At 28.0% G+C, this 58,849-nt stretch overlaps 2 protein-coding genes and 1 pseudogene across 2 annotated transcripts; all 3 read left to right on the top strand.

The window, feature by feature from the left end:
* Positions 1-7,706: 7,706 nt before the first annotated feature.
* Positions 7,707-8,916, top strand: LOC150031363 (uncharacterized; annotated as a pseudogene).
* A 24,326-nt stretch (positions 8,917-33,242) lies between these two features.
* Positions 33,243-34,542, top strand: LOC150031362 (agamous-like MADS-box protein AGL82). Its single transcript, XM_090309070.1, has one exon. The coding sequence runs from the start codon at positions 33,249-33,251 to the stop codon at positions 34,425-34,427; it is 1,179 nt and encodes a 392-aa protein (XP_090165196.1). The 5' UTR covers positions 33,243-33,248; the 3' UTR covers positions 34,428-34,542.
* A 9,010-nt stretch (positions 34,543-43,552) lies between these two features.
* LOC150031361 (agamous-like MADS-box protein AGL82) lies at positions 43,553-44,948 on the top strand. Its single transcript, XM_090309069.1, has one exon. The coding sequence runs from the start codon at positions 43,586-43,588 to the stop codon at positions 44,774-44,776; it is 1,191 nt and encodes a 396-aa protein (XP_090165195.1). The 5' UTR covers positions 43,553-43,585; the 3' UTR covers positions 44,777-44,948.
* The last annotated feature ends 13,901 nt before the right edge of the window (positions 44,949-58,849 follow it).

Raw genomic sequence — 58,849 nt, 5'->3', positions numbered from 1 at the left:
TAGAATTCAACTCTTTACCTAAGAAATATGCAAACAATTGTAGAAAAGAAATTACGAAGAATTAGGCTTAATTTTTAAAAATAAAAAATCAAATGGTTACCAAATGAAGTATTAGTCTCTTTTGATTTTAATATATAACAAACACTTATTTTTATATTTTTAATTTTGCAACAATTTAGTCCATATACACTTTCAAATTTTTAACAATTGTACAGGGCAGAGACTACATTATGACAAATGTTAAAATACATATACTAAATTGTTACATAATAAAATTGATGACTAAGACCTCATTTGATAATCATTTAGTTTTTTTTTTAAAAGAAATTAAGCCTATAGTTCTTCCACCTCTAACTTTTTAATTTGTTATCTACTTTTTACTTGTGTTTTCAAAAATCAAGCCGAATTTTGAAAATTAAAATAATAGTTTGAAAAGCTTGTTTTCCTTTTTAGAATTCTGCTAAAAAATCAATTTTTGTACTTGAGAAAGATGCAAATGATTGTAAGAAATTAAGATGAAATATGTTAATTGTCAAAAAACCAAAACCAAAAAACAAAACGATTACGAAATGAGACCTAATTTATTACAAAATAAAAAATAGAGAGAGAGAGATGTTGAGGCTTAGTTTGGAGTTGTAGCTTCTAAAATAATTTCTCGTCATTGTAGTTCTAAAAAACAATTGTAAAATGAAGAAAATTAGTAGTATTTGATAAATTTTAATTTTAAACATGAAAAAGTATGTTACATTTTTTGGATAAATAATAGTAAATTGTCGTGATGGATAATAATGCCTAAATTAAATAGACCTATTTTCAAAATTTATATTTTTTTTATAATTATTTAGGGAGCATTGAGGACAAGGGTTATCATCAAAATATAATAACCACCTCTTACTACAAGAAAATTAAATCAAAACCTCCAATTAACTACAATCAACACTATTTCAAAACCCACATTTGCTACAGTATTTAATATTTACTACAAATTTTACTATTTTACATTCATCATTTTGTTTATCATTTGCTACAGTATTTACTATTTTCTTCTCAAACTAAAATAGTTTACATCTCAGACACATACTTTTATAACCTAAACTAAAATAATCTATATCCAAAGACAAACTATCATAACCCAACTATAACAACCTAGAACTATAATAACTAGTTTATATTCCCAAACGCCTCCTTAGATGTTATATCATATATGTTGAAAACTTAAATTTATATATTCTTTGCTCTAAATTTCTTTAAAGAAAAAATATAAGATTATTTTTTAAATATAGGAGAAATATGTGCTATTATGTAAAGAAAAAAATGATAGCATTGCACTAACCAATTTAAAATTTTAGGATATAGAAATTCACTGCATAAGGAATATACTAAATATACAAAATAAATCTTAATCTATAAATAATAAAATTGAAATTTTGCTTAAAAGTTGGTCAGAAACAAATTTTTAAAACGATGAGAACAAATCAGTCTTTTGAAGAGTGTCCTTGCAAAAACAATCAATTTAGACTCTAACTTAAAACTTCTTTTGAGAGTGTCCATGCATCAAGTATATATCTATTTCTATTAATTCAACATCTTGGATTACCTTTTTCCCGTAAGAATAAAATGCATCGAAAATTTTCAATGTATCGTACTAAGGGTCTAAATAATTGATTCACTTATAATAATTTAGAAGATAAATTTAAAACGGAATTAAATAATTTTTACAATATTTTTCAAACCAAATCTTAAAAAAAATGATTAATCGATAAATTTATGAAAGTTCAAGATTTAAATAGGTATAATTTAAAATGAAAATTTCTCCAAAATAGATTAAAGACAACATGATCTCACATGTTTCATGAACAGCCCTGACACACATATGTATAGATTTAAAAATCTACCACGTGGCCTGTCATGCATGCAATTCCGGAAACTGGTGAGACGTGAAACTGTGAGAGTTGTATTGTAATATTTTGGATTTAATTATTCTTCTTTTGGCTTATTCTTCAAAAGCATTTGAGGAATATTCTTTTTAAATAATATTATGGATAATTTGAAATTATCATATATATAAATATATATATTAAATCTGTAGATTGATGTTGTTTTACTTTATTTGAAAGAGAAAACAATTTAATAATTATTAAGAAAAAATTAATGATTATCTGTATATTATCCTTACTATCTTTATTAATATTGATAAATAGTTGATCATATGTAATACATTCATTGACAATAATGATATGATATTTTAATAATTGACCTTCTAAACAAGTCAAAAATGACGTAAGTTACATATCTAGTGCGTCGGTTTCGAAAGATACAATAAGAACATTGATTTCATGATATTCAGATGTCGCATGCAGAACACGACATCATACTTTAATAGAATATGTTTAATCAGATTTCCAGGAGTGACATCGATAAAAATAGTAACCCTAAAAACTAACAACTCAAAGCATTCACACTCTTAAAAGTTAAAACAAATATTCTTAATCATGAATATTTATGGAAAGTAAAAATTTAGTCTCTTGATCTTTAGTATGTAACAATTTATGATGTGTTTGGGGCGAAGACTATCCTAAGATTATAATAACTACTAAAGTAAATACTATTTTGTATTCCCCAATTAGTTACAGTCAATATTATTTCTAAACCCTCATTTTCTATAGTATTTACTATTTATTATGGCTTTTACTATTTCACATTCATATCTTTTTATTCATTGCTACAATGTTTACTATTTCCTTCACAAATTAAAATAGTTTACACTTCAAACACATACTATTATAACCCAAGCTAATATAATCTATACCCCAAACACAAACTATTATAACTTAACTATAATAACCTAGGACTATAATAATCAACTCTTTGCCCCAAACGCCCCTTAGTCTATACACTTTTAAATACATAACGATTGTTCAAGATACAGATGACATCATTACAAATTTTAAAATACAAGTACTAAATTATTACATTTATAAATTTATCCTATATATGAAAAAAAAAAATGTTATTAGGAGAAACTCTTTACCTATACATATTGCCTTTATATTTTTAGTAAATTTATGTGTTACACTTTACCTATGGGAGTCAACTTTTCACGTGTAGTTGTTCATTTAAAGAATAATGAAGGAGACGTTTCAAATCTTCACAAAACATATTTTTTTTATAAAAAGAATTTAGGTCGAATAAGTACCATTGGTGCAAACTCTCTGAGATGGAATGCCATAATAAAATTTGTTAAATTGTCTAACTTTTAAAAATCAATCATAATTATTAAAACAAACTATATCATATTTATTTATTGCATGCCAAACAAAAACCAATTTTTCTTTTTAAATTAGAAAAGAAAACACTAAATTAAACTCTAAACAAAAATTATATCAATTCAAATCCTAAACTTTCGTAGATATATCAATTTTACACCCTTCATTACGTTCTTTCTAGGTAAATATCGTGTGATACATATAATTTTATCAACTAAACTCCTAAACTTTCATAAACAAATCAATTTAGACTCTCATCTAAAACTTCTTTTGAAAAGTGTCCATACATCAAGTTTAATCATCTATTTTATTAATTCAACATCTCGAAAAGTCTACACACGTATAAGAATGATGCATCGACAATTTTCAAATGTAATCTTAATAAAGAGTTAAATAATTGATTCACTTATAATAATTTAAAAGATAAATTTTTTTAAAAAAAATTATATAATTCTTCCAATATTTTTTAAATCAAATCTAAAAAGAGACGATTAATCGGTAAATTTATAAAATTCAAGATTTAAATAGGTATAATTTAAGGGATGTAAAATGAAAATTTCTCAAAAATGGATTATAGACAACATGATTTCACATTTTTCTTGAATAGCTAGCTTCACGCACATATGTATAGATTTAAAAATCTTCCACGTGGTCTGTCATGCATGCATTTTCGGAAACCGGTGAGACGTGAGACTGTGAGAGTTGTAATATTTTGGATTTAATTATTCTTTTTTTGGCTTATTTTTCAAAGGAATTTGAGGAATATTCTTTTTAAATAATAATATGGATAATTTGAAATTATCATATATATAAATATATATTTATTAAATCTGTGGATGGATGATGTTTTACTTTATTTGAAAGAGAAAATAATGGTATGAAACAAAATTTAATAATTATTAAGAAAAAAAATTAACGATTATCTATGTATTATCCTTACTATGTTTATTAATATTGAAATATATCATAAATATTTGATCATATGTATTACTTCCATCGACAATAATGATATGATATTTTCATAATTGACCTTCTAAACAAGTCAAAAATGACATAAATTACATATCTAGTACGTCAGTTCTGAAAGATACGATAAGAATGTTGATTTCATGATATTCAGATGTCACATGCAGAACACGACATCATACTATAATAGAATATGTTTAATCAGATTTCCAGAAGTGACATCGATAAAAATAGAAACCTTAAAATCTAACAACTCAAAGCATTCACACTCTTAAAAGTTAAAATAAATATTCTTAATCGTGAATATTTATGAAAAGTAACAATTTTGTCTCTTGATCTTTAGTATGTAACAATCAGGATGTGTTTGGAGGGAAGATTATCCTAAATTATGAAAGGCCTAAACTAATACAATCATTAACTTATGGTTTTGAGTCTTTTGACTAATATAACTACAAATTTTAGGAGTATATTGACTAACACATAAAAAGTTTAGGGATATATGTTATTTTTCTTTAGTACATCAAAAACTATATCAAGTGATGGATGGTAAAGAAAAGGAATTCAAATTTGGGTCAACAAAAGAAATAGTAAATTTTGAAGATTCATTTTGAAAAATAGCAAAAAAAAAAAAAATCAAAATCAAAATTAGAAAATCGTAAAATTATTTTTTAAATTATTATTCGAGAATTTTGAAATGACCAAAATACCAATCATTAAATGGTACAAAACCTTTTGAAAAGTAACTCTGCAAAAAAGTTTAAAATTATAAAAATAAACAATCATTAAATTGAGAAATATTATATTATCCTTAAATACTACTCCATATTTGTAGAAATCAGGAGAAAATATCGTATATTTAAACAAATGAAAAATTAAGGCTACTTTATTTTTATTTTTAAAAATTAAGCTTATAAACACTACTTACATCTCCCAGTTTCATACATTGTGATCTAAATTTTGAAAACTATAAAGAGTAGTTCCAAAAAAATTGATTTTGTTTTTGAAATTCAACTAAAAATTCAACAGTATTTAAAAAAAAGAAAGATGCAAATCATTATAAAAAATGTAGAGGAAATAAACTATGATAGTGTGGAAACATAATAAATAATAAAAAGGATAAGTGAATCTAGGCCATCAGTGAAGAATTGAAGCTCCAGGACGACTTACGAAGCGTTTTGAGCTAAAAATTTGAGATAATATTAACTCAATTATAAACAACTTTGTAGAATGAAACTTTTTAAGATGAGGCCTGGAAATCGAGTTATATAATTTTGAATGTTGAACTGGAAATTGTTGAACAAGCAGGCAGCTGCTTGAATTGGGGCCAATGATGAAGTTTTGAATCTCCAGATTAAACGACGAGGAATTTTGAGCTGAAGTTTTAAGGTAATGTTGCTAACTCAATTCTAAACATTTTTGTAGAAGGAAGTTTCTTCAGAAGAGGGCTGGATTTTGAGTTATGAATTTTTGAAGTTGTCACAGAGGATCTGGGCATAAGCAGACCGCTGCTTAGGAAGATGCTTAGGCAGCTCAAGAGCGAGAGCGAGGGAGAGCGAGAGGGAGCGAGAGGAAGCGAGAGGGAGCGAGAGCGCGAGCGAGCGAGAGCGAGAGGTGGATCTCGCTAGGGACGGGAATCTCGCTGGTTTGCACTGGATCTCGCTGGTTTTGCATTAAAACTCGCTGGAAAGTGCCAAATCTCGCTGGGAAGGGTAAATCTCGCTCATAGGGATGATCTCGCTCATGATGATTTTCTCGCTAGTCATGCTGATTTTGTTGATAAAAGTTCCATTAGTAAATGAACTATTTGAGGTATTTTGATAAGAGGCGTATAACCCGTTAAGAGGCCAACGAGCTGTGATGACTATGTGATGACTTACTGTTTTAATGATTTAGAAACTGTGATTTCTTGAAGATATTTCTTAAAGAAAAAGCAACAGTTCATCTCAAATATCAATTCTAACGGTTACATGTAATTCCCATTTCACACCTAATATAATATATAAATATATATTTTTGGAATAATAAAGTTTTTTCTTTTTAGTCAAAATGACAACTAAGATGATAAAGTAGTATTTAATTTTAGGTTAATTGCTATATAACTACCCCCACTATTCCAGATTTTCCTTTTGACAACTCATCTTCATTCACCAATCACAATTCGAATGTTGACTCACAAAAATATGAATTTTTATTTCGAAAATAAATTGTTTAAAGTTCTTTTTTTTTTTTAAAAAAAACTTTGTATGGTTTGAATATTTATAGCTTTTGTGATATATTCTATTTCTTTTTTTTTTTTTTTTTTTTTCTAGTAAGGTTTGGTAGATTTAATGATTTCTCTAAAGGAGTTTAATTATATAGGCTACACAAATTTTGCTTATAATTAAACATCAAATTTAGGTTTTGGTTAATAATTAGTTTGTTTTGGATTTTGGGCTTTGAAAATTGTGTTTGTTTTCTCCTAATCTTTTTACAGTACTTTTCATCCATCATTAAGAAAAATTTGCATCCATAGCCAACTTTGTGTAGCTCACTTTATCGTCTGACTATAATTTGCCTAAATGAACATAGCTTCAACTGGCATAGTGTTTGTATTATTATCCTCAAAGTGAGAGATTCGACTCCCCTACCCCACATATTGTCAAAAAAAAAAAAAATCATAGTTTGTCACAAGATCAACTCTTCTCATATACACATATATACAAACTTGGGTGCATCCCGTGATGTACTCATTTTTGTAAAACTCACTCGAGTATCAACGTGTGCATGGAGATGAGTATAGTCTTGTGGCTGCACTCAAATATTACTCATATATCTATATTGAATTATTTATTTTCTATGGTGAAGTAAGACTAATAAAAAGGATGTGGTTTAGGATGTATACATTTTTGTATAGTTCATCGGTTTGTGATGTGACAAACTTTATTTCCCAAAATATATTTTTGACTTTTTTTGTTATGTGATTTTGAAATGTTGAAATAGGATAAATGCAATCCATTTAACCTAAATATGACTTTCCATGAAATAAAACATAATGAGCAATACTTGGTGATTAATATTTGGATGTATCCTATTTCTATGCATCTCACTTTCATCGCACACAATAAGAATTAAAATATTTAAATAAATATATAAAAAGAATTTATCACGTACAAATTATGATAAGACAATTGGGTGGATGCACAAAGATAGATATCAGACCCAGATAATATCTGAGTATTTTCATACTGATACATACTTTTCTAATCATATGTAAAATGTGATTGGACATTTGGGACAGAAAGATAGGTGGAATGCAGGATGCAGTGGGGTATTTTTCATCTTTAATTAACACTAGTTACTAAAGGACAAAAATGCCCCTAGTAATTCATTTACCAAGAGAACAAAAAAACTTAGAAAAATAAAAAGTTTAACCCCAAGGCTTATAAATAAACTCCATTGTTGCACCTCAAAATCAGAGTCCAGAAAGAACAAGAAGAACAAGAAAGACAGAAAGAGCCTCGATGACGAGGAAGAAAGTGAAGTTGGTTTGGATTGCAAGCGATAATGCAAGAAAAGCCAGTTTCAAGAAACGAAGGCTCGGATTGTTAAAGAAAGTAAGTGAACTCACCACTCTCTGCGGCGTTTTCGCCTTTGCCGTCGTCAATGGCCCCGACGAGGACCATCCCGTCATCTGGCCATCTCTCTCCGTCGCTCAACACCTCTACCGTCGCTTTCTCAGCCTTCCGGAAGTCGAACGCCAGAAGAAAATGACGAATCAAGAGACATATCTCAAGGAATGCACCACTAAAGCTCAAGATATGCTAAAGAAACTCATCAAGAAGAATCAAGAACTCGAACTCGATCTTCTGATGCATCAATTGCATCAAGGTCATCATATTTCCCAACTCACCAATGGGGAATTACTCGCATTGTTCTGGATGGTCGGAGAGAGAATAAGAGACTGCCAAAAACGAATCGAGTATCATCAACAGGTTCATCGTCTTCCTCCTCCTCCTACTGAATTTGTTCCTTCTAACTCTCATCTGCTTGAAATATGGAGCAATGAGATGGATCTGGTTGATAATGGAAGGAATTTTATGGATCAATGGTTTATTGATATGGTGATGAATTCGAATGACAAAATTGGGGGAAGTAGTAGCAATATGGCAGGGGAGTTAGGGTTTGTTCAATCGGAAGTGAATATGGGCGATTTGATGAGTGGAGGAAATTCAATGGTGGGAATCGGCGATTTGTTCTGGATGGTCGGAGAGCGGAACGAAAACGATTATTGTTGAAGGAGATGGAGATGAGAACATTTTGTTAACGGAGTGGAATTTTGGGGTAAATGACAATTCTGGAATGAGTGAGATTGAGAAGTTTGTGAACAATATTAATGGCGTTGGTGTTGAGGCTATTGTTAGTCATATGGATTTCACTCACCAAGTGGTTTTTAGAATCGGTGGTGACCGATGGGGACCCTATGGGGAGTCTGTTTTTCGATGGCTGCTACTACGACGACGGTGGTGGTGTAGAGATTGATGTAAATGATGATGCAGAGATGTTGCTTCAAGGATTGTTTGAAATTGGAATAAGCTGCAACAATGGAAATAGAAATGGAAATGGAAATGAGAATCAAAATAATGAAGGTGAAGACGTTGAAGATGATCTTCTAAGTAAGGAATTTCAAAACAACTTTACTCCATGATTGCTTCTTCTTAATTAAGCTCTAAATAATGGAGGAATTTGGGGTTTACTCCAATTTTCTCTCTCTCTCTATATATATATAAAAATATTATGATGGTATGAATTATGATCTAGTGTCTAAAGAAAATAGAATAATGTGTTAGTTTCTTATGAGTAGTTAAAATCTAGTTCTCTTTTTTAATGGTGGATTAATTGAAATATTTGAGTAGTCTACTTAAGCATTTTTTAGAGATTAAAAAAAATATATATGATCATCATGGCTAATGATCACTATTTTAGTATTTGTCCAGATAATTCTGTATCAAGTTTGTCTAAGTTAATTGAGTGAAGTTTAAATTGTCTCTTTTTATAAGAATTTAAATATCTGATTTTTCATATATTATTGATATATACTTATTTAGTGAATTCGATTTTCGATCTCTCGCAATTTTTTTATAATATTTGGAATGGAAGAATAGAACGGCTTCGAATGCATGAACTAGGTTTATTTTAATAAAATTATAAATGTTTTTATTATTATTATTATTATTATTATTATTATTATTATTATTGTTGTTGTTGTTGTTGTTGTTGTAACTCCCACAATGGTCTCGCATGCATGCAATTATAGAAGATGGTGAAACGTGAGTACATGAGGGTGGCAATATTTTGGATAATTATTCTCTTTTGGCTTATTCTTGGAATTTAAGGAATATTCTTTTTAAATAATAATGGGTATATTTTTTTTAGGAATAATAATGGGTATTTGAACCATAGAACATATTTGAAATCTTATAAACATATTATTAAAAAAATGAGAATGACTTATATTTTAAATTAATCTCATTTTGAGGTATATCTCGTCTTGTTTTGGGAGTAAAGAGAGACAATAATGATACAAAACAAAATTTAGTAATTATTTGAGAATATTTGTTGGTTAGCCATGTGTTACTTTTACTATGTCTATTGATATTAAAATATATTATTAATAATTACAATTATGTATTACGTTTGATTGATAACGAACGATATGGTATTTCAATAATTGAAAATCTAAACAAGTCAAAAATGACGTAACTTACGTATCTAGTACGTTGGTTTTGAATGACATGATAAGATCATTGATTTTTGTGGTATTCAAATGACGCGTGCACAACGAGACATCATATTATTATAGAATATGTCAGGTTAGAGTCTTCACATGCGACATCAATAAAAATAGTAACCCTAAAAAGCAACGACTTAAACCATCTAAACTTAAAAACATAAAGGTTGAAAAAACATTTTTAGTCATTAACTTCTAACGATTTAGGTCCCGTTTAGTAACTATTTGATTTTCTAAAATTAAGCCTATATTTTGTTTTTGCCTTTGTTTTTTACTTTTTACTAATATTTTTAAAAATCAAGCCAAGTTTTGAAAACTAAAAAAAAAAATCATTTTTAATTTATTTTTTAAATTGACTAAGAATTCAACTCTTTACCTAAGAAATATGCAAACAATTGTAGAAAAGAGATTACGAAGACTTAGGCTTAATTTTTAAAAATAAAAAATCAAATGGTTACCAAATGAAGTATTAGTCTCTTTTGATTTTAATATATAACAAACACTTATTTTTATATTTTTAATTTTGCAACAATTTAGTCCATATACACTTTCAAATTTTTAACAATTGTACAGGGCAGAGACTACATTATGACAAATGTTAAAATACATATACTAAATTGTTACATAATAAAATTGATGACTAACCTCATTTGATAATCATTTAGTTTTTTTTTTAAAAGAAATTAAGCCTATAGTTCTTCCACCTCTAACTTTTTAATTTGTTATCTACTTTTTACTTGTGTTTTCAAAAATCAAGCCGAATTTTGAAAATTAAAATAATAGTTTGAAAAGCTTGTTTTCCTTTTTAGAATTCTGCTAAAAAATCAATTTTTGTACTTGAGAAAGATGCAAATGATTGTAAGAAATTAAGATGAAATATGTTAATTGTCAAAAAACCAAAACCAAAAAACAAAACGATTACCAAATGAGACCTAATTTATTAAAAATAAAAAATATAGAGAGAGAGATATTGAGGCTTAGTTTGGAGTTGTAGCTTCTAAAATAATTTCTCGTGATTGTAGTTCTAAAAAACAATTGTAAAATGAAGAAAATTAGTAGTATTTGTTCAATTTTAATTTTGAACATGAAAAAGTATGTTAAATTTTTTGGATAAATAATAGTAAATTGTCGTGATGGATAATAATGCCTAAATTAAATAGACCTATTTTCAAAATTTATATTTTTTTATAATTATTTAGGAAGCATTTAGGACAAGGGTTATCATCAAAATATAATAACCACCTCTTGCTACAAGAAAACTAATTCAAAACCTCCAATTAACTACAATCAACACTATTTCAAAACCCGCATTTGCTACAGTATTTACTATTTACTACAACTTTTACTATTTTACATTCATCATTTTTTTTTATCATTTGCTACAGTATTTACTATTTCCTTCTCAAACTAAAATAGTTTACATCTCAGACACATACTATTATAACATAAACTAAAATAATCTATACCCAAAGACAAACTATCATAATCCAACTATAACAATCTATAACTATAATAACTAGTTTATTGTCCCAAACGCCTCTTAGATGTTATATCATATATGTTGAAAACTTAAATTTATATATTCTTTGCTCTAAATTTCTTCAAAGAAAAAATATAAGATTATTTTTTAAATATAGGAGAAATATGTGCTATTATGTAAAGAAAAAAATGATAGCATTGCACTAACCAATTTAAAATTTGAGGATATAGATATTCACTGCATAAGGAATATACTAAATATACAAAATAAATCTTAATCTATAAATAATAAAATTGAAATTTTGCTTAAAAGTTGGTCTGAAACAAATTTTTAAAACGATGAGAACAAATCAGTCTTTTGAAGAGTGTCCATGCATAAACAAATCAATTTAGACTCTCAACTAAAACTTCTTTTGAAGAGTGTCCATGCATCAAGTTTAATCATCTATTTTATTAATTCAACATCTCGAAAAGCCTATACACGTATAAGAATAAAATGCATCGACAATTTTCAAATGTAATCTTAATAAAGGGTCTAAATAATTGATTCACTTATAATAATTTAGAAGATAAATTAAAACGGAATTATATAATTTTTACAATATTTTTCAAACCAAATCTTAAAAAAAATGATTAATCGATAAATTTATGAAAGTTCAAGATTTAAATAGGTACAATTTAAAATGAAAATTTCTCCAAAATAGATTAAAGACAACATGATCTCACATGTTTCATGAATAGCCCTGACACACATATGTATAGATTTAAAAATCTTCCACGTGGCCTGTCATGCATGCAATTCCGGAAACTGGTGAAAGGTGAAACTGTGAGAGTTGTATTGTAATATTTTGGATTTAATTATTCTTCTTTTGGCTTATTCTTCAAAAGTATTTGAGGAATATTCTTTTTAAATAATATTATGGATAATTTGAAATTATCATATATATAAATATATATATTAAATCTGTAGATTGATGTTGTTTTACTTTATTTGAAAGAGAAAACAATTTAATAATTATTAGAAAATATTAAGGATTATCCTGTATATTTTCCTTACTAATCTTTATTTATATTGATAAATAAGTTGATAACTATGTACTACATTAATGGACAATAATGAGTGATATTTTAATAATTGACCTTCTAAACAAGTAAAAAATGACGTATGTTACATATCTAGTACGTCAGTTTTGAAAGACACGATGAGAACATCGATTTCATGATATTCAGATGTTACATGCAGAACACGACATCATACTACAATAGAATATGTTTAATCAGATTTTCAGGAGTGACATCGATAAAAATAGTAACCTTAAAAACTAACAAGTCAAAGCATTCACACTCTTAAAAGTTAAAACAAATATTCTTAATCATGAATATTTATGGAAAGTAACAATTTAGTCTCTTGATCTTTAGTATGTAACAATTTAGGATGTGTTTGGAGCGAAGACTATCCTAAGATTATAATAACGACCTTTTGCTACAGTAAATACTATTTTGTATTCCCAATTAGTTGCAGTCAACATTATTTCAAAACCCTCATTTACTATAGTATTTATTATTTATTACGGCTTTTACTATTTCACATTCATCATCTTTTTATTCTGTGATTCGGGGTTACCATTGAGTGACAAATTCATAATTGCTTTTCACTTCAAACACATTATTATTATAAACCCATGTAAGTATATTACGTTCCCCTTTCACAATATACGAGTATAAAGTATATATATTTTCTCTAGGACGGTAATGTATTATACGCTAGACCCAATCGACCCTTTGGAGTGTCTCTTTGTTTTGTCTGTTAGTTTGTGATTGTGTCTTGCGGTCAGATGGTCTTTTGGGTTTTTCTCTTAGGTCGTTATTAGTGATATTCTGATATTATAGTGTGAGTCATTATGCTTGAGGTGCGTGTCAATTATAAGGGAAATGGTAACCACTGAGTTAGTTTATATAATACAAAACGTTATGTCAATAAGAACCAATGATAGACTGCGAGATTGATGTCCATCGTGATCTGTCATCCATTGATATATGTCTATCGCGATCTATCACTGATAGACAGTAATATTTTGTTATACTAAAAATATTTTCAAGAGTTTTACCATTTAAAACAATTACCGTTAAGTTCATTACCCACTTAAATTTAGCAATTAAATTATTACTTTCATAAAATTCACTATCGTTTAATTGAGATAAAACCCTGCCTCCAAATTCACGAAAGGAAAGAAATCATATTACAAATCTCGATACATTTCATCACTAAAGAAGAGAAGATATTTTTAACCTTTGGTACTCATAGCCTTAAAATTATAAAAGATTAATGGCAATAAGAACAAAAGAAAAAGAGAAAAAGAAAAAAAGATTTTAAAATAGTGATAATTTTTTCACATAAAAACAAAGAAAAGAAAAAAGCAACAGTTCAACCAATTGTCTCAAATATCATTGCAAAAACTAATAAAGATTAAGACAAACTAATTTAAAGCAGTGAAACAAACTATGGTTTAACTTTAATAGGTTCAGATATGATTCTAACACCAAACATTTAATAGCAATAAATGTCTTTTCTAAACCAGCCACAACTCTAAATTCTCCTCCATTTTCCACCCTTAGTTTTTGTTTCTTTTTTTTTTTTTTTTTTTATCCTTTTTACTTGTTTACTTTGTATAAATCTACACCCACCAAAAAAAAAATCAATTTATATTTTCTTTTTTAAAATTAATTTTATTTAATATATGATTTGAGTTTAGTAGTATTTTGGTCCATAAGTTTTCCAACTTGACATTTTAACCTTTATTTTAATTTTTTTATATATTTTTTTGGCCTCATTTGTCTTTATTTGTTCAAGTACACACACATACATACATACATACACACACACATATACACACACACCTATACATACATACATACATATACACACATACACAAACATACATATATATATACACATACATATATTAACTTCTCCTTTCCATTTTCAGATGGAAAGTGAACAAAATGCTATATAAACTAAAATAGCTCGAAAAATCAAAAGTATAATTTATCTTTTTTTTTTTTTTTTTTTATAAATAACTGTATTTGATATTGTTGAATGATATTCACTCAACACCATGTAGAGGTGAAAAGATTCAAAACTTTGGCTTCTTGACCAATAGTAGGTGTCCTAACTAGGTGAGCTATTCACATGTTTAACAGATGTTCATGGGATAGAGATGGAGGCAAGGATAAGCTTTTCTAGTTTTGTCTCCATTCTCTAATTTATTCTTCATTCCACGAAAGTTTTCGTTTACTTCAATAGATTTCTTGTGAAAAATTTATGGAAATTGTGTTCTCCGCAAAGAATTGTTGGTCATTCAGTTTTGTTAATAAAAAAATTCAATGAAAATGTTTTGGATTTTTTTTTTCCATGAAAACTCTCTATTTAAATGCTTAATTTCCAATTAAAAAAAATCATGAACATTGTAAAAGAAACCAAATAACACTTCATAAACATATCAAATTAGTTGGTCTCATAACATTTCTTTTTTTTTTTTTTTCTATTTATGTATTATAAAATGGTGAAAACATTATTGTCAATAGAAAGTTATCAAATATATTGTAAATAAATCAATATATGGCGAAACTAGCTATAGAATACAATACTATAGGATTAGGAATTTCTACAAATTAATTGGCTAGGGTTAAATAGATTTATTTTATCAAATAATATATAATTAAAAAAATAATGTATTTGTAGGTTTAGCATATAATTAAGCATATGTTCTTTTTATTATTATTATTATTATTATTAAGCATATGAATATCATATTTGAACATGACAAAGTTTTTGTGGCTTCTCATGATTGATTATTTTGTATTTTTATAAATTTTAGTTGATATAAATATAAAAAAAAAATTCTTTGGTTTTTTTTTTTTAATATTCAACATCTGAAAGGTGAGATTTTGACATTTTGGTTGAAATTATATATATATATATATATATAAATTAAATTATAGCAAAATAAATTAAATTATGTCAATTTTGTTGAGTTAGAAACTTTATCTTTTATTTATGTTATAACAAATGGGTTTCAAAATTTATTATACCTAGATTATATACCGATTCATTAGTGTCATTGTTAATATCCATTCATATATTATATTTATAAATCTATCATATATATGAAAAAAATGTTATTAGGAGAAACTCTTTACCATACATTTTGCCTTTATATTTTTAGTAAATTTATGAAAATACAAGATTTAAATAGGTATAATTTAAGGGATGTAAAATGAAAATTTCAGAAAAATGGATTAAAGACAACAAGATCTCACATGTTTCTTGAATAGCTAGCCTCACACACATATGTAAAGATTTAAAAATCTTCCACGTGGTCTGTCATGCATGTAATTCCGGAAACCGGTGAGATTGTGAGAGTTGTATTGTAACATTTTGGATTTAATTATTCTTCTTTTGGCTTATTCTCCAAAAGAATTTGAGGAATATTCTTTTTAAATAATAATATGGGTAATTTGAAATTATCACATTATATATATATATATATATATAAGAGAGAAAAACAAAATGTAATAATAGATTATAAAAAAATTTAAAAATAATAATAATTTTTTCACATAAAAACAAAGGAAAGAAAAAGGCAACAATTCATCGACCAATTGTCTCAAATTAAAATGCAAACTGTTTATGTAACCGTAATTCCCATTTTACACCTAATATAGTATATATATATATATTTTTGGAATAATAAATAATAATAAAGTTTTTTTTTTTAGTCAAAATGATAACTAAGAATGATAAAGTAATATTTAATTTTGGGTTAATTGCTATATAACTACCCCTACTATTCTAGATTTTCCTTTTGACAACTCTTTTTAAAATTCACCAATCATAATTTCAATGTTGACTGACAAAAATATGAATTTTTATTACGATAATAAATTGTTTAAAGTTTATTTTTTTCATAACTTTGTAGGGTATGAATTTTATATAGCTTTTGGGATATATTCTATTTCTTTCTTCTTTTTTTTTTTCAAGTAAGGTTGGGTATATTTAGTAATTTCTCTAAAGGTGTTTAATTATATAGGCTACACAACTTTTGCTTATAATTAAACATCAAATTTAGGTTTTGGTTAATAATTTCTTTGTTTTGGATTTTGGATTTTGGGCTTTGAAAATTGAATTTTTTTTCTCCAAATCTTTTTACAGTAATTGGGCCTAAAGACTAGGCTTAAGTTCTATTAATTAGGCCCAAAGGCCAGACTCAAGTCCAATTAAATTAGGCCAAAGGTTAGGCCCATGACCAATGAAGGTCAGGCCCAACCCCATGAAGTCCATCAGGGAGCTCTATAAATAGAGAAGCTCCCTCATTTGCAAAGGTCAACATTTCTACATTCCGAGAGCTAGAGATAATTCATCAACACTCAATAAAGACCCACAGCTACATTCCAGCAAGCGGCATGTTTGTAACTCCAACTGGGTCAAATTACTATTTTACCCTTGGGTTACCTCTGACTCCTTAAGTACTAGTGCTCCTCTAATGAATAACATGTTTATGATCTAACCAATAAATAGAAATCCTTTTTGAGTCATGAGAGGGTAGGACCTTTTGTTCAAGTCCTGGAGACACCACTTGAGGGAACACTCATCCACTCGGTCTTATCCCAAAATTGTAGGCATATTGGGTAAAGGAATTAGCCACCCTCACCCATGCAAATCAAAATGGTAGGCATATTGGGTCAAGGAATTATTAAGCATATGAATATCATATTTGAACATGACAAAGTTTTTGTGGCTTCTCATAATTTATTATTTTGTATTTTTATAGATTTTAGTTGATATAAATATAAAAAAAATTCTTTGGTTTTTTTTTTAATATTCAACATCTGAAAGGTGAGATTTTGACATTTTGGTTGTGTGTATATATTATATATATTAATTAAATTATAGCAAAATAAATTAAATTATGTCAATTTTAATGAGTTAGAAACTTTATATTTTATTTTATGTTATAACGCATGGGTCGCAAAGATTAATATGCCAAGATTATATTATCCGATTCATTCGTGTATTGTTAATATCATTCATATTTATATTTATAAATCTATCCTATATCTGAAAAAAATGTTATTACGAGAAACTCTTACTTTTACACATTTTGCCCTTTCTATTTTTAGTAATTTATGAACATTTCAGATTTAAATAAGTATTAATTTAAGAGCTGTAACTGAAAATTTTGGAAAAAAATGGATTAAAGACAACATGATCTCACATGTTTCTTGAATAGCTAGCCTCACGCACATATGTATAGATTTAAAAATCTTCCACGTGGTCTGTCGTGCATGCAATTCCGAAAACCGGTGAGATTGTGAGAGTTGTATTGTAACATTTTGGATTTAATTATTCTTCTTTTGGCTTATTTTTCAAAAGAATTTGAGGAATATTCTTTTTAAATAATAATATGGGTAATTTGAAATTATCATATATATAAATATATACTTATTAAATCTGTGGCCTGATGTTGTTTTACTTTATTTGAAAGATAAAATGTCTCAAATTACGAGGACCATCCCGTCATCAGGCCATCTCTCTCCGCCGCTCAACACCTCTACCGTCGCTTTCTCAGCCTTCTGGAACTCGACGGCCAGAAGAAAATGACGAATCAAGAGACATATCTCAAGGAACAAGCCACCAAAGCTCAAGATATGCTAAAGAAACTCGTCAAGAAGAATCAAGAACTCGAACTCGATCTTCTGATGCATCAATTGCATCAAGGTCGTCATATTTCCCAACTCACCAACGGGGAACTGTTTGCATTGTTCTGGATGGTCAGAGAGAGCTTAAGAGACTGCCGAAAATGAATCGAGTATCATCAACAGGTTCATCGTCTTCCTTCTCCTCCTACTGAATTTGTTCCTTCTAACTCTCCTTTGCTTTAAATATGGAGCAATGAGATGGATCTGGTTGATAATGGAAGAAATTTGATGGATCAATGGTTTATTGATATGGTGATGAATTCGAATGATAAAATTGGGGGAAGTAGTAGCAATATGGCAGGTAGAGTTTGTTCAATCGGAAGTGAATATAGGCGATTTGATGAATGAAGGAAATTCGATGGTGGGAATCGACGAATTAGGCGGAACGGAAACGATTATTGTTGAAGGAGATGGAGATGAGAACATTTTATTATCGAAGTGGAATTTAGGGGTAAATGAAAATTCTGGAATGAGTGAGATTGAGAAGTTTGTGAAAGACATTAATTGCGTTGGTGTTGAGGCTATTGTTAGTCATATGGATTTCACTAACCAAGTGGGTTTTGGAATCGGTGGTGACCGGTGGGGACCCTATGGGGAGTCTGTATTCTGATGGCTGGTATTACGGCGACGGTGGTGGTGTAAGGATTGATGTAAATGATGGTGCAGAAATGTTACTTCAAGGATTGTTTGAAAGTGGAATAAGCTGCAGTAATGGAAATGAAAATGGAAATGAAATTCAAAATGGAAATGGAAATGAGAATCAGAATAATGAAGGTGAAGACGTTGAAGATGATCTTCTAAGTAAGGAATTTCAAAACAACTTTACTCCATGATTGCTTCTTCTTAATTAAGCTCTAAATAATGGAGGAATTTGGGGGTTACTCCAATTTTCTCTCTCTATATATATATAAAAATATTATGATGGTATGAATTATGATCTAGTGTCTAAAGAAAATAGAATAATGTGTTAGTTTCTTATGAGTAGTTAAAATCTAGTTCTCTTTTTTAATTTTAGAGTTGAAGATTAGAGTCCTCCACTCCACATATTATAATTATTTAAATGATTTTATAAAATTTTTTTTTGTGATGAGTCATTTTAATGTTTTCATCTTAAAAAGTAATCAAATGTGATTTTGAATTATTGGCATTTAGTTTTAAAATTGGTTTTATAATCTTCACATCACTCCAAAAAAAATCTAAGAAATTAGTATTTTTTTCACGTTCTTCTTGGTCAATCACTTGACCGAAAAATCAATCTTCATTGACTAGAAATTATTAAGGCAAATGATAACTATTTACATTTTATGTTAAATTTTGATTTTTAAGAATTAAACTTACAGAACTACTTTTATTCATTGATTTCTTTGTTTGCTTTATTTACTTTTTAGTATTGTTTTAAGAAATCAAGTCAAATTTTAAAAATTAAAACAGAAATATATATTTTTTAAAATAATTTTGTTAACAATTCAAATATTTTGTTGTTGTTGGAAAAAACTAAAACTATGATAGAGAAATTGGAAGAAAACGAGTCTAACTTTTAAAAAATTAAATAGTTATCGAACGAGGTCTAAATAACTGTGGGCTTTACCTATATACACCATTACCAAACAATCACTATTTTAAAAACCTACGTAAATTACGAACATTCTAAACTTTTTTCCAAATGAATTCATTAGCAAATATTCCTAATTTATCACAAATATAAACTTGCCGATAGTTGGGAGCAAGTGAATCTATTGAAAATAGCTTTTAAACAATGAGTCTATTATTTTAATCTAATTATGTAAATAACACATCACTTACCCATTATAGTTTGATCCTCGAACGATAATCCTCGACCCTACCACTCGGTTACCTTAAGGGTAACAATAACAACTAAAAAGCCAAAGAAAGAGAAGATACGGATGTGTTGGAAGTTGAAACAATGGAAGATAAGATTAGAGAGCATAAAATTCACAAAAGAGAAGAAGTATTTGAACAAAGCTATATTGTTTTTTCTATTTTAGTTACAAATGATGGGCCCCACTATGGTAAAAACAAATTAATTTGTCCCCTTTCATTGGGTCTGTTCGTTTGTTACAACGCTAGGGTCGTGCTTGATTAAACCATGGGGATATAAATGTTACGAGTTTTACTTTATGAATTCTTTATTTTAATGTTTAAACACACACACACACCTATATATATATTGGTCTAAGTTATTTTCTTAATCTTTGGATTTTTGAACTCTACGATTTTAAGGTCCAATGGATGGATGACCTAAAATTGAAGTGAAAATATGATTGTATGTCTTATTTTTCAAAATTAGGGGTTTTTGACATTTTGCTTACATCATATTCGTGTGAAATTATTAAAATGGAATCTTGCGCACGTGGATTGGTCTTTTGATCTCCTTCTTTGCTTTCCTTTTGTTGGAGGAGAAATTTCAGATCAACCACGGACCGCCACGTCATTTTTTTAATTTTATAAATAAGTGTATTTGATATTGTTGAATGATATTCACTCAACATCATCTGGAGGTGAAAAGATTCAAAACTTTGGCTTCTTGACCAATAGTAGGTGTCCTAACTAGGTGAGCTATTCACATGTTTAACAGATGTTCGTGGGATAGAGGTGGAGGCAAGGATAAGCTTCTCTAGTTTTGTCTCCATTCTCTAATTTATTCTTCATTCCACGAAAGTTTTCGTTTACTTCAATAGATTTCTTGTGAAAAATTTATGGAAATCGTGTTCTCTGCAAAGAATTGTTGGCCATTCAGTTTTGTTAATAAAAAAATTCAATGAAAATGTTTTGGATTTTTTTTCCATGAAAACTCTTTATTTAAATGCTTAATTTCCGATAAAAAAAATCATGAACATTGTAAAAGAAACCAAATAACACTTCATAAGCATATCAAATTAGTTGGTCTCATAACATTTTTTTTTTCTTTTTATGTATTATAAAATGGTGAAAACATTATTGTCAATAGAAAGTTATCAAATATATTGTAAATAAATCAATATATGGCGAAACTAGCTATAGAATACAATACTATTGGATTAGGAATTTCTACAAATTAATTGGCTAGGGTTAAAATAGATTTATTTTATCAAATAATATATAATTAAAAAAATAATGTATTTGTAGTTTTAGCATATAATTAAGCATATGTTCTTTTTATTATTAATATTATTATTATTAAGCATATGAATATCATATTTGAACATGACAAAGTTTTTGTAACTTCTCATGATTGATTATATTGTATTTTTATAAATTTTAGTTGATATAAATATAAAAAAAAATTCTTTGGTTTTTTTTTTTTTTTTGTTAATATTCAAAAAATATTCCACATGAAAAAAATGTTTGGCTCTGAAATTTATATAAACTTAATATATAAATTATTATATAGATATATCATTTAATTATAGCAAAAGAATTTAAAATTTATGTCAATTTTATTGAGTTAGAAACTTTATGGGTCTAAAGTTTATTATGTGAGATTTCATATACCGATTCATTTAGTGTCATTGTTAATAACCATTCATATAAATTTATTTATACAATCTATTTTGCTACATATGAAAAAAGTTCTTTTAAGCGAAAATCTTTATCTGATACATTTTGCCTTTTATTTTTAGTAAATTTATGAAAATTAAAGATTTAAATAGGTATAATTTAAAGGATGTTAAATGAAAATTTCAGAAAAATGGATTAAAGACAACATGATCTCACATGTTTCTTGAATAGCTTGCCTCACACACATATGTATAGATTTAAAAATCTTCCACGTGGTCTGTCGTGCATGCAATTCCGAAAACCGGTGAGATTGTGAGAGTTGTATTGTAACATTTTGGATTTAATTGTTCTTCTTTTGGCTTATTCTTCAAAAGAATTTGAGGAATATTCTTTTTAGATACTAATATGGGTAATTTGAAATTATCATATATATATATATATATATAAGAGAAAAAGAAAATGTAATAATAGATTATAAAAAAATTTTAAAAAAATAATAATTGTTTCACATAAAAACAAAGGAAAGAAAATACGCAACGTTCATCAACCAATTGATGCTCAAATACCAATACAAAACTATCTCCTATCTTAATTGCAAACTAGTTATGTAACGTAATTTCATTTCACACCTGAATATAGTATATAAATATATATTTTTTGAATAATAAATAATAATAAATTTTTTTAGTCAAAATGACAACTAAGAATGATAAAGTAATATTTAATTTTGGGTTAATTGCTATATAACTACCCCTACTATTCTAGGATTTCCTTTTGACAACTCATTTTAACATCCACTAATCAAAATTCGAATGTTGACCGACAAAAATATAAATTTTTATTACGAAAATAAATTGTTTAAAGTTCATTTTTTTTCATAACTTTGTAGGGTATGAATTTTATATAGCTTTTGGGATATATTCTATTTCTTTCTTCTTTTTTTTTTTTCAAGTAAGGTTTGGTAGATTTAGTGATTTCTCTTAAAGGTGTTTAATTATATAGGCTACACAACTTTTGCTTATAACTAAACATCAAATTTAGGTTTTGGTTAATAATTTGTTTGTTTTGGATTTTGGGCTTTGAAAATTGCATTTGTTTTCTCCAAATCTTTTTACAGTAATTGGGCCTAAAGATCACGCTTAAGTCCAATTAATTAAGCCCAAAGGCCAGATTCAAGTCCAATTAAATTAGGCCCAAAGGTTAGGCCCAAACCCATGAAGCCCATTATGGAGCTCTATAAATTGAGAAGCTCGCTCATTTGCAAAGGTCAGCATTTCTACATTTCGAGAGCCAGAGATAATTCATCAACACTCAATAAAGACCTACAGCTACACTCCTGCAAGCAGCATGTTCGTAACTCCAACTGGGTCAAATTACTATTTTACCCTTGGGTTACCTCTGACTCCTTAAGTACCAGTGCTCCTCTAATGAACAACATGTTTATGATCCAACCAATAAATAGAAATCCTTTTCGAGTCAATGAGAGGGTATGGCCCTTTGTTCAAGTCCTGGAGACACCACTTGAGAGAACACTCATCTACATAATCTCAAAGAGGGAATAAGTGAATTACATCTTGTATTATTATGTTCCCAACTCCCCACTCGATCTCATCCCAAAATGATAGGCATATTGGGTCAGCGAACTGGCCACCCTCACCCATGTAAATCAAATGACAATCCCTCACAAAAAGGAGTTCATAATATACTCGGGATTAAGACTAAGTCGCCTAGGTCAAATTAAAATTGAGGACAAATTTTGTGTTTTCGTCACAGACGTTGATTGAGTAAAATTAATTTCGACCAATTTGACGTTATAATTTGGACGTTGGGCACCCAAATATGGGCTTAAGATGGGCCTAAAATGTAAAAATAGGCCTAAGCCCAGTTAATTGGGCCTAAAGACCAGGCTTAAGTCCAATTAAATTACTTCCAAAAGTCAGACCCATGGCCAATCAAGGCCAGGCCCAAGCCCATGAAGCCCATCAAGGAGCTCTATTAGAAGATCCCCTCATTTGCAAAGGTCAGCATTTATAGCACAGAGAGAATTCATCAACACTTCACTATAGACCCACAGCTGCAGTCTTCCCATTATAGATATATTTCTATGTCAATGGATATAGACTAATACTAGCAAGATATATTTCTGTGTCCATGAATATAGTACCAATTCTAACAATTAGTCCTTTACGTGTGTTTGTAACTCCAACTAGGTCAAATTACCGTTTTAACCTTCGGTGTGTCAATGAGAGGGTAGAGTCCTTTGTTCAAGTTCTAGAGACACCACTTGAGGGAACACTCATCTACTTACCCTCAAAGAGGGAAGGAGTGAATTCTATCTTGTACTATTATGTTCCCAACTCCCCACTCTGTTTTATTATCCCCAAAATAGTAGGCATATTGGGTCAGCGAATTGGCCACCTTCACCCACGCAAATCAGAGGAAAATTCCTCGTGAACAAGAGTTCATAATATACTCAGGATTAAGACTAAGTCGCCTAAGTCAACTTTCTCTAATTTCTTTACGATGATTTTCATCTATCTTATAAAATATACGGATTCATAGTCAACTTTCTAAAACAATTTTTTTAAAAAGAAATAAACTTTTATTTTTTTGATTTTAAAGTAGATAACAAAAATAAAGAAAGAAATAAGTGGAAGTAGCATTTCATTTGATTTTCAAAATCTAAGAATTCAATAAATAAATAAATAAAACCTTTTTTTTATACCAATTTGATTTTGGATATTTCATTTTTTACAGTTAAGCTTAGTAAACATTCTTCTACATATTATTTAACTTCAAAAAGAAAAAAAACTAAGCCAATTTTAAAAAAAGAAATAAATGAAAGTAGTATTCTTAAGATTTGATTTTCAAAATCTAAAAATTAAAAAAAAAAAAAAGAAAACAAATAAGATTAAGACCTACCAATTTAATTTATAATTTTCGATTTTTAAAATTAAATTTAATAAACACTTTTCTAACCATTGATTTCTTTTTTATTTAAATTTAAAAAATGGTTACAAAATATAGCAAATTTTAGATCTATCAATGATAGACGCTGATATATTTCTATCAGTGTCTATCAGCGTCTACCATTGATAGTTCTAAAATATTGTTACATTTTGTAAATATTTTCAACAATTTTACTATTTTCAATAATTTTCTTTTACAAATATTAAGCCAAATTTTGAAAAATAATAAATGGTTTTTAAAAATTTGTTATGGTTGAAAAGGGTAAAGGGTATTGAGAATGAGAGGAAATACATGCATGTAAGAAACAACTAAATTAGAGGAAATAAATAAATAATAAAAAGTAGAGCAAAGTCAATAGATTATGAAAATACATATGAATGAATATGATCAGTTTGTTAAGACCCATAATCAAATCAAGGAGTTAAAGAATTAGAATGATTTGAATTATTTTTTTTAAAGTGTTTATTATTTAAGAAAAAAATAATTTTCATTAGGTGTTAAAGCATGTTTTAAGACTTTTTTTCCTCACTTACTTGGTTTTATGATGAAGTTTGAGAAAGCTAAAATAATGTTTGAGATAAATTTTTGTTGAGTTAGAAACTTTATATTTAATGAATGGGTCTCAAAGTTGTTATGCCTAGACGATATATTGATTCATTAGTGTCGTTGTTAATATCCATTCATATATTATATTTATAAATCTATCTTATATATGAAAAAAATGTTATTAGGAGAAACTCTTTACCTATACATTTTGCCTTTATATTTTTAGTAAATTTATGTGTTACACTTTACCTATGGGATTCAACTTTTCACATGTAGTTGTTCATTTAAAGAATAATGAAGGAGATGTTTCAAATCTTCAAAAACATATTTTTATAAAAACAAAAATTTAGGTCGAATAAGTACCATTGGTGCAAACTCTCTGAGATGGAATGCCATAATATAAAAATATTATAATAAAATTTGTTAAATTATCTAACTTTTGAAAATCAAAGATAATTATTAAAACAAACTATATCATATTTATTTATTGCATGCCAAACAAAAACCAATTTTTCTTTTTAAATTAGAAAAAAAAACACTAAGTTAAACTCTAAACAAAAATTATATCAATTTAAATCCTAAACTTTTATAGATATATCAATTTTACACCCTTCATTACGTTCTTTCTAGCCAAATATAGTGTGAGACATATAATTTTATCAACTAAACTCCTAAACTTTCATAAACAAATCAATTTATACTCTCATCTAAAACTTCTTTTGAAAAGTGTCCATGCATCAAGTTTAATCATCTATTTTATTAATTCAACATCTCAAAAAGTCTACACACGTATAAGAATGAAATGCATCGACAATTTTCAAATGTAATCTTAATAAAGAGTTAAATAATTGATTCACTTATAATAATTTAAAAGATAAATTTTAAAAAAAATTATATAATTCTTACAATATTTTTGAAATCAAATCTAAAAAAAACGATTAATCGATAAATTTATGAAAATTCAAGATTTAAATAGGTATAATTTAAGGGATGTAAAATGAAAATTTCTCAAAAATGGATTATAGACAACATGATTTCACATGTTTCTTGAATAGCTAGCCTCACGCACATATGTATAGATTTAAAAATCTTCCACGTGGCCTGTCATGCATGCATTTCCAGAAACCGGCGAGACGTGAGACTGTGAGAGTTGTAATATTTTGGATTTAATTATTCTTCTTTTGGCTTATTCTTCAAAAGAATTTGAGGAATATTCTTTTTAAATAATAATATGGGTAATTTGAAATTATCATATATATACATATATATTATTAAATCTGTGGATTGATGTTGTTTTACTTTATTTGAAAGAGAAAATAATGGTATGAAACAAAATTTAATAATTATTAAGAAAAAAATTAACGATTATCTGTGTATTATCCTTACTATGTTTATTAATATTGAAATATATCATAAATAGTTGATCATATGTATTACTTCCATCGACAATAATGATATGATATTTTCATAATTGACCTTCTAAACAAGTCAAAAATGACATAAATTACATATCTAGTACGTCAGTTCTGAAAGATACGATAAGAATGTTGATTTCATGATATTCAGATGTCACATGCAGAACACGACATCATACTATAATAGAATATGTTTAATCAGATTTCCAGAAGTGACATCGATAAAAACAGAAACCTTAAAATCTAACAACTCAAAGCATTCACACTCTTAAAAGTTAAAATAAATATTCTTAATCGTGAATATTTATGAAAAGTAACAATTTTATAAATGTTTGAATATTTATGAAAAGTAACATCGATAAACTTTAGTTTGTTTTCTCCTAATATTTTTACTGTAATTTTCATCTATCCTAAAGAAAAATTTACATTCATAGCCAACTTTGTGTAGCTCACTCTATCATCCAACTATAGTTTGCCAAAATGAACATAGCTTCAACTGGCATAGTGTTTGTATTATTATCCTCAAAGTGAGAGATTCAACTCCCCTACCCCACATATTGTCAAAAAAAAAAAAATCATAGTTTGTCACACGATCAACTCTTCTCATATATACATATATACAAACTTGGATGCATCCCGTGTTGTACTCATTTTTGCAAAACTCACTCGAGTATCAACGTGTGCATGGAGATAAGTATAGTGTTGTGGCTACACTCAAATATTACTCATATAATTGAATTATTTATTTTCTATGGTGAAGTAAGAATAATAAAAAGGATGTGGTTTAGAATGTATACATTTTTGTTTAGTTCATCGGTTTGTGATGTGACAAACTTTTTTTCCAAATATATATTTTTGATTTTTTTTTTTTGTTATGTGATTTTGGAATGATGAAATAGGATAAATGCAATCCATTGAACCTAAATATGACTTTCCATGAAATAAAACATAATGAGCAATACTTGGTGATTAATATTTGGATGTATCCTATTTCTATGCATTTCACTTTCATCACACACAATAAGAATTAAAATATTTAAATAAAGATATAAAAAGAATTTAGCACATAACAAATTATGATAAGATAATTTGGTGGATGCACAAAGATAGATATAGACCCAGATATATCTGAGTAATTTTCATACTGATACAACTTTTCTAATCATATGGTAAACTGTGATTGGACTATTGGGTCAGAAAGATAGGTGGAATGCAGGATGCAGTGGGGTATTTTTCATCTTTAATTACCACTAGTTACTAAAGGACAAAAATGCCCCTAGTAATTCGTTTACCAAGAGAATAAAAAAACTTAGAAAAATAAAAATAAAAATAAAAAGTTTAACCCCAAGGCTTATAAATAAACTCCATTGTTGAACCTTAAAATCAGAGTCCAGAAAGAACAAGAAGAACAAGAAAGACAGAGAGAGTCTCGATGACGAGGAAGAAAGTGAAGTTGGTTTGGATTGCAAGCGATAATGCAAGAAAAGCCAGTTTCAAGAAACGAAGGATCGGATTGTTAAAGAAAGTAAGTGAACTCACCACTCTCTGCAGCGTTTTCGCCTTTGCCGTCGTCAATGGCCCCGACGAGGACCATCCCGTCATGTTGTTTTACTTTATTTGAAAGAGATAACAATTTAATAATTATTAAGAGAAAATTAATGATTATCTGTATATTATCTTTCTATGTTTATTAATATTGATAAATAGTTGATCATATGTAATACTTTCATTGACAATAATGATATGATATTTTAATAATTGACCTTCTAAACAAGTCAAAAATGACGTAAGTTACATATCTAGTGCATCGGTTTCAAAAGATACGATAAGAACATTGATTTCATGATATTCAGATGTCACATGCAGAACACGACATCATAGAATATGTTTAATTAGATCACCAGGAGTGACATCGATAAAAATAGTAACCCGAAAAGCTAACAACTCAAAGCATTCACACTCTTAAAAGTTAAAACAAATATTCTTAATCATGAATATTTATGGAAATTAAAAATTTAGTCTCTTGATCTTTAGTATGTAACAATTTATGGTGGGTTTGGGGCGAAGACTATCCTAAGATTATAATAACTACTAAAGTAAATATTATTTTGTATTCCCCAATTAATTACAGTCAACATTATTTCTAAACCCTCATTTGCTATAGTATTTACTATTTGTTATGGCTTTTACTATTTAACATTTATATCTTTTTATTCATTGCTATAGTGTTTACTATTTCCTTCTCAAATTAAAATAGTTTACACTTCAAACACATAATATTATAACCCAAACTAATATAATCTATACCCCAAACACAAACTATTATAACTTAACTATAATAACCTAGAACTATAATAATCAACTCTTTGCCCCAAACGCCCCTTAGTCTATGCACTTTTAAATACATAACGATTGTTCAAGATACAGATGACATCATTACAAATTTCAAAAAACAAGTACCAAATTATTATAAAACTAAAAATATAGAGACAAAATCATGAGGTGTTTTCAAATAAAGGAAAATGAACCAACTTATTTATAAATATAACAAAACGTTACTATCTATCAATGATAGACTGCGAGATTGATGTCCATCGTGATCTGTCGTCCATTGATATATGTCTATCGCGATCTATCACTGATAGACAGTAATATTTTGTTATACTAAAAATATTTTCAAGAGTTTTACCATTTAAAACAATTACCCTTAAGTTCATTACCCACTAATATTTAGCAATTAAATTATTACTTTCATAAAATTCACTATCGTTTAATTGAGATAAAACCCTGCCTCCAAACTCACGAAAGGAAAGAAATCATATTACAAATCTCGATACATTTCATCACTAAAGAAGAGAAGATATTTTTAACCTTTGGTACTCATAGCCTTAAAATTATAAAAGATTAATGGCAATAAGAACAAAAGAAAAAGAGAAAAAGAAAAAAAGATTTTAAAATAATGATAATTTTTTCACATAAAAACAAAGAAAAGAAAAAAACAACAGTTCAACCAATTGTCTCAAATATCAATGCAAAAACTAATAAAGATTAAGACATACTAATTTAAAGCAGTGAAACAAACTATGGTTTTACTTTAATAGGTTCAGATATGATTCTAACACCAAACATTTAATAGCAATAAATGTCTTTTCTAAACCAGTCACAACTCTAAATTCTCCTCCATTTTCCACCCTTAGTTTTTGTTTCTTCTTCTTTCTTTTTTTTTTCTTTTTTTTATTTTTTTTATCTTGTTTACTTGTTTACTTTGTATAAATCTACACCCACAAAAAAAAAATCAATTTATATTTTATTTTTTAAAATTAATAATTTGAGTTTAATAGTATTTTGGTCCAGAAGTTTTCCAACTTGACATTTTAACCTTTATTTTAATTTTTTTATATATTTTTTTTGCCTCATTTGTCTTTATTTGTTCAAGTACACACACATACATACATCCATACACACACACACACACATATACACACACACCTATACAGACATACATCCTCTACCACATACCATACAAACCATATATCTTACACATACATATATATAACTTCTCCTTTCCATTTTCAGATGGAAAGTGAACAAAATGCTATATAAACTAAAATAGCTCAAAAAATAAAAAGTATAATTTATCTTTTTTTTTTTTTTTAATAAATAAGTGTATTTGATATTGTTGAATGATATTCACTCAACACCATGTAGAGGTGAAAATCAAAATTAGAAAATCGTAAAATGATTTTTTAAATTATTATTCGAGAATTTTGAAATGACCAAAATACCAATCATTAAATGGTACAAAACCTTTTGAAAAGTAACTCTGCAAAAAAGTTTAAAATTATAAAAATAAACAATCATTAAATTGAGAAATATTATATTATCCTTAAATACTACTCCATATTTGTAGAAATCAGGAGAAAATATCGTATATTTAAACAAATGAAAAATTAAGGCTACTTTATTTTTATTTTTAAAAATTAAGCTTATAAACACTACTTACATCTCCCAGTTTCATACATTGTGATCTAAATTTTGAAAACTATAAAGAGTAGTTCCTAAAAAATTGATTTTGTTTTTGAAATTCAACTAAAAATTCAACAGTATTTAAAAAAAGAAAGATGCAAATCATTATAAAAAATGTAGAGGAAATAAACTATGGTAGTGTGGAAACATAATAAATAATAAAAAGGATAAGTGAATCTAGGCCATCAGTGAAGAATTGAAGCTCCAGGGCGACTTACGAAGCGTTTTGAGCTAAAAATTTGAGATAATATTGTTAACTCAATTATAAACAACTTTGTAGAATGAAACTTTTTAAGATGAGGCCTGGAAATCGAGTTATATAATTTTGAATGTTGAACTGGAAATTGTTGAACAAGCAGGCAGCTGCTTGAATTGGGGCCAATGATGAAGTTTTGAATCTCCAGATTAAACGACGAGGAATTTTGAGCTGAAGTTTTAAGGTAATGTTGCTAACTCAATTCTAAACATTTTTGTAGAAGGAAGTTTCTTCAGAAGAGGGCTGGATTTTGAGTTATGAATTTTTGAAGTTGTCACAGAGGATCTGGGCATAAGCAGACCGCTGCTTAGGAAGATGCTTAGGCAGCTCAAGAGCGAGAGCGAGGGAGAGCGAGGGAGAGCGAGAGGGAGCGAGAGGGAGCGACAGGAAGCGAGAGCGCGAGCGAGCGAGAGCGAGAGGTGGATCTCGCTAGGGACGGGAATCTCGCTGGTTTGCACTGGATCTCGCTGGTTTTGCATTAAAACTCGCTGGAAAGTGCCAAATCTCGCTGGGAAGGGTAAATCTCGCTCATAGGGATGATCTCGCTCATGATGATTTTCTCGCTAGTCATGCTGATTTTGTTGATAAAAGTTCCATTAGTAAATGAACTATTTGAGGTATTTTGATAAGAGACGTATAACCCGTTAAGAGGCCAACGAGCTGTGATGACTTACTGTTTTAATGATTTTGAAACTACGATTTTTTGAAGATATTTATTAAAGAAAAAGCAACAGTTCATCTCAAATATCAATTCAAACGGTTACATGTAATTCCCATTTCACACCTAATATAATATATAAATATATATTTTTGGAATAATAAAGTCTTTTCTTTCTAGTCAAAATGACAACTAAGATGATAAAGTAGTATTTAATTTTGGGTTAATTGCTATATAACTACCCCCACTATTCCAGATTTTCCTTTTGACAACTCATCTTCATTCACCAATCACAATTCCAATGTTGACTCACAAAAATATGAATTTTTATTTCGAAAATAAATTGTTTAAAGTTCTTTTTTTTTTTTTTTTTAAACTTTGTATGGTTTGAATATTTATAGCTTTTGTGATATATTCTATTTCTTTTTCTTTTTTTTTTTCAAGTAAGGTTTGGTAGATTTAATGATTTCTCTAAAGGAGTTTAATTATATAGGCTACACAAATTTTGCTTATAATTAAACATCAAATTTAGGTTTTGGTTATTAATTAGTTTGTTTTGGATTTTGGGCTTTGAAAATTGTGTTTGTTTTCTCCTAATAATTTTACTGTAATTTTCATCTATCCTAAAGAAAAATTTACATTCATAGCCAACTTTGTGTAGCTCGCTCTATCATCCAACTATAGTTTGCCAAAATGAACATAGCTTCAACTGGCATAGTGTTTGTATTACTATCCTCAAAGTGAGAGATTCGACTCCCCTACCCCACATATTGTCAAAAAAAAAAAAAAATCATAGTTTGTCACACGATCAACTCTTCTCATATATACATATATACAAACTTGGATGCATCCCGTGTTGTACTCATTTTTGTAAAACTCACTCGAGTATCAACGTGTGCATGGAGATAAGTATAGTGTTGTGGCTGCACTCAAATATTACTCATATATCTATATTGAATTATTTATTTTCTATGGTGAAGTAAGACTAATAAAAAGGATGTGGTTTAGGATGTATACATTTTTGTATAGTTCATCGGTTTGTGATGTGACAAACTTTTTTTCCCAAAATATATTTTTGATTTTTTTTGTTATGTGATTTTGGAATGATGAAATAGGATAAATGCAATCCATTGAACCTAAATATGACTTTCCATGAAATAAAACATAATGAGCAATACTTGGTGATTAATATTTGGATGTATCCTATTTCTATGCATCTCACTTTCATCACACACAATAAGAATTAAAATATTTAAATAAAGATATAAAAAGAATTTATCACGTAACAAATTATGATAAGATAATTTGGTGGATGCACAAAGATAGATATAGACCCAGATATATCTGAGTAATTTTCATACTGATACAACTTTTCTAATCATATGGTAAACTGTGATTGGACTATTGGGACAGAAAGATAGGTGGAATGCAGGATGCAGTGGGGTATTTTTCATCTTTAATTACCACTAGTTACTAAAGGACAAAAATGCCCCTAGTAATTCATTTACCAAGAGAATAAAAAAACTTAGAAAAAGAAAAATAAAAAGTTTAACCCCAAGGCTTATAAATAAACTCCATTGTTGCACCTTAAAATCAGAGTCCAGAAAGAACAAGAAGAACAAGAAAGACAGAGAGAGCCTCGATGACGAGGAAGAAAGTGAAGTTGGTTTGGATTGCAAGCGATAATGCAAGAAAAGCCAGTTTCAAGAAACGAAGGCTCGGATTGTTAAAGAAAGTAAGTGAACTCACCACTCTCTGCGGCGTTTTCGCCTTTGCCGTCGTCAATGGCCCCGACGAGGACCATCCCGTCATCTGGCCATCTCTCTCCGTCGCTCAACACCTCTACCATCGCTTTCTCAGCCTTCCGGAAGTCGAACGCCAGAAGAAAATGACGAATCAAGAGACATATCTCAAGGAATGCACCACTAAAGCTCAAGATATGCTAAAGAAACTCATCAAGAAGAATCAAGAACTCGAACTCGATCTTCTGATGCATCAATTGCATCAAGGTCATCATATTTCCCAACTCACCAATGGGGAATTGCTCGCATTGTTCTGGATGGTCGGAGAGAGAATAAGAGACTGCCAAAAACGAATCGAGTATCATCAACAGGTTCATCGTCTTCCTCCTCCTCCTACTGAATTTGTTCCTTCTAACTCTTCTCTGCTTGAAATAGGGAGCAATGAGATGGATCTTGTTGATAATGGAAGGAATTTGATGGATCAATGGTTTATTGATATGGTGATGAATTCGAATGATAAAATTGGGGGAAATAGTAGCAATATGGCAGGGGAGTTAGGGTTTGTTCAATCGGAAGTGAATATGGGCGATTTGATGAATGGAGAAAATTTGATGGTGGGAATCAGCGAATTAGGCGGAACGGAAACGATTATTGTTGAAGGAGATGGCGATGAGAACATTTTGTTATCGGAGTGGAATTTTGGGGTAAATGACAATTCTGGAATGTGTGAGATTGAGAAGCTTGTGAACGACATTAATGGCGTTGGTGTTGAGGCTACTGTTAGTCATATGGATTTCACTCACCAAGCGGGTTTTGGAATCGGTGGTGACGTCAATGGTGGAGACCCTATGGGGAGTCTGTACTCCGATGCCTGCTACTACGGCGACAGTGGTGGTGTAAGGATTGATGTGAATGATGATGTAGAGATGTTGCTTCAAGGATTGTTTGAAAGTGAAATAAGCTGCAGCAATGGAAATGAAATTCAACATGGAAATGGAAATGAGAATCAGAATAATGAAGGTGGAGACGTTGAAGATGATCTTCTAAGTAAGGAATGGCAAAACAACTTTACTCCATGATTGCTTCTTCTTAATTAAGTTCTAAATAATGGAGGAATTTGAGGGTTACTCCAATTTTCTCTCTCTCTATATATAAAAATATTATGATGGTATGAATTATGATCTAGTGTCTAAAGAAAATAGAATAATGTGTTAGTTTCTTATGAGTAGTTAAAATCTAGTTCTCTTTTTTAAGTGTGGATTAATTGAAATATTTGGAGTAGTCTACTTAAGCATTTTCTAGAGATTAAAAAAAAATATATGATCATCATGGCTAATGATCACTATTTTAGTATTTGTCCAGATAATTCTGTATCAAGTTTGTCTAAGTTAATTGAGTGAAGTTTAAATTGTCTCTTTTTATAAGAATTTAAATATCTGATTTTTCATATATTATTGATATATACTTATTTAGTGAATTCGAATTCGATTTTCGATCTCTCGCAATTTTTTTATAATATTTGGAATGGAAGAATAGAACGGCTTCGAATGCATGAACTAGGTTTATTTTAATAAAATTATAAATGTTTTTATTATTATTATTATTATTATTATTATTATTGTTGTTGTTGTTGTTGTTGTAACTCCCACAATGGTCTCGCATGCATGCAATTATAGAAGATGGTGAAACGTGAGTACATGAGGGTGGCAATATTTTGGATAATTATTCTCTTTTGGCTTATTCTTGGAATTTAAGGAATATTCTTTTTAAATAATAATGGGTATATTTTTTTTAGGAATAATAATGGGTATTTGAACCATAGAACATATTTGAAATCTTATAAACATATTATTAAAAAATGAGAATGACTGATATTTTAAATTAATCTCATTTTGAGGTATATCTCGTCTTGTTTTGGGAGTAAAGAGAGACAATAATGATACAAAACAAAATTTAGTAATTATTTGAGAATATTTGTTGGTTAGCCATGTGTTACTTTTACTATGTCTATTGATATTAAAATATATTATTAATAATTACAATTATGTATTACGTTTGATTGATAACGAACGATATGGTATTTCAATAATTGAAAATCTAAACAAGTCAAAAATGACGTAACTTACGTATCTAGTACGTTGGTTTTGAATGACATGATAAGATCATTGATTTTTGTGGTATTCAAATGACGCGTGCACAACGAGACATCATATTATTATAGAATATGTCAGGTTAGAGTCTTCACATGCGACATCAATAAAAATAGTAACCCTAAAAAGCAACGACTTAAACCATCTAAACTTAAAAACATAAAGGTTGAAAAAACATTTTTAGTCATTAACTTCTAACGATTTAGGTCCCGTTTAGTAACTATTTGATTTTCTAAAATTAAGCCTATATTTTGTTTTTGCCTTTGTTTTTTACTTTTTACATATATTTTTAAAAATCAAGCCAAGTTTTGAAAACTAAAAAAAAAAATCATTTTTAATTTATTTTTTAAATTGACTAAGAATTCAACTCTTTACCTAAGAAATATGCAAACAATTGTAGAAAAGAGATTACGAAGAATTAGGCTTAATTTTTAAAAATAAAAAATCAAATGGTTACCAAATGAAGTATTAGTCTCTTTTGATTTTAATATATAACAAACACTTATTTTTATATTTTTAATTTTGCAACAATTTAGTCCATATACACTTTCAAATTTTTAACAATTGTACAGGGCAGAGACTACATTATGACAAATGTTAAAATACATATACTAAATTGTTACATAATAAAATTGATGACTAAGACCTCATTTGATAATCATTTAGTTTTTTTTTTAAAAAAATTAAGCCTATAGTTCTTCCACCTCTAACTTTTTAATTTGTTATCTACTTTTTACTTGTGTTTTCAAAAATCAAGCCGAATTTTGAAAATTAAAATAATAGTTTGAAAAGCTTGTTTTCCTTTTTAGAATTCTGCTAAAAAATCAATTTTTGTACTTGAGAAAGATGCAAATGATTGTAAGAAATTAAGATGAAATATGTTAATTGTCAAAAAACCAAAACCAAAAAACAAAACAATTACCAAATGAGACCTAATTTATTAAAAATAAAAAATATAGAGAGAGAGATGTTGAGGCTTAGTTTGGAGTTGTAGCTTCTAAAATAATTTCTCGTGATTGTAGTTCTAAAAAACAATTGTAAAATGAAGAAAATTAGTAGTATTTGTTCAATTTTAATTTTGAACATGAAAAAGTATGTTAAATTTTTTGGATAAATAATAGTAAATTGTCGTGATGGATAATAATGCCTAAATTAAATAGACCTATTTTCAAAATTTATATTTTTTATAATTATTTAGGAAGCATTTAGGACAAGGGTTATCATCAAAATATAATAACCACCTCTTGCTACAAGAAAACTAATTCAAAACCTCCAATTAACTACAATCAACACTATTTCAAAACCCGCATTTGCTACAGTATTTACTATTTACTACAACTTTTACTATTTTACATTCATCATTTTTTTTATCATTTGCTACAGTATTTACTATTTCCTTCTCAAACTAAAATAGTTTACATCTCAGACACATACTATTATAACCTAAACTAAAATAATCTATACCCAAAGACAAACTATCATAATCCAACTATAACAATCTATAACTATAATAACTAGTTTATTGTCCCAAACGCCTCTTAGATGTTATATCATATATGTTGAAAACTTAAATTTATATATTCTTTGCTCTAAATTTATTCAAAGAAAAAATATAAGATTATTTTTTAAATATAGGAGAAATATGTGCTATTATGTAAAGAAAAAAATGATAGCATTGCACTAACCAATTTAAAATTTTAGGATATAGATATTCACTGCATAAGGAATATACTAAATATACAAAATAAATCTTAATCTATAAATAATAAAATTGAAATTTTGCTTAAAAGTTGGTCAGAAACAAATTTTTAAAACGATGAGAACAAATCAGTCTTTTGAAGAGTGTCCATGCATAAACAAATCAATTTAGACTCTCAACTAAAACTTCTTTTGAAGAGTGTCCATGCATCAAGTTTAATCATCTATTTTATTAATTCAACATCTCGAAAAGCCTATACACGTATAAGAATAAAATGCATCGACAATTTTCAAATGTAATCTTAATAAAGGGTCTAAATAATTGATTCACTTATAATAATTTAGAAGATAAATTTAAAACGGAATTATATAATTTTTACAATATTTTTCAAACCAAATCTTAAAAAAAATGATTAATCGATAAATTTATGAAAGTTCAAGATTTAAATAGGTATAATTTAAAATGAAAATTTCTCCAAAATAGATTAAAGACAACATGATCTCACATGTTTCATGAACAGCCCTGACACACATATGTATAGATTTAAAAATCTACCACGTGGCCTGTCATGCATGCAATTCCGGAAACTGGTGAGACGTGAAACTGTGAGAGTTGTATTGTAATATTTTGGATTTAATTATTCTTCTTTTGGCTTATTCTTCAAAAGCATTTGAGGAATATTCTTTTTAAATAATATTATGGATAATTTGAAATTATCATATATATAAATATATATATTAAATCTGTAGATTGATGTTGTTTTACTTTATTTGAAAGAGAAAACAATTTAATAATTATTAAGAAAAAATTAATGATTATCTGTATATTATCCTTACTATCTTTATTAATATTGATAAATAGTTGATCATATGTAATACATTCATTGACAATAATGATATGATATTTTAATAATTGACCTTCTAAACAAGTCAAAAATGACGTAAGTAACATATCTAGTGCGTCGGTTTCGAAAGATACAATAAGAACATTGATTTCATGATATTCAGATGTCGCATGCAGAACACGACATCATACTTTAATAGAATATGTTTAATCAGATTTCCAGGAGTGACATCGATAAAAATAGTAACCCTAAAAACTAACAACTCAAAGCATTCACACTCTTAAAAGTTAAAACAAATATTCTTAATCATGAATATTTATGGAAAGTAAAAATTTAGTCTCTTGATCTTTAGTATGTAACAATTTATGATGTGTTTGGGGCGAAGACTATCCTAAGATTATAATAACTACTAAAGTAAATACTATTTTGTATTCCCCAATTAGTTACAGTCAATATTATTTCTAAACCCTCATTTTCTATAGTATTTACTATTTATTATGGCTTTTACTATTTCACATTCATATCTTTTTATTCATTGCTACAATGTTTACTATTTCCTTCACAAATTAAAATAGTTTACACTTCAAACACATACTATTATAACCCAAGCTAATATAATCTATACCCCAAACACAAACTATTATAACTTAACTATAATAACCTAGGACTATAATAATCAACTCTTTGCCCCAAACGCCCCTTAGTCTATACACTTTTAAATACATAACGATTGTTCAAGATACAGATGACATCATTACAAATTTTAAAATACAAGTACTAAATTATTACATTTATAAAGTTATCCTATATATGAAAAAAAAAATGTTATTAGGAGAAACTCTTTACCTATACATATTGCCTTTATATTTTTAGTAAATTTATGTGTTACACTTTACCTATGGGAGTCAACTTTTCACGTGTAGTTGTTCATTTAAAGAATAATGAAGGAGACGTTTCAAATCTTCACAAAACATATTTTTTTATAAAAAGAATTTAGGTCGAATAAGTACCATTGGTGCAAACTCTCTGAGATGGAATGCCATAATAAAATTTGTTAAATTGTCTAACTTTTAAAAATCAATCATAATTATTAAAACAAACTATATCATATTTATTTATTGCATGCCAAACAAAAACCAATTTTTCTTTTTAAATTAGAAAAGAAAACACTAAATTAAACTCTAAACAAAAATTATATCAATTCAAATCCTAAACTTTCGTAGATATATCAATTTTACACCCTTCATTACGTTCTTTCTAGGTAAATATCGTGTGATACATATAATTTTATCAACTAAACTCCTAAACTTTCATAAACAAATCAATTTAGACTCTCATCTAAAACTTCTTTTGAAAAGTGTCCATACATCAAGTTTAATCATCTATTTTATTAATTCAACATCTCGAAAAGTCTACACACGTATAAGAATGATGCATCGACAATTTTCAAATGTAATCTTAATAAAGAGTTAAATAATTGATTCACTTATAATAATTTAAAAGATAAATTTTTTTAAAAAAATTATATAATTCTTCCAATATTTTTTAAATCAAATCTAAAAAGAGACGATTAATCGGTAAATTTATAAAATTCAAGATTTAAATAGGTATAATTTAAGGGATGTAAAATGAAAATTTCTCAAAAATGGATTATAGACAACATGATTTCACATTTTTCTTGAATAGCTAGCTTCACGCACATATGTATAGATTTAAAAATCTTCCACGTGGTCTGTCATGCATGCATTTTCGGAAACCGGTGAGACGTGAGACTGTGAGAGTTGTAATATTTTGGATTTAATTATTCTTTTTTTGGCTTATTTTTCAAAGGAATTTGAGGAATATTCTTTTTAAATAATAATATGGATAATTTGAAATTATCATATATATAAATATATATTTATTAAATCTGTGGATGGATGATGTTTTACTTTATTTGAAAGAGAAAATAATGGTATGAAACAAAATTTAATAATTATTAAGAAAAAAAATTAACGATTATCTATGTATTATCCTTACTATGTTTATTAATATTGAAATATATCATAAATAGTTGATCATATGTATTACTTCCATCGACAATAATGATATGATATTTTCATAATTGACCTTCTAAACAAGTCAAAAATGACATAAATTACATATCTAGTACGTCAGTTCTGAAAGATACGATAAGAATGTTGATTTCATGATATTCAGATGTCACATGCAGAACACGACATCATACTATAATAGAATATGTTTAATCAGATTTCCAGAAGTGACATCGATAAAAATAGAAACCTTAAAATCTAACAACTCAAAGCATTCACACTCTTAAAAGTTAAAATAAATATTCTTAATCGTGAATATTTATGAAAAGTAACAATTTTGTCTCTTGATCTTTAGTATGTAACAATCAGGATGTGTTTGGAGGGAAGATTATCCTAAATTATGAAAGGTCTAAACTAATACAATCATTAACTTATGGTTTTGAGTCTTTTGACTAATATAACTACAAATTTTAGGAGTATATTGACTAACACATAAAAAGTTTAGGGATATATGTTATTTTTCTTTAGTACATCAAAAACTATATCAAGTGATGGATGGTAAAGAAAAGGAATTCAAATTTGGGTCAACAAAAGAAATAGTAAATTTTGAAGATTCATTTTGAAAAATAGCAAAAAAAAAAAAAATCAAAATCAAAATTAGAAAATCGTAAAATTATTTTTTAAATTATTATTCGAGAATTTTGAAATGACCAAAATACCAATCATTAAATGGTACAAAACCTTTTGAAAAGTAACTCTGCAAAAAAGTTTAAAATTATAAAAATAAACAATCATTAAATTGAGAAATATTATATTATCCTTAAATACTACTCCATATTTGTAGAAATCAGGAGAAAATATCGTATATTTAAACAAATGAAAAATTAAGGCTACTTTATTTTTATTTTTAAAAATTAAGCTTATAAACACTACTTACATCTCCCAGTTTCATACATTGTGATCTAAATTTTGAAAACTATAAAGAGTAGTTCCTAAAAAATTGATTTTGTTTTTGAAATTCAACTAAAAATTCAACAGTATTTAAAAAAAGAAAGATGCAAATCATTATAAAAAATGTAGAGGAAATAAACTATGATAGTGTGGAAACATAATAAATAATAAAAAGGATAAGTGAATCTAGGCCATCAGTGAAGAATTGAAGCTCCAGGGCGACTTACGAAGCGTTTTGAGCTAAAAATTTGAGATAATATTGTTAACTCAATTATAAACAACTTTGTAGAATGAAACTTTTTAAGATGAGGCCTGGAAATCGAGTTATATAATTTTGAATGTTGAACTGGAAATTGTTGAACAAGCAGGCAGCTGCTTGAATTGGGGCCAATGATGAAGTTTTGAATCTCCAGATTAAACGACGAGGAATTTTGAGCTGAAGTTTTAAGGTAATGTTGCTAACTCAATTCTAAACATTTTTGTAGAAGGAAGTTTCTTCAGAAGAGGGCTGGATTTTGAGTTATGAATTTTTGAAGTTGTCACAGAGGATCTGGGCATAAGCAGACCGCTGCTTAGGAAGATGCTTAGGCAGCTCAAGAGCGAGAGCGAGGGAGAGCGAGAGGGAGCGAGAGGAAGCGAGAGGGAGCGAGAGCGCGAGCGAGCGAGAGCGAGAGGTGGATCTCGCTAGGGACGGGAATCTCGCTGGTTTGCACTGGATCTCGCTGGTTTTGCATTAAAACTCGCTGGAAAGTGCCAAATCTCGCTGGGAAGGGTAAATCTCGCTCATAGGGATGATCTCGCTCATGATGATTTTCTCGCTAGTCATGCTGATTTTGTTGATAAAAGTTCCATTAGTAAATGAACTATTTGAGGTATTTTGATAAGAGGCGTATAACCCGTTAAGAGGCCAACGAGCTGTGATGACTATGTGATGACTTACTGTTTTAATGATTTAGAAACTGTGATTTCTTGAAGATATTTCTTAAAGAAAAAGCAACAGTTCATCTCAAATATCAATTCTAACGGTTACATGTAATTCCCATTTCACACCTAATATAATATATAAATATATATTTTTGGAATAATAAAGTTTTTTCTTTTTAGTCAAAATGACAACTAAGATGATAAAGTAGTATTTAATTTTAGGTTAATTGCTATATAACTACCCCCACTATTCCAGATTTTCCTTTTGACAACTCATCTTCATTCACCAATCACAATTCGAATGTTGACTCACAAAAATATGAATTTTTATTTCGAAAATAAATTGTTTAAAGTTCTTTTTTTTTTTTAAAAAAAACTTTGTATGGTTTGAATATTTATAGCTTTTGTGATATATTCTATTTCTTTTTTTTTTTTTTTTTTTTTCTAGTAAGGTTTGGTAGATTTAATGATTTCTCTAAAGGAGTTTAATTATATAGGCTACACAAATTTTGCTTATAATTAAACATCAAATTTAGGTTTTGGTTATTAATTAGTTTGTTTTGGATTTTGGGCTTTGAAAATTGTGTTTGTTTTCTCCTAATAATTTTACTGTAATTTTCATCTATCCTAAAGAAAAATTTACATTCATAGCCAACTTTGTGTAGCTCGCTCTATCATCCAACTATAGTTTGCCAAAATGAACATAGCTTCAACTGGCATAGTGTTTGTATTATTATCCTCAAAGTGAGAGATTCGACTCCCCTACCCCACATATTGTCAAAAAAAAAAAAAAAATCATAGTTTGTCACACGATCAACTCTTCTCATATATACATATATACAAACTTGGATGCATCCCGTGTTGTACTCATTTTTGTAAAACTCACTCGAGTATCAACGTGTGCATGGAGATAAGTATAGTGTTGTGGCTGCACTCAAATATTACTCATATAATTGAATTATTGATTTTCTATGGTGAAGTAAGACTAATAAAAAGGATGTGGTTTAGGATGTATACATTTTTGTATAGTTCATCGGTTTGTGATGTGACAAACTTTTTTTCCCAAAATATATTTTTGATTTTTTTTGTTATGTGATTTTGGAATGATGAAATAGGATAAATGCAATCCATTGAACCTAAATATGACTTTCCATGAAATAAAACATAATGAGCAATACTTGGTGATTAATATTTGGATGTATCCTATTTCTATGCATCTCACTTTCATCACACACAATAAGAATTAAAATATTTAAATGAAGATATAAAAAGAATTTATCACGTAACAAATTATGATAAGATAATTTGGTGGATGCACAAAGATAGATATATACCCAGATATATCTGAGTAATTTTCATACTGATACAACTTTTCTAATCATATGGTAAACTGTGATTGGACAATTGGGACAGAAAGATAGGTGGAATGCAGGATGCAGTGGGGTATTTTTCTTCTTTAATTACCACTAGTTACTAAAGGACAAAAATGCCCCTAGTAATTCATTTACCAAGAGAACAAAAAAACTTAGAAAAATAAAAAGTTTAACCCCAAGGCTTATAAATAAACTCCATTGTTGCACCTCAAAATCAGAGTCCAGAAAGAACAAGAAGAACAAGAAAGACAGAGAGAGCCTCGATGACGAGGAAGAAAGTGAAGTTGGTTTGGATTGCAAGCGATAATGCAAGAAAAGCCAGTTTCAAGAAACGAAGGCTCGGATTGTTAAAGAAAGTAAGTGAACTCACCACTCTCTGCGGCGTTTTCGCCTTTGCCGTCGTCAATGGCCCCGACGAGGACCATCCCGTCATCTGGCCATCTCTCTCCGTCGCTCAACACCTCTACCGTCGCTTTCTCAGCCTTCCGGAAGTCGAACGCCAGAAGAAAATGACGAATCAAGAGACATATCTCAAGGAATGCACCACTAAAGCTCAAGATATGCTAAAGAAACTCATCAAGAAGAATCAAGAACTCGAACTCGATCTTCTGATGCATCAATTGCATCAAGGTCATCATATTTCCCAACTCACCAATGGGGAATTGCTCGCATTGTTCTGGATGGTCGGAGAGAGAATAAGAGACTGCCAAAAACGAATCGAGTATCATCAACAGGTTCATCGTCTTCCTCCTCCTCCTACTGAATTTGTTCCTTCTAACTCTCCTCTGCTTGAAATAGGGAGCAATGAGATGGATCTTGTTGATAATGGAAGGAATTTGATGGATCAATGGTTTATTGATATGGTGATGAATTCGAATGATAAAATTGGGGGAAATAGTAGCAATATGGCAGGGGAGTTGGGGTTTGTTCAATCGGAAGTGAATATGGGCGATTTGATGAATGGAGAAAATTTGATGGTGGGAATCAGCGAATTAGGCGGAACGGAAACGATTATTGTTGAAGGAGATGGCGATGAGAACATTTTGTTATCGGAGTGGAATTTTGGGGTAAATGACAATTCTGGAATGTGTGAGATTGAGAAGCTTGTGAACGACATTAATGGCGTTGGTGTTGAGGCTACTGTTAGTCATATGGATTTCACTCACCAAGCGGGTTTTGGAATCGGTGGTGACGTCAATGGTGGAGACCCTATGGGGAGTCTGTACTCCGATGCCTGCTACTACGGCGACAGTGGTGGTGTAAGGATTGATGTGAATGATGATGTAGAGATGTTGCTTCAAGGATTGTTTGAAAGTGAAATAAGCTGCAGCAATGGAAATGGAAATGGAAATGAAATTCAACATGGAAATGGAAATGAGAATCAGAATAATGAAGGTGGAGACGTTGAAGATGATCTTCTAAGTAAGGAATGGCAAAACAACTTTACTCCATGATTGCTTCTTCTTAATTAAGTTCTAAATAATGGAGGAATTTGAGGGTTACTCCAATTTTCTCTCTCTCTATATATAAAAATATTATGATGGTATGAATTATGATCTAGTGTCTAAAGAAAATAGAATAATGTGTTAGTTTCTTATGAGTAGTTAAAATCTAGTTCTCTTTTTTAAGGGTGGATTAATTGAAATATTTGAGTAGTCTACTTAAGCATTTTTTAGAGATTAAAAAAAAATATATGATCATCATGGCTAATGATCACTATTTTAGTATTTGTCCAGATAATTCTGTATCAAGTTTGTCTAAGTTAATTGAGTGAAGTTTAAATTGTCTCTTTTTATAAGAATTTAAATATCTGATTTTTCATATATTATTGATATATACTTATTTAGTGAATTCGATTTTCGATCTCTCGCAATTTTTTTATAATATTTGGAATGGAAGAATAGAACGGCTTCGAATGCATGAACTAGGTTTATTTTAATAAAATTATAAATGTTTTTATTATTATTATTATTATTATTATTATTATTATTATTATTGTTGTTGTTGTTGTTGTTGTTGTAACTCCCACAATGGTCTCGCATGCATGCAATTATAGAAGATGGTGAAACGTGAGTACATGAGGGTGGCAATATTTTGGATAATTATTCTCTTTTGGCTTATTCTTGGAATTTAAGGAATATTCTTTTTAAATAATAATGGGTATATTTTTTTTAGGAATAATAATGGGTATTTGAACCATAGAACATATTTGAAATCTTATAAACATATTATTAAAAAAATGAGAATGACTTATATTTTAAATTAATCTCATTTTGAGGTATATCTCGTCTTGTTTTGGGAGTAAAGAGAGACAATAATGATACAAAACAAAATTTAGTAATTATTTGAGAATATTTGTTGGTTAGCCATGTGTTATTTTTACTATGTCTATTAATATTAAAATATATTATTAATAATTACAATTATGTATTACGTTTGATTGATAACGAACGATATGGTATTTCAATAATTGAAAATCTAAACAAGTCAAAAATGACGTAACTTACGTATCTAGTACGTTGGTTTTGAATGACATGATAAGATCATTGATTTTGTGGTATTCAAATGACGCGTGCACAACGAGACATCATATTATTATAGAATATGTCAGGTTAGAGTCTTCACATGCGACATCAATAAAAATAGTAACCCTAAAAAGCAACGACTTAAACCATCTAAACTTAAAAACATAAAGGTTGAAAAAACATTTTTAGTCATTAACTTTTAACGATTTAGGTCCCGTTTAGTAACTATTTGATTTTCTAAAATTAAGCCTATAATTTTTTTTTGCCTTTGTTTTTTACTTTTTACTAATATTTTTAAAAATCAAGCCAAGTTTTGAAAACTAAAAAAAATCATTTTTAATTTATTTTTTAATTTGACTAAGAATTCAACTCTTTACCTAAGAAATATGCAAACAATTGTAGAAAAGAAATTACGAAGAATTAGGCTTAATTTTTAAAAATAAAAAATCAAATGGTTACCAAATGAAGTATTAGTCTCTTTTGATTTTAATATATAACAAACACTTATTTTTATATTTTTAATTTTGCAACAATTTAGTCCATATACACTTTCAAATTTTTAACAATTGTACAGGGCAGAGACTACATTATGACAAATGTTAAAATACATATACTAAATTGTTACATAATAAAATTGATGACTAAGACCTCATTTGATAATCATTTAGTTTTTTTTTTAAAAAAATTAAGCCTATAGTTCTTCCACCTCTAACTTTTTAATTTGTTATCTACTTTTTACTTGTGTTTTCAAAAATCAAGCCGAATTTTGAAAATTAAAATAATAGTTTGAAAAGCTTGTTTTCCTTTTTAGAATTCTGCTAAAAAATCAATTTTTGTACTTGAGAAAGATGCAAATGATTGTAAGAAATTAAGATGAAATATGTTAATTGTCAAAAAACCAAAACCAAAAAACAAAACGATTACCAAATGAGACCTAATTTATTAAAAATAAAAAATATAGAGAGAGAGATATTGAGGCTTAGTTTGGAGTTGTAGCTTCTAAAATAATTTCTCGTGATTGTAGTTCTAAAAAACAATTGTAAAATGAAGAAAATTAGTAGTATTTGTTCAATTTTAATTTTGAACATGAAAAAGTATGTTAAATTTTTTGGATAAATAATAGTAAATTGTCGTGATGGATAATAATGCCTAAATTAAATAGACCTATTTTCAAAATTTATATTTTTTTATAATTATTTAGGAAGCATTTAGGACAAGGGTTATCATCAAAATATAATAACCACCTCTTGCTACAAGAAAACTAATTCAAAACCTCCAATTAACTACAATCAACACTATTTCAAAACCCGCATTTGCTACAGTATTTACTATTTACTACAACTTTTACTATTTTACATTCATCATTTTTTTTTATCATTTGCTACAGTATTTACTATTTCCTTCTCAAACTAAAATAGTTTACATCTCAGACACATACTATTATAACCTAAACTAAAATAATCTATACCCAAAGACAAACTATCATAATCCAACTATAACAATCTATAACTATAATAACTAGTTTATTGTCCCAAACGCCTCTTAGATGTTATATCATATATGTTGAAAACTTAAATTTATATATTCTTTGCTCTAAATTTCTTCAAAGAAAAAATATAAGATTATTTTTTAAATATAGGAGAAATATGTGCTATTATGTAAAGAAAAAAATGATAGCATTGCACTAACCAATTTAAAATTTTAGGATATAGATATTCACTGCATAAGGAATATACTAAATATACAAAATAAATCTTAATCTATAAATAATAAAATTGAAATTTTGCTTAAAAGTTGGTCAGAAACAAATTTTTAAAACGATGAGAACAAATCAGTCTTTTGAAGAGTGTCCATGCATAAACAAATCAATTTAGACTCTCAACTAAAACTTCTTTTGAAGAGTGTCCATGCATCAAGTTTAATCATCTATTTTATTAATTCAACATCTCGAAAAGCCTATACACCTATAAGAATAAAATGCATCGACAATTTTCAAATGTAATCTTAATAAAGGGTCTAAATAATTGATTCACTTATAATAATTTAGAAGATAAATTTAAAACGGAATTATATAATTTTTACAATATTTTTCAAACCAAATCTTAAAAAAAATGATTAATCGATAAATTTATGAAAGTTCAAGATTTAAATAGGTATAATTTAAAATGAAAATTTCTCCAAAATAGATTAAAGACAACATGATCTCACATGTTTCATGAACAGCCCTGACACACATATGTATAGATTTAAAAATCTACCACGTGGCCTGTCATGCATGCAATTCCGGAAACTGGTGAGACGTGAAACTGTGAGAGTTGTATTGTAATATTTTGGATTTAATTATTCTTCTTTTGGCTTATTCTTCAAAAGCATTTGAGGAATATTCTTTTTAAATAATATTATGGATAATTTGAAATTATCATATATATAAATATATATATTAAATCTGTAGATTGATGTTGTTTTACTTTATTTGAAAGAGAAAACAATTTAATAATTATTAAGAAAAAATTAATGATTATCTGTATATTATCCTTACTATCTTTATTAATATTGATAAATAGTTGATCATATGTAATACATTCATTGACAATAATGATATGATATTTTAATAATTGACCTTCTAAACAAGTCAAAAATGACGTAAGTTACATATCTAGTGTGTCGGTTTCGAAAGATACAATAAGAACACTGATTTCATGATATTCAGATGTCGCATGCAGAACACGACATCATACTTTAATAGAATATGTTTAATCAGATTTCCAGGAGTGACATCGATAAAAATAGTAACCCTAAAAACTAACAACTCAAAGCATTCACACTCTTAAAAGTTAAAACAAATATTCTTAATCATGAATATTTATGGAAAGTAAAAATTTAGTCTCTTGATCTTTAGTATGTAACAATTTATGATGTGTTTGAGGCGAAGACTATCCTAAGATTATAATAACTACTAAAGTAAATACTATTTTGTATTCCCCAATTAGTTACAGTCAATATTATTTCTAAACCCTCATTTTCTATAGTATTTACTATTTATTATGGCTTTTACTATTTCACATTCATATCTTTTTATTCATTGCTACAGTGTTTACTATTTCGTTCACAAATTAAAATAGTTTACACTTTAAACACATAATATTATAACCCAAGCTAATATAATCTATACCCCAAACACAAACTATTATAACTTAACTATAATAACCTAGGACTATAATAATCAACTCTTTGCCCCAAACGCCCCTTAGTCTATACACTTTTAAATACATAACGATTGTTCAAGATACAGATGACATCATTACAAATTTTAAAACACAAGTACTAAATTATTATAAAACTAAAAATATAGAGACAAAATCATGAGGTGTTTTCAAATAAAGGAAAATGAACCAACTTATTTATAAATATAACAAAACGTTACTATCTATCAATGATAGACTGCGAGATTGATGTCCATCGTGATCTGTCGTCCATTGATATATGTCTATCGCGATCTATCACTGATAGACAGTAATATTTTGTTATACTAAAAATATTTTCAAGAGTTTTACCATTTAAAACAATTACCCTTAAGTTCATTACCCACTAAAATTTAGCAATTAAATTATTACTTTCATAAAATTCACTATCGTTTAATTTAGATAAAATCCTGCCTCGAAATTCACGAAAGGAAAGAAATCATATTACAAATCTCGATACATTTCATCACTAAAGAAGAGAAGATATTTTTAACCTTTGGTACTCATAGCCTTAAAATTATAAAAGATTAATGGCAATAAGAACAAAAGAAAAAGAGAAAAAGAAAAAAAGATTTTAAAATAATGATAATTTTTTCACATAAAAACAAAGAAAAGAAAAAAGCAACAGTTCAACCAATTGTCTCAAATATCATTGCAAAAACTAATAAAGATTAAGACAAACTAATTTAAAGCAGTGAAACAAACTATGGTTTAACTTTAATAGGTTCAGATATGATTCTAACACCAAACATTTAATAGCAATAAATGTCTTTTCTAAACCAGCCACAACTCTAAATTCTCCTCCATTTTCCACCCTTAGTTTTTGTTTCTTTTTTTTTTTTTTTTTTTATCCTTTTTACTTGTTTACTTTGTATAAATCTACACCCACCAAAAAAAAAATCAATTTATATTTTCTTTTTTAAAATTAATTTTATTTAATATATGATTTGAGTTTAGTAGTATTTTGGTCCATAAGTTTTCCAACTTGACATTTTAACCTTTATTTTAATTTTTTTATATATTTTTTTGGCCTCATTTGTCTTTATTTGTTCAAGTACACACACATACATACATACATACACACACACACATATACACACACCTATACATACATACATACATATACACACATACACAAACATACATATATATATACACATACATATATTAACTTCTCCTTTCCATTTTCAGATGGAAAGTGAACAAAATGCTATATAAACTAAAATAGCTCGAAAAATCAAAAGTATAATTTATCTTTTTTTTATTTATTTTTTATTTTATAAATAACTGTATTTGATATTGTTGAATGATATTCACTCAACACCATGTAGAGGTGAAAAGATTCAAAACTTTGGCTTCTTGACCAATAGTAGGTGTCCTAACTAGGTGATCTATTCACATGTTTAACAGATGTTCATGGGATAGAGATGGAGGCAAGGATAAGCTTCTCTAGTTTTGTCTCCATTCTCTAATTTATTCTTCATTCCACGAAAGTTTTCGTTTACTTCAATAGATTTCTTGTGAAAAATTTATGGAAATTGTGTTCTCCGCAAAGAATTGTTGGTCATTCAGTTTTGTTAATAAAAAAATTCAATGAAAATGTTTTGGATTTTTTTTTTCCATGAAAACTCTCTATTTAAATGCTTAATTTCCAATTAAAAAAAATCATGAACATTGTAAAAGAAACCAAATAACACTTCATAAACATATCAAATTAGTTGGTCTCATAACATTTCTTTTTTTTTTTTTTTCTATTTATGTATTATAAAATGGTGAAAACATTATTGTCAATAGAAAGTTATCAAATATATTGTAAATAAATCAATATATGGCGAAACTAGCTATAGAATACAATACTATAGGATTAGGAATTTCTACAAATTAATTGGCTAGGGTTAAATAGATTTATTTTATCAAATAATATATAATTAAAAAAATAATGTATTTGTAGGTTTAGCATATAATTAAGCATATGTTCTTTTTATTATTATTATTATTATTATTAAGCATATGAATATCATATTTGAACATGACAAAGTTTTTGTGGCTTCTCATGATTGATTATTTTGTATTTTTATAAATTTTAGTTGATATAAATATAAAAAAAAAATTCTTTGGTTTTTTTTTTTTAATATTCAACATCTGAAAGGTGAGATTTTGACATTTTGGTTGAAATTATATATATATATATATATATAAATTAAATTATAGCAAAATAAATTAAATTATGTCAATTTTGTTGAGTTAGAAACTTTATCTTTTATTTATGTTATAACAAATGGGTTTCAAAATTTATTATACCTAGATTATATACCGATTCATTAGTGTCATTGTTAATATCCATTCATATATTATATTTATAAATCTATCATATATATGAAAAAAATGTTATTAGGAGAAACTCTTTACCATACATTTTGCCTTTATATTTTTAGTAAATTTATGAAAATACAAGATTTAAATAGGTATAATTTAAGGGATGTAAAATGAAAATTTCAGAAAAATGGATTAAAGACAACAAGATCTCACATGTTTCTTGAATAGCTAGCCTCACACACATATGTAAAGATTTAAAAATCTTCCACGTGGTCTGTCATGCATGTAATTCCGGAAACCGGTGAGATTGTGAGAGTTGTATTGTAACATTTTGGATTTAATTATTCTTCTTTTGGCTTATTCTCCAAAAGAATTTGAGGAATATTCTTTTTAAATAATAATATGGGTAATTTGAAATTATCACATTATATATATATATATATATAAGAGAGAAAAACAAAATGTAATAATAGATTATAAAAAAATTTAAAAATAATAATAATTTTTTCACATAAAAACAAAGGAAAGAAAAAGGCAACAATTCATCGACCAATTGTCTCAAATTAAAATGCAAACTGTTTATGTAACCGTAATTCCCATTTTACACCTAATATAGTATATATATATATATTTTTGGAATAATAAATAATAATAAAGTTTTTTTTTTTAGTCAAAATGATAACTAAGAATGATAAAGTAATATTTAATTTTGGGTTAATTGCTATATAACTACCCCTACTATTCTAGATTTTCCTTTTGACAACTCTTTTTAAAATTCACCAATCATAATTTCAATGTTGACCGACAAAAATATGAATTTTTATTACGATAATAAATTGTTTAAAGTTTATTTTTTTCATAACTTTGTAGGGTATGAATTTTATATAGCTTTTGGGATATATTCTATTTCTTTCTTCTTTTTTTTTTTTCAAGTAAGGTTGGGTAGATTTAGTAATTTCTCTAAAGGTGTTTAATTATATAGGCTACACAACTTTTGCTTATAATTAAACATCAAATTTAGGTTTTGGTTAATAATTTCTTTGTTTTGGATTTTGGATTTTGGGCTTTGAAAATTGAATTTTTTTTCTCCAAATCTTTTTACAGTAATTGGGCCTAAAGACTAGGCTTAAGTTCTATTAATTAGGCCCAAAGGCCAGACTCAAGTCCAATTAAATTAGGCCAAAGGTTAGGCCCATGACCAATGAAGGTCAGGCCCAAACCCATGAAGTCCATCAGGGAGCTCTATAAATAGAGAAGCTCCCTCATTTGCAAAGGTCAACATTTCTACATTCCGAGAGCTAGAGATAATTCATCAACACTCAATAAAGACCCACAGCTACATTCCAGCAAGCGGCATGTTTGTAACTCCAACTGGGTCAAATTACTATTTTACCCTTGGGTTACCTCTGACTCCTTAAGTACTAGTGCTCCTCTAATGAATAACATGTTTATGATCTAACCAATAAATAGAAATCCTTTTTGAGTCATGAGAGGGTAGGACCTTTTGTTCAAGTCCTGGAGACACCACTTGAGGGAACACTCATCCACTCGGTCTTATCCCAAAATTGTAGGCATATTGGGTAAAGGAATTAGCCACCCTCACCCATGCAAATCAAAATGGTAGGCATATTGGGTCAAGGAATTATTAAGCATATGAATATCATATTTGAACATGACAAAGTTTTTGTGGCTTCTCATAATTTATTATTTTGTATTTTTATAGATTTTAGTTGATATAAATATAAAAAAAATTCTTTGGTTTTTTTTTTAATATTCAACATCTGAAAGGTGAGATTTTGACATTTTGGTTGTGTGTATATATATATATATATAATTAAATTATAGCAAAATAAATTAAATTATGTCAGTTTTAATGAGTTAGAAACTTTATATTTTATTTTATGTTATAACGAATGGGTCTCAAAGTTTAATATGCCAAGATTATATACCGATTCATTAGTGTCATTGTTAATATCCATTCATATATTATATTTATAAATCTATCCTATATATGAAAAAAAATGTTATTAGGAGAAACTCTTTACCTATACATTTTGCCTTTATATTTTTAGTAAATTTATGAAAATTCAAGATTTAAATAAGTATAATTTAAGAGATGTAAAATGAAAATTTCTGAAAAATGGATTAAAGACAACATGATCTCACATGTTTCTTGAATAGCTAGCCTCACGCACATATGTATAGATTTAAAAACCTTCCACTTGGTCTGTCGTGCATGCAATTCCGAAAACCGGTGAGATTGTGAGAGTTGTATTGTAACATTTTGGATTTAATTATTCTTCTTTTGGCTTATTCTTCAAAAGAATTTGAGGAATATTCTTTTTAAATAATAATATGGGTAATTTGAAATTAGCATATATAAATATATATTTATTAAATCTGTGGCCTGATGTTGTTTTACTTTATTTGAAAGAGAAAATGTCTCAAATTACAAGGACCATCCCGTCATCAGGCCATCTCTCTCCACCGCTCAACACCTCTACCGTCGCTTTCTCAGCCTTCTGGAACTCGAAGGCCAGAAGAAAATGACGAATCAAGAGACATATCTCAAGGAACGAGCCACCAAAGCTCAAGATATGCTAAAGAAACTCGTCAAGAAGAATCAAGAACTCGAACTCGATCTTCTGATGCATAAATTGCATCAAGGTCGTTATATTTCCCAACTCACCAACGGGGAACTGCTTGTATTTTTCTGGATGGTCAGAGAGAGCTTAAGAGACTGCCGAAAACGAATCGAGTATCATCAACAAGTTCATTGTCTTCCTCCTCCTCCTACGGAATTTGTTCCTTCTAACTCTCCTTTGCTTGAAATATGGAGCAATGAGATGGATCTGGTTGATAATGGAAGAAATTTGATGGATCAATGGTTTATTGATATGGTGATGAATTCGAATGATAAAATTGGGGGAAGTAGTAGCAATATGGCAGGGGAGTTAGAGTTTGTTCAATCGGAAGTGAATATAGGCGATTTGATGAATGGAGGAAATTCGATGGTGGGAATCGACGAATTAGGCGGAACGGAAACGATTATTGTTGGTGGAGATGGAGATGAGAACATTTTATTATCGGAGTGGAATTTAGAGGTAAATGAAAATTCTGGAATGAGTGAGATTGAGAAGTTTGTGAAAGACATTAATGGCGTTGGTGTTGAGGCTATTGTTAGTCATATGGATTTCACTAACCAAGTGGGTTTTGGAATCGGTGGTGACCGGTGGGGACCCTATGGGGAGTCTTTATTCCGATGGTTGCTACTACGGTGACGATGGTGGTGTAGAGATTGATGTAAATGATGATGCAGAGATGTTGCTTCAAGGATTGTTTGAAAGTGGAATAAGTTGCAGCAATGAAAATGGAAATGGAAATGAAATTCAAAATAGAAATGGAAATGAGAATCAAAATAATGAAGGTGAAGACGTTGAAGATGATCTTCTAAGTAAGGAATGGCAAAACAAATTTACTCCATGATTGCTTCTTCTTAATTAAGCTCTAAATAATGGAGGAATTTGGGAGTAACTCCAATTTTTTCTCTCTCTCTCTCTCTATATATATAAAAATATTATGATGGTATGAATTATGATCTAGTGTCTAAAGAAAATAGAATAATGTGTTAGTTTCTTATGAGTAGTTAAAATCTAATTCTCTTTTTTAATTTTAGACTTGAAGATTAGAATCCTCCACTCCACATTTTATAATTATTTAAATGATTTTATAAAATTATTTTTTGTGATAAGTCATTTTAATATTTTCATCTTAAAAAGTAATCAAATGTGATTTTGAATTATTGACATTTAGTTTTAAAATTGGTTTTATAATCTTCACATCACTCCCAAAAAAATCGAAGAAATTAGTATTTTTTTCACGTTCTTCTTGGTCAATCACTTGACCGAAAAATCAATCTTCATTGACTAGAAATTATTAAGGCAAATGATAACCATTTACATTTTATGTTAAATTTTGATTTTTAAGAATTAAACTTACAGAACTACTTTTATTCATTAATTTCTTTTTTTGGTTTATTTACGTTTTAGTATTGTTTTAAGAAATCAAGTCAAATTTTAAAAATTAAAAAGGAAATATAATTTTTTTAAAATAATTTTGTTGTTGTTGGAAAAAACTAAAACTATGATAAAGAAATTTGAAGAAAACGAGTCTAACTTTTAAAAAATTAAATAGTTATCAAACGAAGTATAAATAACTGTGGGCTTCACCTATATACACCATTACCAAACAATCACTATTTTAAAACATACGTAATTTCGAACATTCTAAAATTTCTTCCAAATGTATTCATTAGAAAATATTCCTAATTTATCACCAAATATAAACTTGCCGATAGTTGGGAGAAAGTGAATCTATTGAAAATAGATTTTAAAAAATGGTCTATTAATTTTAATATAATTATGTAAATAAAACATCAATTACCATTTTTAAAATCGATTATGGATAATCTAGACCCTACCATTGTCTAACGAAAAGGGTAAAATAAAAAAAATAAAAAAGCAAAGAAAGAGAAGATAAGGATGGGTTGGAAGTTGAAGATAAGATTAGAGAGCATAAAATTCACAAAAGAGAAGAGTATTTGAACAAAGCTAATATTGTTTTTTTCTAATTCAGTTACAAATGGTGGGCCCACTATGGTAAAAACAAATTAATTGTCCCTTTCATTGGGTATTGTTCGTCTTGTTACAACACTAGGGTCGTGATTAAACCATGGGGATATAAATGTTACGAGTTTTACTTTATGAATTCTTTATTTTAATGTTTAAACACACACACACACCTATATATATATTGGTCTAAGTTATTTTCTTAATCTTTGGATTTTTGAACTCTACGATTTTAAGGTCCGATGGATGGATGACCTAAAATTGAAGTGAAAATATGATTGTATGTCTTATTTTTCAAAATTAGGGGTTTTTGACATTTTGCTTACATCATATTCGTGTGAAATTATTAAAATGGAATCTTGCGCACGTGGATTGGTCTTTTGATCTCCTTCTTTGCTTTCCTTTTGTTGGAGGAGAAATTTCAGATCAACCACGGACCGCCACGTCATTTTTTTAATTTTATAAATAAGTGTATTTGATATTGTTGAATGATATTCACTCAACATCATGTGGAGGTGAAAAGATTCAAAACTTTGGCTTCTTGACCAATAGTAGGTGTCCTAACTAGGTGAGCTATTCACATGTTTAACAGATGTTCGTGGGATAGAGGTGGAGGCAAGGATAAGCTTCTCTAGTTTTGTCTCCATTCTCTAATTTATTCTTCATTCCACGAAAGTTTTCGTTTACTTCAATAGATTTCTTGTGAAAAATTTATGGAAATCGTGTTCTCCGCAAAGAATTGTTGGCCATTCAGTTTTGTTAATAAAAAAATTCAATGAAAATGTTTTGGATTTTTTTTCCATGAAAACTCTCTATTTAAATGCTTAATTTCCGATAAAAAAAATCATGAACATTGTAAAAGAAACCAAATAACACTTCATAAGCATATCAAATTAGTTGGTCTCATAACATTTTTTTTTTCTTTTTATGTATTATAAAATGGTGAAAACATTATTGTCAATAGAAAGTTATCAAATATATTGTAAATAAATCAATATATGGCGAAACTCGCTATAGAATACAATACTATTGGATTAGGAATTTCTACAAATTAATTGGCTAGGGTTAAAATAGATTTATTTTATCAAATAATATATAATTAAAAAAATAATGTATTTGTAGTTTTAGCATATAATTAAGCATATGTTCTTTTTATTATTAATATTATTATTATTAAGCATATGAATATCATATTTGAACATGACAAAGTTTTTGTAACTTCTCATGATTGATTATATTGTATTTTTATAAATTTTAGTTGATATAAAATAAAAAAAAATTCTTTGGTTTTTTTTTTTTTTTTTAATATTCAACATCTGAAAGGTGAGATTTTGACATTTTGGCTGAATTTATATAGACATAATTTAATTTATTTTGCTATAATTTAATTATATATCTATATATATATATATATAGATATATAATTAAATTATAGCAAAATAAATTAAATTATGTCAATTTTATTGAGTTAGAAACTTTATGGGTCTCAAAGTTTATTATGCTGAGATAATATACCGATTCATTAGTGTCATTGTTAATATCCATTCATATATTATATTTATAAATCTATCCTATATATGAAAAAAATGTTATTAGGAGAAACTCTTTACCTATACATTTTGCCTTTATATTTTTAGTAAATTTATGAAAATTAAAGATTTAAATAGGTATAATTTAAAGGATGTTAAATGAAAATTTCAGAAAAATGGATTAAAGACAACATGATCTCACATGTTTCTTGAATAGCTTGCCTCACACACATATGTATAGATTTAAAAATCTTCCACGTGGTCTGTCGTGCATGCAATTCCGAAAACCGGTGAGATTGTGAGAGTTGTATTGTAACATTTTGGATTTAATTGTTCTTCTTTTGGCTTATTCTTCAAAAGAATTTGAGGAATATTCTTTTTAGATACTAATATGGGTAATTTGAAATTATCATATATATATATATATATATAAGAGAAAAAGAAAATGTAATAATAGATTATAAAAAAATTTTAAAAAAATAATAATTGTTTCACATAAAAACAAAGGAAAGAAAAAAGCAACGTTCATCAACCAATTGTCTCAAATACCAATACAAACTATCTCAAATATCAATGCAAACTGCTTATGTAACCGTAATTCTCATTTCACATCTAATATAGTATATAAATATATATTTTTTGAATAATAAATAATAATAAATTTTTTTAGTCAAAATGACAACTAAGAATGATAAAGTAATATTTAATTTTGGGTTAATTGCTATATAACTACCCCTACTATTCTAGGATTTCCTTTTGACAACTCATTTTAACATCCACTAATCAAAATTCGAATGTTGACCGACAAAAATATAAATTTTTATTACGAAAATAAATTGTTTAAAGTTCATTTTTTTTCATAACTTTGTAGGGTATGAATTTTATATAGCTTTTGGGATATATTCTATTTCTTTCTTCTTTTTTTTTTTTCAAGTAAGGTTTGGTAGATTTAGTGATTTCTCTTAAAGGTGTTTAATTATATAGGCTACACAACTTTTGCTTATAACTAAACATCAAATTTAGGTTTTGGTTAATAATTTGTTTGTTTTGGATTTTGGGCTTTGAAAATTGCATTTGTTTTCTCCAAATCTTTTTACAGTAATTGGGCCTAAAGATCACGCTTAAGTCCAATTAATTAAGCCCAAAGGCCAGATTCAAGTCCAATTAAATTAGGCCCAAAGGTTAGGCCCAAACCCATGAAGCCCATTATGGAGCTCTATAAATTGAGAAGCTCGCTCATTTGCAAAGGTCAGCATTTCTACATTTCGAGAGCCAGAGATAATTCAT

The sequence above is a fragment of the Benincasa hispida genome, unplaced genomic scaffold (assembly GCF_027475165.1).
Source record: "Benincasa hispida cultivar pf3 unplaced genomic scaffold, pf3_genome.v1.1 HicScf1281, whole genome shotgun sequence".
NCBI classification, from domain to species: domain Eukaryota; kingdom Viridiplantae; phylum Streptophyta; class Magnoliopsida; order Cucurbitales; family Cucurbitaceae; genus Benincasa; species Benincasa hispida.
The sequence above is the reverse complement of the archived record's forward strand: the minus strand, read 5'-3'. Positions and strand labels throughout refer to the sequence as shown.

Coding starts and splice junctions, on each gene's coding strand:
- LOC150031362 (XM_090309070.1), top strand. CDS start 33,249: ATGACGAGGAAGAAAGTGAAGTTGGTTTGGATTGCAAGCGATAATGCA.
- LOC150031361 (XM_090309069.1), top strand. CDS start 43,586: ATGACGAGGAAGAAAGTGAAGTTGGTTTGGATTGCAAGCGATAATGCA.